The following is a 72,089-nucleotide window of genomic DNA, read 5'->3' on the forward strand; positions in this document are numbered from 1 at the left end:
ATCCCCATTCTCATTTTTTTTTTGCATTATTAACTGCTGCATATCTTTCAAGGTGCTATCAATTAAGTTTTCATCTCTAACAGGAAGCTTTCCCAGAACCTTTGTGGATAACCATTAGAACCCAATCGACCAATGAAATGCCCTTCCTGGGATATGGCCTATGAACTTCATCCTGGACTACCTTGCATGGGATTCGTGGCTATCCCTTACACATTAATTTGTAAAGCTCAGGAACAAAATAGTGTCAGAACAGCTCACTTAAGGACAGATAAAAACAGTCCAACACTGCTGTTTATTTTTGGAACTCTCGAATACTTCATTGCTGCTATAAGCATCATTAATATCACCATCTAGTGAAAGACTAATTTTGGTTATAGCTGTATTGTAGATAACCAAGAATCAGAAGGAGGGAAAGACATCAGAAGTTACACAACTACATTGCCGAGACCAAGACCTTTACCCTCCTCTCCTCTTTCCTTTTCTTCTTTTACATACCAACATTCTCAGGCAAGTGGGACTTCCAGATTTCATCATTCGCCAGGAAGTAGATGGAATCTGGCCTTGGCACCAGGCCCCTAGCTGACTGTCAGTGGCTTATTACAGTGGGGACATGTTTACTATCTTTGCCCTGCCTCATTAAATTTCATTTGAGTAAAGTTCATATACAATAAAATACATAGATTTTAGATATAATTTGGTTACATTTGACAAATATAGATATCTTTGTATCAAAAATCTTCATCAACCCTAGAAAGCATTTTCTGTTTTCTACTAGAATTTTTTTCTATTTTAAATATAAACTTTTACATTCAAGACTTTGGCCCATCTTGAATTAACTTTTACATGTTGTGTGAGCAAGGAGTCAAAGTTATTTTTTTTCCATATACTTAACTAATTTGTTCTAAAAATTTCTGTTCTGCATTGGATTACCTTGAGAACTTATTGAAAATCAGTTGACCAAATAAGTATGGGTCTTTTCCTCTATTGTATAATCTGTTCCATTGACATTGTTGTCTTTCCATGGGTCAAAACCTACCTTACAATCTTTATTAATATAATTTTATAGAAAGAAACTCAGTAACCTGAGTCCTCCATTATTCCTTGTTCTTTTTGTTGTTGTTTTTCAAGATTTTATAAACTTTATATAGATCCTTGGGCTTTCTATGATTTTTTTTAGTCATCTTTGACATTTCTACCAAAAACCAAAAAGGTTCTTGAGATTTTGATTGAAGTTGTTTTATATATATATATATATACATATATATATATATACACACACACATACATGGAAAACTGGCATCTAAGTAATCTTGAGTCTTTGAACCTATGACTATATCTATCCATGACTATATGACTATATCTGTGATATATCTATCCATTTATTTAATTCTTCTTTAATTTTCTTTAACATTGTTTTGTAGTTTATTATGAAGCAGTCTTACACATCTTTTATTGAATTTATTCCTAAGAACAATATTTTAATGCTATAATTAATGGTATTTTTTTCTAAATTTAATTCCTGAATTATTTGGAAATATAAGACTACAATCATTTTTTTCCAGTTTCATTAAGATATAATTGGCATACAATACTGTATAAGTTTAAGGTGTACAACATAATGATTTGTACCCTTTCACCAATTTTATCTAATTCTCTCAACACCCTCCCCTTGCCTCTGTTAACCACAAATCTGATTTGTTTCTATGAGGTTTTTTTTTAGATTCCACATAAGTGAGGTCATACAGTATTTGCCTTTTTTAATATGACTTATCTGACTTAATTTTACTTAGCATAATGCCTTTTTTAAAGTTTATGTATTCATTTTGAGAGAGAGAGAGAAAGCACACAAGAACAGGGAGGGGCAGAGACAGAGGGAGAGAGAGAATCCTAAGCAGGCTCCACTCTGGCAATGAGGAGTCTTATGTGGGGCTCGATAACATGAACTGTTAGATCATAACCTGAGCTGAAATCAAGAGTCAGATGCTTAACTGACTGAGCCACCCAGGTGTCACAGTATAATGCCTTTAAGGTCCATCTGTGTTCTTGCAAATAGCAGGATTTCCTTCTTTTTTATGACTGAATTCCATTATGGTGTGTGTGTGTGTGTGTGTGTGTGTGTGCATCACATTTTCTTTACCCATTCATTTGCCAATAGATATATAAGTTGTTTCCATGTCTTGGAAACTGTAAATAATACTGTGATGAACATGGGAGTGTGGATATCTCTTTGGGATAGTAACTTCATTTTCTTTAGATATATACCCATAAGCAGGATTGCTGAATCTTATGATAGTCCTATTTTTTAATTTTTTGAGGAAACTCCATACTGTTCTGCATCAATTAACATTCTTACCAACAAAGTACAGGGCTCTCTTTTCTCTACATTCTTACTAGCACTTATTATTTCTCGTCTTTTTGATGATAGCCATTCTAAGAGATAAGAGGTGATGGCTTATTGTATTTTTGATTAATGATGTTGAGTACCTGCTGGCCATTTGAAATACAAAAACACACACACACGTTTGTGTGTGTATGTGTGTGTGTGTGTGTCTGTGTGTGTGTGTATCTTTGCTCTACTGAGTTATATGGGTTCCTTGTATATTTTGGATATTAATCCCTTATCAGATGTGTGGTTTTCTCCCATTCTGTAGGTTGCCTTTTCATATTGTTGATTTTTCTTTTAGTGTGCAGAAGCTTTTTAGTTTGATGTAGTCCCACTGGTTTAATTTTTATTTTGTTGCTTGTGTTTTAGATATCATATCAAAAAAATTACTGTTAATACCCATGTCAAGATTTTCCTATGCTTTCTTCTAAAAGTTTTGTGGTTTCTGGTCTTAAATTTTAAGTTTTTAATCTACCTTGGGTTAATTTTTGTGAGTGGTATGAGGGTCAAGTTTAATTTTTTCATGTGCAAATATCTAAACTCCCAGCACTATTTATTGAAAAGACTGTCTTTTCTCTATTGAGTATTCTTGGCTCCTTTGTCAAATATCAATTGACCAAATGTGCATGGGTTAATTTATGGGCTCCCAATTCTGTTCCATTGGTCTGTGTGTCTTTTTTTCTTTTTTTCTTTTTTTTTTTTTTTAATTTTTTTAACATTTATTATTGAGAGACAGAGAGACGCAGAGTGTGAGCAGGGGAGGGGTAGAGAGAGGGGGAGACACAGGATCTGAAGTAGGCTGCAGGCTCTGAGCTGTCAGCACAGAGCCCCACACGGGGCTCGAACTCACGATCTGTGAGATCATGACCTGAGGTGAAGTCAGTCGCCTAACCAACTGAGCCACCCAGGCGCCCCTCTTTTTTTTTTTTAATGACAATATCATACTATTTTGGTTAAAACAGCTTTGAAATGTAGTCTGAAAGCAGAAAGTGTAATGCCTCTAGCCTCATTCTTCCTTCTAAAGATATTTTTGGCTATTTGGGATCTTTTGTGGTTCCATATGAATTTTTGGGTTGTTTGTTCTACTTCAGTAAAAATATGCCACTGGAATCTTGACAGGGACTGCACTGAATCTATAGATGACTCCGGGTAGTATGGACATTTTAACAATATTAATTCTTCAAATCCATGAAAACAAAATACTTTCCATTTATTTGTGTCTTCTTCAATTTCGTTCAGCATTGTCTTATAGTTTCTAGTGTAGAGGTCTTTTACGTCCTTGATGAAAGATGTTCGTAAATATGTTACTATTTTTGATGCTACTTTAAATAAGACTTATCTCTGTTTCCCTGTTTTGCAGTGTTTCCAGTGTCACTGCATAGATTCACATGTTTTCCTGATTCAAGATGTAGGTTGTTAATATTGCATAGAGATCCTACTTTGTGCTGAAATGGTTTGTCTAAGGAGTAAATTTTACTTCCCTAGAGAGAACTGGTCTTCTGTAGAGCTCCAGGGAAACCTGCTACAGCCTGATGCTTGAGGCAGTTAACTCAAGTAGAATACTGATATGGTAAGTTAGCCTCCTTCTTCACTACATTATAGGCCGCAGCAATAAGAATTCAACCTTAGCTTTTATTTTTTATTTTTTTATTTAAAAAAATTTGTTTTCAATGTTTCATTATCTTTGAGAGGCAGAGCATGAGTAGGGATGGGGCAGAGAGAGAGGGAGAAACAGAATTCAAAGCAGGCTCCAGGTTGTGAGCTGTCAGCACAGAGCACGACAGGGGGCTGGAACCCACGAGTCGCGAGATCATGACCTGATCCAAAGTTGGATGCCCAACCAACTGAGCCACCCAGGTGACCCAACCTTAGCTTTTAACTTATAGCAAGGAAGGGGCTGGTGTTCTCCAGCCATGCATACTGAGCGCAGGAAAGCATAGCTGGAGGACAAAGACCTGCCTGCTAAACTGCTGCAGATAACACCAGTAGTAGGTAAATGCTTCCTCCCCTCCAATGCAGTTTTAAAGCCCTGCAATTAAAGGGCCAGTATACCTTCCATGGATTCTAAAGTCTGATCCTGCCACATGGTTGTGCACTGTTTGAGATGTTGAAACATTACACTTCTGCCACTGTCTACACTTTTCCACTGATAAACTTAGGTCTAACCAGCCTTCTGAGTGGGCTACTTAGTCACTCGTTGTCATTTGCTTGATAAGAACTTTGCTTCCTATACTGGAATATCCCTTTAATTTCAGAAAGTTAAATAAAAATGATGTATATTTGGTTAAGTGTTTCATTTCCTCTACCCCCAGTCTTATATAATAACCCCCAGTCTTATTGATGGTACATGCTAAAACAGACGGCATAACACAGAGGAATAGAATGTAATGCAATATTTCAAATAATTAAAAAAATGCACTCATCCTTATCATCAAAAAGAACCCAATAACATTCATAGGGCATCTACTCTATATATCAAGCGAATCTCTGAGGTAATCATGTCCATTGTTTAAGAGAAAGTGTTTTAAACATAATGGCTTTTTTCCATGAGAGAATCACAAATGATACCTGTCTATGGTACATTTATGCTACAGTCTATGGTAACCATTCAGTTTTACACTTTTGAGTATGATTTTATCACATTTTGAAAGAGTATTTGTCCTGGATATAGAACCCATTTTTTCTTCTAATTGCCATTTTTGCTTGCAAAGTTAGTCATCACATTTCTTTAAGGAAAATTATTGTTTCACGTTCCTTTCTTATACTATAATGCTTGATAGAAACTAAAATGTCAAGAATATTGCAAAACTACCTCATACTTGCTTCAGCTCTACAGTTAGCTATTCACAAATTATGATTATACCAGCCATAAAAGTCCTCCATGTTTATTATATAAATTCTTAAATGTGTAGTAAGGTGGGCACAGCTTCTGCTCTTAGAGTGCAGGTTTATTCTGTGCCTGTGGATAAACAGAACCTACCTATACCAAGACCTATCATTTAATCAGGCTAATAGCATAAGTAGGGGCCCATTCTACTTTTACTATCAAAAAACATCAGAAAACATAACATAGTTGTAACAATAACTGAGTCAGTTTTACTTTCCTATTTAAAGATGTTTCTTGTAATTAAAAGATATAAAAAAATTGTGTAGAAATAGACAATAGAAAGCAAAGGGTAATTATGCAGAATTCTGAATAACTAATACAATAAGCCAATAGATTCTATATGAATATATTGTCGTGTATAAGAATTTAGAAGGTGAGAGTAAAATTTAACATCTAAATAAAAATATTTGTGGCTGCTGTGGATGTGCTGGTGAGTGGGGTCAGCTCCTAGTATTGCTGGCTAAGAGGCTTGGCCACAACTATTGCAGGTGTGCTGTGGTGTGCACACACACATGCACATGTGTGCCTCCAACGGAACATTACCCAGCCATAGAAAAGAATGAAATCTTGCCATTAGCAACAAGATGAATGGACGTAAAGGGCATTATGCTAAGTGATATAAGCCAGACAAAGACAAATATGATATGATTTCACTTATATGTGGAATCTAAAAATAGAACCAATAAACAAACAAGGTAACGAAAAAACATAAATACAAAGAACAAACTGGTGGTTGCTAGAGGGAGTATGGGGGGGTGGTGGGCAAAAAAAGTGAAAGGGATTAGAAGTACAAACTTCTTATTAAAAATAAGTCATGGGGGGGGGGGTGCCTGTGTGGCTCATTTGGTTAAGCGACCAACTGTTGATTTCAGCTCAGGTCATGATCTCACAGTTGTGGGCTCAAACCCTGCCCCAGGCTCTGCACTGAGCATGGAGCCTACTGGGGATTCTCTCTCTCTCTCTCTCTCTCTCCCTCTCTCTCTCTCTCTCTCTCTCTCTTTCTCCCACTTGCTCTTGTGCATGCATGCTCTCTTTCTCTCTCTCAAAATAAATAAACTTAAAAAATAAATAAAAATAAGCGGTTGGGATGAAAAGTATAGCATAGGAAATACAGCCAATAATATTATACTACCTATGTTTGATGACAGATGGCAACTACACTTATCATGGTGAGCATTTCATAATTTATGTAATTGTCCATTCACTATGTCGCATGCCTGAAACTATGTTGTACAATATAATACTGTATGTCAATTATGCTTCAATTTTAAAAACAAACCCACTATAAAAAACTTAACAGTAATGTTCATAGCTGCCTTATTCATAATAGCCAAAAGGTGAAAACAGCCCAATATGCACTAACTAATGAATGGATAATTAAAGTGGTGTATTCATACAATAGAATATTATTTGGCAATAAATATGAACGAAGCAGTGCACATGCTACAATATAGATGAACATTAAAAAGATCATGCTCTGGGGCGCCTGGGTGGCTCAGTCGGTTAAGCATCCGACTTCGGCTCAGGTCACGATCTCACGGGTCCGTGAGTTCGAGCCCCACGTCGGGCTCTGGGCTGATGGCTCAGAGCCTGGAGCCTGCTTCCGATTCTGTGTCTCCCTCTCTCTCTGCCCCTCCCCCGTTCATGCTCTGTCTCTCTCTGTCTCAAAAATAAATAAAACGTTTAAAAAAATTAAAAAAAAAGATCATGCTCACTGAAAGGAGCTAGACAAAAAGGCAACATAGTATGATTTCATTTATATGAAATGTCCAGAACAGGGAAATCCATAGTGTCCAGAATAAGGACATCCATAGTGACAAAAAGTAAATTAGTGGTTGCCTAGGGCTGGAAAGGGACTTTGGAGGGAATGGTAAGTCACTACTAATACTTATGAGGTTTCTTTTTTGGGATGATGACAATGTTCTAAAAAGTATTTAATTTAGAATATAATAAATAAATTAAGATGGTACTACTCTACATCTCACTACATCTCATAAATATATATTCTTACCAAATTTACTGTTTTTTTTTTCTACAGAGACTTCAGTGGGGTTAGTTAGGTTAAGATGTATGCATACACAGATGTATACATTTCCCATGGTACTCAGGTAACACAAATCACCCAGACTCACAAATCAAGTATTTGGCACTCTCCAAACAGGAAAGCCCCTTGCCCTTATCTGCCTCTTCCCAGCCCCAGGGAGATGGATTTTAAATTAATAAAGAATTACAATTTACTGCTCAGCTTTTATAATTCCCAAACTTTAAAGCACATATACGTATGACCAAAGGTTTTGTGATCGTGACCTTTCTGGAAACACAGCTGGTATTTAATTACATGGTGAGTCTAAAAGCATACAGGTTAATTTGTACTATTTCCTTTTGCACTGGTTTATAGATGGCCTGACCTACAGGGCACATTTAATTAAAGGTTGTTTAGATTTCTTGTTTTATTTTATTAATTAAGTTATATTCAAACTTTCTTAAAATACTAGTTAAAACACCCCATGGCTTGGTCTTTCTGGTGACCAGCCCCATCCAGGAGCCTACTCAGAGTCACAAGGGATATTCTTATCACACAGAAAATTACAAGGGTTTGAGGAGCTCTGTGCCAGGAACTAGGGGAAGACACCAATATATTTTCTATTCTCTCACATAGGTACAATAAATTCTCAGTATATCATGAGAATGGGATAATAATACCATAATAACAATGTCACATAAATACTTCAGTGCTTTGCTAAAAAAGACACTTAGCTATAAAACAGGAATGTGTTCTTACTCATTAGTTACAGTATTCATTAGTGATATTCAGATCTATTTGTGCTTGTGAAGGCCTTTGAATGGAACAACTAGAAGCAGAGCACAAAGATTCATCCACTTGGCTAGAACTTTTGTCCATCACTGAACTCCTAGAACATGTTGGAACCCAGATGGACCACAACACATAGATACAGATAGTAATTTAGAACTCTTGAATAGTAAAGATTCTAATGAATCACTAAGTTTACATTTAGTTTACCGCCACATTTTACCTAATGAAAGCAGTAAAGATAATCCAATATTCTTAAACTATGCATTTCAATATTTTTAAAATGTGTTGAACAGGTATGAGTGATTATACACCTGCAAACAACTATTCTTAACTACTTCTTTCATCTTCCCTAGTCCTAGGAGCTATTGTACATCATTGCACCCAAACAATTGGCTAACACCTGTAAGAGGGGTGGTGGGGCTGGTTCTACTATTTTCTAAGCATAATTTGACAAATGAGATGAACAGATATAAGGAAAGATGTGACCAGTGGACCATTTCTACTGCAGTCCATCACTTCCTATATTTAACATTATTTACTTGTGATGATTCTTAATTTAAGGAATGACTCTGACTGCTAAGTGAGATATTAGCTGTACATAGGAATACGCATGACCTGCAACATATTGTTTCTTGTTGCAGCACGTTTTTGTAAATATGAAAGTAAACAAGGCATATTCGTAAAGATTCTTGGATGTGGATCCTAAATTCTTGTTCATTCAATCTTGAGAACTGTAGAGAATTAAGTATAAATTTGGAAACCGTCACAGTTTTAAGTTAGATTCTCAGGGTGACCAAATATTGAATCAGTAGTTTATAACTAATATGTGTATCCTTTTTTTGTGTGAAATTGCTTAAACTTATTTTTTTCTAGACATTTGTTCATTTTAGGAATACATAATCCTGCTCATCCTGAAGACCCTCACAATTGTCCTAGGACAATTCCTTCTGGCCTCATGTCCTTGTTTCCCTGATTCGCTACTTCCCAAAGTATGAACTGCAAGGCTGAAATCAAAGAAGTATGCACATAATTTGGATTGGGTACTGACCTTAAAAGATACCTAATGTGACTAAAGTAGGAAAAATGAAACTGTGGAGATGGGAGATATTCCAAGCAAAAGACACACACCATCAAGGAAGAATCTTAAACAGTAATGAGTTTGGTCACATGGGGGGACATATTTTATTAATAAACATAGGGTTTATGTTGATGATTAGTGAGAAATAATACAAAGGTATGCATGATACAAAATCAGGTTGATTTTGAAATAGAACTTTAGATTATGCTATGGAAAGAAAAACACAAAGGCTCTGAAAGGAAGTGGAGGGGATTGCTTGATGCAGGGGTGAAACTGAAGGCTAAGACTGCAAATGTTAAGTCACTTCTCTAAGGTTCTGCAATTATTCTGTGCTGCACACCCCTTTATTCTATCCCATGGGGAAGAATATGGATGTAGTAAGAATACAGGCTGTATTAAACAATCCAGACTGGAATATTTCTTCCAATGCTGGAGATTTTTTTTCAATTTTGGGGAGCCAATTTGTTGACTCATAGCTTCCTCAGTAAAATAGGATTATTCTATGTATTCTTATTATTGTATTTGGATTAAGTTAATAATACTTAAAATTCGCTAATAAGAGCTAGGTACATAAACAAATTTCCATGATGATAAGTTGTTATCTTTCCTGAGACTTAGGTATTTTGCTAAATATTGTCATAATATCCTAAACTTTATTTGAGACCTTTGTGCTTCCCCAAAAAGCATTCATTTACTCATTCATGCATTCATTTCAGCCTCAATAAATGAATAAATATGTAAATATGGCATCTCACTTTAATAGCACCCAGTAATAGAAACATTTATGACAGTAAGAAAATAAATAATTTATTGTAGTATGTGTTACTTTTGATAATAAATTTTTTCTTCAAACTGGATACTGGAATTAGAAAACTCTAAAATCCTGAAGGTTTTAAAGGTAAGGTACATATTACTTATCTTTGAAACTTTAGCATTTACCATATTTGGTTCTCAGTTTAAAAAAAAAAACTGTTGAATAAATGAATGATTGCATGAATGAAATAATGGTTTGGTTGTCTGCTCTGAATGGTTTAGACTTAATAGGAATGGATAAACCAGAGTAGGAAAGAAAAAGAAAGAAAAAGTTTAGAACTGCTAACCTGTATTTGCCTCCATTATCCTCTTTGTTTATTTTTTATAGTTTTTTTAATGTTTATTTATTTTTGAGAGAGAGACAGACAGAACATGAGTGGGGGAGGGGCAGAGAGAGAGAGAGAGAGAGAGAGAGAGAGAGAGAGAGAGAGAGAGAAGGAGACACAGAATCCGGAGCACTCTTCAGGCTCTGAGCTGTCAGCACAGAGTCCTACGCGGGGCTGGAACCCATAAACTGTGAAATCATGACCTGAGCTGAAGTCGGACGCTGAACCGACTGAGCCACCCAGGTGCCTCTATGTTATTTTTTAAGTAAATAAACTTAATATCATGTAACACTAAGGTTTTAGATGGTATATTAACACAAGTATGAACATGGTAAGGTTCTGAGTTTGTGCACAGTGTCTTCCAGTCAAATAAAACTTGGTTCTTGGTTATTTTAAAACTTAAATTCATTCAGGCTGCCTGTTATTCTGGCACAAATGTGGCAAGAAGCTGTTCTTAGTGACCCACCACATTTGATATTGCCCATGTTCAAAGACAAAAGATGCATCTTAGACCTCATAATGGGATATGACTAGCTAATCAGGTTGCAGATATTCTAGTTTGATCACTCAGGTATAAGGTGGTGCATTGCTTTTATTACCTACTTTGCCTTTTGGTGCAGACCAAACATCTTCCCAGTTTATCCATATTTCTCTGGTGGATCAACAACAACAAAAAATTAAAACAGGATATACTGATCTTAACTCCTTTTTAAAGATGGTTGTTCAAAAGTCATACCAGACCCTAAATATGAATCCATAGTAAACAAACCCTTTCAAAGTACAAATTTTAATACACCCAAATCTATTTCGTGACTCAGTCTCAGCTGATGTGGTAGTGGAGAGAGTGGCAGTTTCAAAGGGCCCAAAGCCCTTTAGCCTGTGGTCCTGACTGGGGAGAGAAATCAATATTACAAAAGGCATTCAGGTGTTGACTGTATGGTCACCAGTAGCCTTAGGTGTTCTGCTATCTGGCCATACAATTCTCATAAGATGTAAGCTTAGAGATACTAGTTCTAAGGGGGGGACTGAAAAAAATATGTTTTATATTTTGATCTTGAGAGTCAAAGGCCATGTCTCAAACAAATGTCTAGGTAGGCACTATATTATTTTCCATATTCAGAAGTTTTAAATACACTTACAACTCTTGGAGTGCCTGGATGGCTCAGTTGGTCAAGCGTGTGAGTCTTGATTTTGGTTCAGGTCATGATTTCATGGTCGTGAGATCTAGCCCTGCATAGGGCTCTGCACTGAGCATGGAGTCTGCTTAGGATTCTCTCTCTCTCCCTCTGTCCCTCCGTCTCTCTCCTCTCTCCCTCAAATAAAATTAAAAAAAAATTAAATATACTTATAATTCCCAAAATAATGTCTTAAGGCCAGAATGCTATGGAGAACCAGATACATACACATGACCTCCATATTTGCATGTGTTACAAATATCTGAAATTTGGGCAGAACAGCATGGAAGTTTTTTTTGCATCTTGCATCCATGAAATGCAGCCAGATAAACACTAAACCATCCTGCACACCTAGAAAACTGATTTGAGGATTAACACAACAATTTGCACAACCTGAACTACAGAACTCAGCAGGTACACAGTGCAGAGAGGTGAACTGGGGGAGAGAAAAGCCGTGGGAAGGGAGCTGTTTGTGCTAGAGGAGAGAGGACGGAGATGGAGGGGAGAGTACGGAAAAGCACCCCTCCCTCCAAAATAAAAGCAGCTGGAGAGAAAGTGGAAAAGTGGCAACAAGCACAGGGACTGAACTATCTGAAATTTAATTTGTTGAAAATTGAGCTCTGCTTTCTAAATCTTACATTGTATCTGCTGCTCTGTCCATGCTTCTCCTGTCAGCAAGTGGCTTCTCTATGTCAAATGTTAAATACTCTTAAGTCAAATGTTTAAATGTTGGAGATGCGTGAGCAAGAGGAGTTAGCAGAGATGAATACCAATTGACTGAATGTTCAGTGTTATCTACAAAATATATCCCTGTTATTTGATCCTTCTCCATTTCCTTTGTTCCATCCTTTGAAAATGAAACTTTTCATCTGGCCTCCACTGAGGCTTCCCTGCTAACATCTCTAGTCCCTACTTTGCCTTCAGATGACCACCATCTCCAGTCTATTTTGTCATACTGGTATTTCCAAAAGCTAAATCACATCATGCCACTTATGAAGTTAGATTTTTTCAACTAGTTCTTATTGCTCTTATATTAAGATCCAAATCCCTGACTAGACATGGAAGAAATAAGGAAAGAAGAGAAAAAAGAATGGATGGATGGATGGAGAAAAGAAGAAAGGGCTTACTTATTTTGACTTTAGTGACCAAATCATCCCATTTTCTGCCCATCTCACGTGTACTCATTATGTTTAAGCCACATTAGTTTTACCCAGTTTCTTCTGGGCTTTCAACTACATTATTTTCTAGATTTAGAATGCTCTTTATTACCCTTCTCTTCAATTGGTTTACTTTTATATCAGAATATTTAGCTTCCTAAGAAAGAACTACTCGCCTCCCCAAATCTTATTTCTTTACATGATGTCAAAGTATCACGTATACTTTTTTTTTTCACAGAACTTATCACAATTATATTCTATGTCAAGTGCATGATTATTTGCTTAGGCTCGTTTCTCTCCCAAGATTGTAATTTGTATGAGGACAGGAACTTTGTATGTTTACCTTTCCTTATTCCAAATTTTTACTGATGCCCCATGCATAGGAGACTTTGAATACAAATGATCATTGACTTGTTTAGTAAAGACGCCAGTGAGGGAGTGAGGAGAGAGAGGGAATTGGATAAAGGTGGTCAAAAGGTACAAATTTCCAGTTACAAGATAAATAAGCACTAGGGATGTAATGTACAGCATGATGGCTATAGCAACCACTGTGTATGATACAGAAAGTTGGTAGGAGAGCGAATCCTAAGAGTTCTCATTGTAATCAGAACATTTTTTTCTTTTTTTAAAAATTTCTTTTCTTTTTATTGTATCTATATGAGAAGGCAGATGTCAGCTGAACCTATTGTAATCATTTCACAAACTTAACACTGATGTATGTCAATTATTTCCCAATAAAACAGGAAAAAAAACCCCAGGATTTTCTTGTAAAAAAAAAAAAAGACACCACTGAATGGAATCACAATGATTGGCAGCAACGAGGTTAAAAGTAGCAGGGGAGAGAATTCCAGACCCAAGCTGATTTTTCTATCTATAAACCAAGAGATAGGTAACAAATGCTGGTATCCTTTACCACACAGCAAAGTTTCTCAAACGATTACCAGGGAATGTTTTAACATGTCACAGAGGACTACACTCTAAAGACAGATTAAGCAATGACTACCCTGTAAAGAAAAATCTAAACGTCAAACCGATGTACAACATATGATATCTTACAACATGTTCCTCACATTCTGGTCCCTATACCACCTGGACCAGCACCACCTGCAATGCTTGATAAAAATATAGATATTTGTGTCCCATCACAAACTTATTTGAGAACTGACAAATTAGAAAATGCGTATGTAGCTAGCACATAACTCTAAACCCCTCACTACTTGTCCCACAAAAGACTGGAAATGACATCAATGACAAAAAAGAAAACTACTGAAGCTCCTTTAGAGAATGCTATCATGCCTTAAGTGGGAGTACTGTAGTAGAAAAGACTATAAAATATTGATGGACTATTGACTGGAGGTGGCAGAGAAGAGTAAAAGCTAATTATCTGAAGGCACAGAGAAAGTGCCTGTCTCCATGTCATGGAAAAGAGTTTCAACAGTGACAACACTAATCAGTAACCAACTGACATGCCTTTTCCTTTTTACCATATTAGAATTATATTCATTTCAGTTTCAGAGAGACAAGAGAAAAACTTTTTTTCTCCTTTCATAATTATGTTTTCTAGAGCAAGGAAAGTACACTTGAGCTAGGAGATTTAAAATATAGATCTTGCGGGGCACCTGGGTGGCTTGGTCGGTTAAGCATCTGACTTCGGTTCAGGTCATCTCCTAGTTCTTGAGTTGGAGCCCCGCGTCCAGCTCTATGCTAACAGCTCAGAGCCTGGATCCTGCTTCAGATTCTGTGTGTGTGTGTGTGTGTGTGTGTGTATGTGTGTGTCTGCCTCTCCCCTGGTCCCTCTCTCTCTCTCTCTCTCTCTCTCTCTGTCTCTCTCTCAAAAATAAATAACCATTCAAAAAATAAAATAAATTGGGGTGCCTGGGTGGCTCAGTCGGTTGAGCGTCCGACTTCAGCTCAGGTCATGATCTCGCAGTTCGTGGGTTGGAGCCCTGCATCCGGTTCTGTGCTGACAGCTCAGAGCCTGGAGCTTGTTTAGGATTCTGTGTCTCCCTCTCTCTGTCCCTCCCCCGCTTGTGCTCTGTCTCTGTCTCAAAAATAAATAAACATTTAAAAAGTTAAAAAAATAAATATAGATCTTGTGATCATGAAAGGCCATGGTACTGTGGCTACATTCATGAAACAGTGAAATAGTTTGAACTGTTTTGGGGTTCTCTTGGGTTAGGTCTAAATTCCAAATTATTACTAAGCTTCACCCATCCAAATATTGTTCAAGACAGAAAATATGTTCATAAAATTTAAACATTTCCATTTTAGGCTCCTGCACTCAGTAGCTGAGACTTGCTGGAGAAAATTACATTGCAGTAAAAAACTGGTGGCATGACAAATTTATGGCTTCCAACTTAAAGTAGAATCCTAGAGTGCTCAGCAATCTATTTTCATGATATTACATCTCAACAAATAAAAACAAGAGAAATATCTACAATCGTCAAATTATAGAAACAGTCCAAGTGTCCATTGGCTGATGAATGGATAAAGAAGATGTGATTATATATATTTATACTGGACTATTACTGAGCCATAAAAAAGAGTGAAATCTTGAAAAAAATAAAATCTTGCCATTTTTAACAATGTGGATGGAGGTAGAGAGTATTTTGCTAAGTGAAAGAAGTCAGTCAGAGAAAGGCAAATACCATATGATTTCACTCATATGTGAAATTTAAGAAACAAAACAAATGAACAAAGAGGGAAAAAAAAGAGAGACAGAGACATACCAAGAAACAGACTCTTCATTATAGTGAACAAACTGACAGTTACTGGACAGGAGATGGGTGGTGGGAATGGGTTCAACAAGGATGGAGATTAAGGAGTGCACTTGTGATGAGCACGCAGTATTACACGAAGTGTTGAAGCACTATGTTATATATGTCAAACTAATATTACACTGTATATTAACTAATTGGAATTTAAATAAAAACTTAAAAAGAAAAGAGAATTGTCCACACACGTTTTTTTTTTTTTTTTAAATAGGACCAGGTGCAGCATGCTGGTCTTGATTGGAGAGACTTGACAGGATGCTAATTCCCAAACAGTGGGCTTTGTCAACACCTTGCTCCAACAAAATAATACTGATTGAGGAGTCAAAGATTTGGAAGCAGCACTTTCCCAATTTACGTTGAATCTTCCTTTAAGAACCACTGTCTAGATAAAATCTAAACTAAAATTTTTCCAAGTATTGATACTCAAACAATATTTTTGATACAACAAATATATTTTTTAATGTTTATTTATTTATTTTTAGAAAGAGAGAGAGAGAAAGAGAGAGAGAGTGCGCATGCACAAGTGGAGGAGAGGCAGAGAGAGAGGGAGACAGAGAATCCTAAGCAGGCTCTGTGCTGTCAGCTCAAAGCCAGAAGTGGGGCTCGAACTCACGAATCCCAAGATCATGACCTGAGCTGAAATCAAGAGTCCAACACTTAACAGACTGAGCCACCCAGGCGCCCAATTCAGCAGATATTTTTAACACAACTTTTCTGTTAATGCTGGGGCTACTGATTTCCAAGTTCCTAAAAAGGAACTGAGGTGAAATCCATGTCTTGACTATTTTAGAGGATCTTTTGAATGGTTTATGACTGCCTTGCTGTTTGAATATTGGCAAAGGGATAAATAATAAATTAGCCTAAAAAAATTAAAAAATAAAAACAAGATATGTATAGGAAAATAAGCACAAAAGATGTGTTTTCATGTCCACAGTACTCTTCGTGAAAGTTCTTTTATCTACTTCCCTTAACCTAAAGAATTTCTCTTTTTCTTTCAAGATCAAGCTCAAATATTATATATTCCTTAACTTTATCTTGACTCTACCCATCTTTTCTCTCCTTTAAAGTCATAGTTGAACTTCTTTTACATGTGTTCATAACATATTCTACATATTTCTACTTACATTTTAAACTGATATATTTAATGAGAGCTTATAATCTTTTTTACTAGTATTTGAGATCTCAAGACCATGGGCAAATGTATGAGTCATGTTTCTGTCTTCATTGCCTTATGTTGTGAAACCCAGAAGTTTCTGGCTCTGTATCCTGATGGAATAAAGATTTTGTAAATGTTCTGAATATGCATGAAATATTCAATATGAGTACACCAACGCAAGTTTGAGTAATGTTGTAATTGTAAAGAAAATAAAATGAGGTGAGATTAAAAAATTATACAGACAGTCTGGATACTTAATTATGTTTACACCTCACTCTCCTATCTCCTATGATTTTCTGATTTAAGGCATTTCGGTATCTACGCTGAAGCTTTAATAAAAGAGGGCTAGGGGCACCTGGGTAGCTCAGTTGGTTGAGTGTCCAACTTTGGCTCAGGTCATGATCTCACAGTTTGTGGGTTTCAGCCCCATGTTGGGATCTGCACTGACAACTCATAGCCTGGTGCCTGCTTTGAATTCTGTGTCTCCCTCCCTCTCTGCCCCTCCTCTGCTCTCTGTGTCTCAAAAACAAAAACAAATAAACATTCAAAAATTAAAAAAAAAAAGAGGGCTATACTTTATGAGGCAAATTTCTGGTATATCTCTGAATTGAGCACTAACATAATAAGAAAAATATATTATTTGGTAGGTAATTATCTCTTAAAGTTCATTTCATAAAACAGTCCAAGATGCATGCCTGGTAGATGCAAGTCTTCTTAAATTTCTTTACAATAGAATTTGAAATAAATTATGAATTAAACTGACATTTTCATCATAATTTGAGTTGTGTTTTACATGATCTTGTTTAGGGGTTAATCGTGAAAATAATGAAAGTGTAATAATAACATGCATGAAAATTTCATCAGCAGAAAATATTGGTCAAAATATGTTGGCAGGATGCCCAGTGTTTAAAGAATCAAAGATTGTGATTTACTTACTAATATTATCAGCCAAAATCCACGATTATATCATTGATTTTTAAAGAGAAAATTTGCATTCTAGATTATCCACTATATTTTTACTAAAGTCACTACATGAGAACAGAATTTAAGAAAAGTAAAATGACCGAGCATACTATATGACTCCATTTATATCAAATTAACAATACTGAAGACACGCCTATATAATTTTCCCTAACTCATGACATTTATATGATCTGTTCTTTAAAATACATGTCCATGACACAAAAACATACACACAGAGATACACACATACACATTAGATATATATAGAGAAACTCAACAACACTTACTAGTATGTTTCATTAACTTTTGTTCATGTAAACTTCCTAATTCTTCATAAAAATTGATCTCTTTTCTTCAGTTAGAAAAATGTCAGGACTTTTATTAAGTTACAAATGCATGTTGTTTTTATCCCATTTTATTCATTATTTAGCATAAAGAAAGCTGACTCCTATCTCTTTGATAATTTTGTTTGCCTTTCTCTGAATTGTTTCAAGAAATAACTCCTATTCAGTTCTTCAGTTTCATGGCTTTTTCCCTTTATAAAATCCAAATTTTACTAAGCGGAGTTTCCAGAGATGGATAATTCGCTTGTCTAGCACTTGAGTCAGCCTCAGTTTTACCATTCCAGATACAGTGGTATTACCTGTAGGCAAATGTCACAGAGTGAAAGAATAATATTTTTAAGGAAAGCTAGGGAAAAAAAAAGGAAAGATAACTATGAGCAAAAGCATGTCCAGAGGAGAGTTAGTGCTGTCACTGGACAAAAGGAAAAATTATTTTCCTTTGATTCATGGATAAAGGGGAGCCAGAGGAGAGTGACGTAATCAGAATATTTAGCAAGAAATAATTTGGGAATGCCTTTTTAGATGATTTATTTGGGAGCAGCGAACGGGATTAGTATGCATAAGGAACAAATGATCAAGGTCTGGATTACCTTGTGTAATGGAAGAAAAATAACAATTCGCTAGATTTTAATTAGGAGAGCACATCGTACTAGTTCACATACATTATCGAATAACACCTCTTTACCATCCTGGCCCTAGGCCAGTCACTATATGATTCTAAATCCATGTTGAGTTGAGTGTTTAGAGAAGTCTTGATGTAGATTTTTTAATATTGCTTAAGAATATGACAAAGAAGAATGTGCTTGGAAGTACACGTTGGAAAGACACTTTCCGAGCACTGGGGAGAAATAATTTCAGAACACTTTTGTGAAGTTACACTGAAGGAATTTTTGACATACTGATATAGGTATAAAACTGTCAAACTGCTCTAGGCAGTTTTGAGGCTGCATTTATTTTCTATATTCATAGTATTCTAACAGACTTTTCCTAATTTTCTGCCTTCCCATGTCACTTTGTCATTTTTTTTTCATAATAGTTACTATTACGGAAATATTCTGTTTACCAATATAACCCAAGCATATAAAAAATATTTAGGATATGATAGTTGCTTTATAAATATTGTTGAACAAATGAACAGTTTTTAGCAATAACTTTTACTTTAGAATTCTGTTAAAATATAAAGTATTTCTTGTGTCTTGTCACCATAGAAAACCTTTGCTGACTCTAGAACCCATCATAGAAATTATTTTAAATTACTTCCTAATTCTCAGTCGGTTAAGCGTCCGACTTCAGCTCAGGTCACGATCTCACGGTCCGTGAGTTCGAGCCCCGCGTCAGGCTCTGGGCTGATGATGGCCCAGAGCCTGGAGCCTGCTTCCGATCCTGTGTCCCCCTCTCTCTCTGACCCTCCCCCGTTCATGCTCTGCCTCTCTCTGTCTCAAAAATAAATAAACGTTAAAAAAAAAAAATTACTTCCTAATTAATGAAGCAAAGGGGTCAATAAAAAAACAATTCTATTGTCTCTTAAATGTATGCATTTCATGTTAATTACATATATTCTTTTATTCCATCAGGGATATGTTGTAATTAGTATTTAAGCAAGGGACCCTCAATCTATTAGCGGCCTTACTTCCTAGAAAACCTAATACACATCTTATTCCTGTAAGTGAGTCATCCGCAAATGCTTGGATCTCTCAAGTAGTTGCCTCCCTCAGGGGAGAAGATGACTGAAGAAAAAAACAACATACAGGACACTAAAGGAAACTATGAAGAGCAACCAAGGAAAATCGGTGCAATCTTTTGTTATAAAATATTAAGGAACCCTCAACAATCACAAGATATGCAAGAAAACAAAGGGAAGAAAGAAATTCATGCCAGAGGGAAACAGATAATTAGAAAAAAAAGACCACAATTCAAAAATAAATAAAATTCCTTCTCTGTGAAAGTTTAATTTCCAGAGTACATAACAAAATGGACAGTAGAATTTTGTTTTCTATTTTAAGTAGGCTTTCAGCCCAATGGCTGAGCCCAATGTGGAACTTGAACTCATGACCCTGAGATCAAGACCTGAGCTGAGATCTAGTGTCTGATGCTTAACTGATGGAGCCACCCAGGCACCCCTGAACAGCAAACTATTTTAATTTGATTCTCCCTTGGGTACTACATTTCCTGGTTCTTCTAATAGTTCTCTGAATTTCTAGGCTGGATGGATCCTCTAAATATCATTTTTTTCTCTTGGTTTCTCTATTTTTAAGAAAAATAATTATGCTTTAACTTACACATTTTTCTTGGTTGTACCTTGCAGCCCTCAGTAGATTGCACTGTTGCACATTTAAACAATTAAAATTTTTTTTAACTTCTAATAACCCTTTATTGTTCTCTGGTTGCTCACATACTCCACATAGTTTTGTTTTTCTGTTTATGCATGAGATATTTATGTCATTTTTACTCTAAATATTCCCAGACTTTAATTTCTTTTTCCTCTAATTATATTTCTCCTAGCATTATTTTTAAAAAAATGATCTTGTCTTTATTTAGCTTGATTTTAGTTCCCATTTTTCTGATGATCTTTGATGGCCTACTACATAGACTTTCTTTAGTGGTTCAGGGGAGTTTCCTCATCTACTATGGATATTGGTGTCTTTGCCAATCCTCTTCTCTGAAGAGAAAATCTGTAAAATTTAGGGAATAGGAGAAGTGTTCTGGTTGGTAGGATTTGGTATAGTATTTCAAAAAGGGAAGTAAAGGACTTATTTTCAAGTGCCAGAAACTCCTTTCCCCTCAGCAATTCCCATCAACACACCTTTGCCCCAACAACACAATTTCACCTTCTCTGGAATTTAGCCTAGCTCTCTGAAATCAAGAATTTGATTGGTATAGCTTTTACATAGCAAAACTTTATATTAAAATCCACCTGACTCCGAGCCTACACTGCAGACCTTGATCTTGAATCTCTACAAAATCACACCTGTCACATCAGCCATCTCTTCAGTTGTATACTTTATACTCTTCAGCTCCAATTCTCTCATATCTATTTGGGATTTTAACTAACCACATGCTTTATCTCACAATATGCTTCCATTGCTTTTCTGACTTCCAGAATTCAGTAAAGTCTCATCTGCTATGGAATTCTATTCTTCCTCTAGTCAGAGTTGTGTTCTATGTTTTTGAATATATATATATACACACACACACACACACACACACACATATATATATACACAATATATATATACATATATATTCAAATATACTATATATATATTAAATATATACATATATATTCAAATATACTATATATATATTAAATATATATATATATAGTAATTCCAGTAAGATAATAGGAGAAAGAAGAAACAAATCTATGTTCTTTATTCAACACCATTATTATTTGGATGACTTAGCCATAGAAATAAACGAGAACCATTCCTTCTATCAACAATTTTAAAAGGATTAATTTTACATTAGGATGTGAATACTAAAAAATCTAACTATTAATAAGTGTTCAGATACAAAGAAAAAAATTATCAGGGCAAGTGGAAAGAGACAAGAACACTATAAAATTATACAGTAGAATTAAGACAGCAATAATAAAAAATTAAAATAGATATCATGGTCTAACCAAATCTGTAGATTTTTCACTGTTTTCCTTAGAAAAGATTTAAGGGGCGCATGGGTGACTCAGTCAATTGGGCATCCAACTTCGGCTCAGGTCATGATCATGCAGTTTGTGAGTTTGGGCCTCACCTCAGGCTCTGTGCTGACAGCTCAGAGTCTGGAGCCAGCTTTAGATTCTGTGTCTCCTGTCTCTGCCCCTCCCATGCTCATGCTCTATCTTTCTCTGTCTCTCAATAATAAATAAATGTTAAAAAAATTTTTTAAAAAAGAAAAGAAGACTTAAAAGTATACATTAGCAGGGCACCTGGGTGGCTCAGTTGGTTAAGCATCTGACTCTTGATTTCAGTTCAGATCATGCTCTCGTGGTTCATGGGTTTGAGCCCTGCGTTGGGCTCTGTGCTGACAGTGTGGAGCCTGCTTGGGATCCTCTCTCTCCTCTCTCTGCCCCTCCCCTCCATGTGCTCTCTCTCTCTCAAAATAAATAAATAAATTTAACAAAAATGTTAAAGTATATACTAGGGCTTCATTGGACATTAATTTAGAGTTCTTATTATTAAGTTATGATTAAGACTAGATATATTTTCATTTCTCTCATTCTAGATTGTTAATAGTTTGTTTCTAATTTAAATAATTTGATACCTTTGTCAAGTCTTGAATTAAACAATTCCTTAAAGACTAGACTTAGACAATGTAGATCAGGTGGTTCCTTTCAGAACCTTAAAGGATTTTTACTAATAGAATGGAAACATAGGAAAGAGGAATTCCTTATAGAATGATGTATTAACAAGGCTTAATTCTATCTTGGTATGTAGCACGTTACAGAAATATCTTGCAAAATTTCCTGTAAAGGTTTAATATGGAGTTACCCACCATTCGTTAATTAATTCACTCATTCAATTTTAATGAGTTAACAGTTAAGAAAAGAACATTTGCTTAAACATATAATGGAAACTGTCATGGTAGCTTTGATTTTTATTAGTTTTACTACATTAATGAATACAACTAGCCTCTTTTTAAAATATTTTTAATATTATAGATTACAAGCTATATTTCATGTTACTTTAAAAGAGATTTACTACAGTTGAAATATTAAATATTGAATAAAGTAGTCAGTGCATCAAGGAGTTGAGTCAGTAATCAAAAAGTGCTTAGAAGGTAAGAAATCATAGCAATGAATGTAAGTCCGTTTTAATAACAGGTATAAAAAGGATGCTTATGTGCCTAAGATGATTCCTGATTGGCGATTAGGTGTTATCTAGTTTAGGAAGTACTTGATGGGACGGGGCGGGGCGGGGGGGGGCGGCATATTCAGAGGAAATAACTGGTAAGAGGAAGAGAGATGAGTGAAAATGACCAATTTAGGTAAATGCATTTAGACAAATTTCATGTAGGAGCTTAAAATGTTTCTGAGATTGTTATGGAAGTGAGAGGGAGAGGGAAAAACCAAAAGCTGAATGTCCAGAGAGGTAAAGAAGAAAAAAGTTCACAGAAGGATTTTGTATGCTATATTGATTTTACAGCAGTTCAAGATAGCAGTTTGTCCTAAAGGCAACTGAGAGCCTATTAAATAATTTTTTAAAAACATGTCAATATTTAAATAATATTTAAAAATATACTGTGAATATGTTATCAACAAATTTGGAGAGAACCACACTTGAAGGATTACCAGTTCTGTGACTCAGTATAAATCAAAGGAGAGATAAAATCAGATAAAACAAAGATAATGGCAGTGAGCTGGAAAAACAAAAACAAAGCCAAAAACAAACAAAAAGACTTGAGAAATATCAAAGAAGAAAAATCAGTAGGCCCTAATGGTTAATTCAGTACAAGGGGTGGGGAGAGGTAGTAGTGGGGACTAGATAACAAATTGAGTCTGAAATATCTGCACTGGCAAAACTAGTCACCAAGGCAAATAGGAAGGGAACAAAGTTCATGACAAAGTTCACCACTATGGACTAAACATTGGTTCCATGTAGAGGACAATTACAAACAGCAGCTTTAGCAGGTGAGCCCCACCTATATCATCTGATCCAAATGTACATGAACTAAACAAATACTATTATATGTTGCTGAGTTTGTTGGAAGTTTGTTATACAGAGAGACTAACTGATACAAATCGTTCGGGGATTTTTTTTCCATATTAAAACAAAATACCACATAAAAATGGCAATGTTTCAGGATTTTAGGTTTCCCACTAAAACCTATATTATCTTTCAAAATCTGGTTTTAGACAGAGGATCTGTCCTTTTATGTAGAAAATTTAAGTTTCCTCAAGTCTTTCTTAATCTTACCAACATACTTAACTATGAGAGTTGCAACTCAAGACTAGCATTGAGTGGGTCAAATAAAAGGGGAAAAAATAAACAAAACAAAACAGTCTATGTTTAGACATATAGCATCTATCCAACCGTATTAAAAAAAGAATATTGAACAAAGTCACAAGGATCTTCGCTCAAAATCACATGAATAAGTCTACAAACCTCTAAGGTCCCTTGGGACACCATACTTTGAGATCTATTATAGAAAGTGACAGAAACAGATCTTTACAAGAAAAACAACTAAGAAAAAAAAGAAGTCTAAATTTACATCATGTTGCTACTTTTATTTTTCCTTATAAAAATTCTTATGAGACATAGTGATATGGATTCGGGCACCCAGTAATTGTCAGCAAATAATCACTGCATATTTGATAATACAAAAAGAGAGAGAGAGAGAGAGAGAGAGCGCGCGCAAGCAAGAGCGAGAGAAGTCACATCAAGGTAAATGTTAAAAAAATACTACATTAAACAAGAAACAAAAAAAATAGTAACGGAAAAAATATAAATGTCAAGGATAAAAGCAAGTCGTGCCATTGCTATATGTTTAGTTTATTGTAGAGAGATAATGCATTTTAAACTGTACATGATATATAATTGGAGCTGGAATAGTTATGCAATTAAGATGGCTTGCTGCCTTCTATTATAATCCCCACCCACTAGAGAGATGACAGATGGGTAATTTTAAGCTTTTAGCTGCAGAGAGGGAATGGGCTTATTGCTTCATCTGTCAGGTAAGGCATTTTGCAGTCATCTTCAACTTCATTAAAGCTTCCCCATCTTAGAAGAAATACATTTCAATATGGAAAATAGGTTGTTTGGGGATATTTATGCTTCACCTCTCTCATTGCTTCAGCTGTCCTATGTCAAATTTGTACTCAGAACTCTTCTACAAAGTCAATGATAAATTTGGCAGTATTCCTACAACCCTCAAAAACAAGATAATTAGACCTGGAACTTCAATCAGGTTTCCGTATCTAAACATTTTCTTTTCTTCCAAGCTGACCCTAAACAAAATACAAATTAATGTTTTTACCCTCTTTTCCCTTTCATAACTGACAATAAATCTTGCCTTCTCTAATATTATATCATTTGCTAGTTGATTGTACTACAAGTTTAGAACAGTACACTGGGCACTGAATGCATTTATAATGTTGTGGTCCTATTTTTCAGAGCATGCCAATTGTATACAAATTAAATTTAAAGCAGAATTCATTATAAGCTACCACATTTTATTTTTAATATTCTTTATATTGTAAAACACTGAGAAAATGACAAGTGATTTTAAATAATTTTTAAAGGGTGAGCCATATCATATGGATATGAAAATAATAAATGGTAGAAGAATATTTAAGAAGAGCTAGGGGAAGAAAATTCCTACAACTATCATATGCCATCAGTTTCAATTATTCTGTTAGAAAATTGAATAAATCATATGAAAAGTCCAAGATAGTTTGTTTCTTTGTTTAAGAGCAATTAGTTATGGACTATGCTTATAGTCATCAGTTGTAATTAAAGCAGGTGAGAGAATCTTGGTGAGAACAGTTTTATATATATCTAAATATACCAAGGCATTATGTGCTTGTTATTTAATGAACTACAAATTTTAAATTCACCAAATGATACTAAAATGATTAGAGTTTACCTCTTAAATTATAAGCATAGCATGAGACATGAAAGAATCCTTAAGATCTTTTTTTCAGATATAAGATATAGTACACTTGTTAAGCTAATCCTGACAACAGGAAGACATTCACCAAGCTAAGAATTGTCCTGTGAACTCAAATCCTGACCACCAAAAAGGATGAAAAAACATTTTTTTTCAATTTTATAAATCATGTAATTTCTATTTCTACATATATCAGCTACTCAATTGAGTAAACTCAATTGTTTGCACATAAGAGTGTGTGTGTGTGTGTGTGTGTGTGTGTCTAGAATTTAACACAATAAACACTGTATTTCTAGCATTCATAGCTTGGGATATGTAACAGCCAATTTGTTTCTTTCCCTCAGCTACAACAACACATTTCCATTTAATTAAAGTCTCAAATATTGCTTGATTTCACATTAGAATTGTGATGTTTGCTAAATGAATAAATGGATTTGCTGGCATCTAACATTACAATATATTGCAGACTGAGTTCCCTTTTGGCAAAAATCCCTGGAATTTCAAACCCTTTATTCATATATTTAAATGCAAAATTGCTGATTTAAATAAAGAGCAAAAATGAAATGGACGAGCAGTCTCGTTCCACTTTTTTATTTCATTTAAATAAGATATAACAGGACTTTCCAAGTTCCAACTGCCATTGTAGCACTTTCAATGGGAAAACAACATAGGCCTATGCAAAATCAAAGCTGGACTTTTTAACGTTTATTTTATTTTTGAGACAGAGAGAGACAGAGCATGAACGGGGGAGGGTCAGAGAGAGAGGGAGACACAGAATCGGAAGCAGGCTCCAGGCTCTGAGCCATCAGCCCAGAGCCCGACGCGGGGCTCGAACTCACGGACCGTGAGATAGTGACCTGAGCTGAAGTCGGACGCTTAACCGACTGAGACACCCAGGTGCCCCAAAGCTGGATTTTTTAAATTTTAGAAAAGTTAGTGTGAACCCATATTTTTAGGTTTTGAAGTTTATTATCTGTACTTAGCATTACAATTATTATATTTGAAAAAACGTATGCCAGAAACGGAATACTCACTAAAAATTATTTACATGTTGCAATCTATCATACATTTGTAGGCTATTTTTAAATTTATTATTATACTATGAATATAGCAAGTCTTTTTTATTTTATTTTTTAAGTTTATTTATTTTTGAGAAAGACAGAGAGTGTGAGTGGTGGCAGCATCAGAGAGAGAGAGAGAGAGAATCTTAGGTAGGTTCCACACAGCCAGCGTAGAGCCCGACGTGGGGCTTGAACTCACTGAATTGTGAGATTATGACCTGAGCCGAAATCAAGAGTCAGACATTTAACTGACTGACCTACTCAGGTGCCCCAAGCCTGACATTTTTAAAAGGGAAAATTCTTGGCCTACCTATGGATAAAGAAAAGCAAAAATAAAAAGCATTGAGCAACACATTTAACCATAAAACAAAGACAATTTCTTTTCTCAAATGAATTGGAAAGTAGAGATGAAACCAAAAACCTGATAGTATTTTCCTGAATTTAATTTGATAAATTTAACTTTAGTGACACTTGATGAAGAATGTTATATAATTTAATTATTCTGTAATACTTCACATGAAAAATAAAAAGAATAAAAACAAAACTTTTCATGAGCTTAAACTGGGAACAGACTCACCAGATCCCATAAGCATCAGGAGATGTGCATTAAATGCAGTTTAGTTTGAAACATCAAGGGAGTGGAGGATACTCTGCTGTCTTTACAGTAAGGTTTGGTAAAGAATGAAGGGAGGTGGTTTCAAAGGATCAACACTTCATTCATTTTGGAGGAGGAATACAAGAGGTGCGCTCAGAATGTAGAAAGAGTACACAACAAGAAAACTATAAACCTGTTTCATCTACCAATAATCCCAGGTTTTAGAAGTAGCAGTGGTTCACGTAAAAATGAGACAAGAAAAAAAATTTCAACTCATATCTATTTATTTATATATAAACACAAATATATATAAATTATTGAAAATTTAGAGAAATATTTCTATACATTATATGTTTTATATATTTACACATACATAGTAAATATACACCCAATATATTTTATGTATACAGTTACTGTGTAATTATATATGATATATTCACACACATACATATATACACATAGTTTGCTTTCTCTAACTTGGTATACTCATCAGAAAAACATCTAAAGGTTATTAAGTATCAGAAATTAAGGGGAAAAATACACACTGAAAAATAAACAAAAAGTTCAGATATTAGTCTAACCATAAACACTGAAATAAATTCCTTTAGAAAAATTGTACAATCTCAACTAGAGGGTTTTCTTTGAATAATGAAGGCCATATCTTTACAATCTGGTGAACCATTAGTAGGGCAGGAATTCAAACAGAAAAAGGTTGGAAAAACACTTCCAAAATCAGATACCCACAGCTGTTAATCTATAATCATCCTTCTCAGAGAACCAAGGAGATTAATAGAAAATGTTCTTTTGTAATTTTCTAGAGACCACCAAACGACTTCCTAAGAAAAGAGGGAAATAATTCCACCTACAGTGTTTTTTGTTGCCTGACAGACACAAACTGGCCAAGTAAACAGCAATTGCCTAAGAGCCAGAACAAAATTCAAATGACCAGTAATTTCACATTTCTACTAAAGAAGAAAGAATGTAGGGACATAAAAGAAAAGGGACATATTTTTAAACATAAATTGATATAAAATCAGAAAAGACTAAAATTCAGTATGATTGATTATCATGCAAGAAAACAAAAACACAAACTATGTAATATAAAGGATAGAATCTAAAAATGAGTTAATTAAAGAAGTGTGAAAAAATAAATTTAAGGAAAAAAATACTGTTATTGCTTAACTTAAAATGTAGTAAGTGACAGAAAATATTACATTTATACTTTTCTTATTTCAAGTAATCATCATGAAAAAAATTCAAAATATTATGGTGCGTTAAGAAACAATAGAAGTGGGGTGCCTGGGTGGGCTCAGTTGGTTAAGTGTCTGACCTTGGCTCAGGCCATGATCTCAGTTTGTGCCTTTGAACCCCATGTCAGGCTCTTTGCTGACAGAGCAGAGCCTGGGGCCTACTTTGAGTTCTGTGTCTCCCTCCCTCTCTGTCCTTCTCCTACTTATTCTCTGCCTCTGTCTCTCTCTCTCTCTCTCTTTCAAAAATAAATAAACATTTAAAAAAATTTTTAAAAAAAGAAACAATAGAGGATAACAGATTGAATGACTAGCTAATGGGGATGCTACAAAAAGTCCTATCTAGCCATGACAGGATATTATATGGGATGGATCTCTCCCACCAAAAACAACTGTGACATCTATATAATATGTAGGAATGCGTGATTAAAGGAATTTCAGAGAAATCAGCAGAGGAAAAATTTGAGAGATTGCCACTGAAAAGATAATGAAATCACAAGCAAATGAATATCACCTTACCATAACATTTTTCCTGAAGCCATTGATCAATTGCTTCTGTGGCAAATAGGCCTTGGCAGATTACTGCAGCCACACTAGGCTGAAGAAACAGAAGCTGAAGATTGGAGTAAAGTGGCTAGAAACAGGGGGAAAAGTCTGAAGAAAAGAGAAAATCATGGGAGTGATCACAAAAATCCACATGCAATCTCCCTTTGAAGAAACTGTCTGCAACTGATGTCATCATATATAGGAAAGACTCTGATAAGTCACGCATAAAGCAGAAGCAAGACAGGCTAAAAAGCTGAGATTTTAGCAGATACTCACTGCCAAGGAGCTAAGAAGTTGGAGTTTAGTGCCACTGTAGAATGGTTGTGGTAAATACTCTTTTAGGCTTTTAGGTGAGATTCCAGAAGTCATCCAACTAGGAAGAAAAGAATACTAAAACATCAATACTGACAAAGCATAAAAACAAACATTTTATAGAAATGAGATAATCTAATTCTATCCTATATTCTTGACAGAATAGAATTTAAACTTTATGGGAGGAAAAATAAAAAATAGTCTAAATTTCCTACAAATGTTAATGTGTGATGTCTAATATCTGATTAAAAAATACTTCATAAGGTATATGTAAAGCAAAACCAATTGATTAAAGATAAAATATAAAAACTTACTATGGAAAAGAGATATAGAAGTGACTTGTATTTTGGCAAATCATACCAAAATTTTCAGAGTCAATAAAATAGTTATGATAATTATGTTCAGGCAAATTAAGCAAAGTATGAAAAAAATAAGACAGTTTAAACCATTCCAAATTATTTAATGAAGATATTAAAAAGAAAAAATGCTATAATTGAAGTTAATAACTTAATAGATGAGTTTAATAATAGAATAGACATAAAAGAAAAAAATAATGAACTAGAAGGCAGGTAAGTAGAAAGAATTAAAGCCAGAGAGGGAAAGAAAATAATGCAAAAATACAGAAATTATCATCAAGGACATATGAATATGGTGCCAAAATTTAACCATAATTGTGATTCAAGTTCAAGAGGAAAGGAAAGAGAAAATAGGTTAGAAAAAATATTAGAAGAAACATTGACTAAAAGTTTTCAAATTGACAAACAATATTGAACCTTATAAATTTTTCTATAATATTAAAGCTCCACAAAACCCACAAAAACTAAGTATACAGAAAATCATACTTAGGTACATTATAGTAAAACTATGCAAAAAAATTTAAAAGACCAAAAAAAAATTAAAGACAACTGAAAATAAAATGCATTATTTTCAAAGAAGCAACAAAATGTTCACAGATTTTTTAAGAGAAATCATGGAAGCCAAAGAAAATGGGATAAAATATTTAAAATGCTGAAAGATTCTCAACAGCACTCATGATCAAGAAAATGCAAATGAAAACTACAATGAGATATCACCTCACACCTGTCAGAATGGTTAAAATCAAAAACACAAGAAAACAGCAGCTGTTGGTGAGGATGTGGAATAAAAAAGAAATCTCTTCTCTCTGGGCCAGCCACTACGGAACAGTATGGAAGTTCCTCAAAAAAAGTTGAAAATAGAACTGCCCTAGGATCCAGTAATCACACTACTGGGTATTTACCCAAAATATACCAAAACACGAACTCAAAGGGATACATGCCTCTCTATGATTATTGCCCATTATTTAAGACAATAGCCAAATTATGAAAGCAGCTCAAGTGTCCACTGATAGATGAATGGATAAAGAAGATGTGGTATATATATATATATATATATATATATATATATATAACATTCCACTATATATATAATGGAATGTTACTCAGCCATAAAAAAAAATGAAATTTTGCCATTTGCAGTAACATGGATGGAGCTACAGAGTATAATGCTGAGCGAAATAAGTCAGTCAGAGAAAGAAAAATACCATATTGTTTCACTTATACATATAAGTTAAGAAACAAAACAAATGAGCAAGGGGGGAAAAAGACACAAACCAAGAAATAGGCTATTAACTATAGAGAACAAACTGATAGTTAACAGCAGAGAAGAGTGTGAGGGGATGGATGAAATAGACAATGAGGATTAAGGAGGGCACTTGTGATGAACACTGGGTAATGTATAGAATTGTTGAATCACTGTATTGCATGTCTGAAACTAATATAACACTATATGTTAAGTAACCTGGAATTGAAGTTTTTAAAAATATAAAAATAAAATAAAATAAAATAAAATAAAATAAAATTAAATTAAATTAAAAAAATAAAATAAAATATTGAAAGAAAAAAAGAATGCCAACCCAGAATGCTAAAACAGATAAATTATTCTTCATAATAATGGTGAAATAAAGATATTTTTAGCCAGACAAAAGCTGAGAGAGTTCAGAGCCAACATATCTGCCCTAAAAGAAGAAAAATAATATCAGATTTGACAGGAAATAAAACAAAGGATGAAGAGGATTGACAGTGTAAATAATCTAATCACAAATACTCATTTAAATGATTATTATGATGACATTATTATAATTTTGGGTTCAAAGTATGTGTAGAGGTTACACACATGAAAATAATAGCACAAAAAATTGGAACAGGTATAGTATTAAGTATATGTAGGGTTTCACATATTTATAGAAATGGTAAAAATAATTTTAAAAAAATCATCAAATATTTGGTAATTAAGCACTTTAAAAACTCCTAATTTAAATATAAAGATTCCTAATGGAAATCAGAAAAATTATGATCTGAAAGTCAATGAAAATAGGACTCTCAAAACGTGTAAATTGTAACTAAAGTTGGAATTCGATAAATATTTATACATTTAAATGTATGTATTAAAAAAACAATGATCTAAGTTTTCATGTCATATGACTAGAAATAATAACCAAAAAGTAAAGCCAAAGACTAGACAGAAGAAAATAATAAAATTCAGTGAGACACCCAGCTACACATGTTGGTAAAAGTCAATATATTTCCCAAAGGTAGCTTATAATCAATTAGAAATCATTAAGAAGAAAACTCTTAATTGAAACATAAGCCTCACCTACTTAGAATGAACTTTATCATGGAAATAAATTTTCTGAGGAAAACACAATTTTAAATGAAAAAATGTGTTGAACTTGAAAAACACTATTCTATTTTGTAATTATGTCAGTTATTTCAAATTTAAGAGAAAATTGGATCATGGGTTATTGGGACCATAGCATGCTCTCTGCTGCATCTGGGGGTAGGGAGACCTGGTCTTCTTGACCATACCTACGTCACAACACAAGGCTGGGAGGTATGAGTACCACCACTGGCAGCCTGCCTCTCCCAAGAAAAACCTTAGCTTAAGACTGGGATCCAGGGGTTGCCTGGGTGGCTCAGGGGGTTAAGTGTCCAACTTCAGCTCAGGTCATGATCCCATGGGGCTCGGGTTGTGATCTCATGGTTTGTGGGTTTGAGCCCTGCATTGGGCTCTGTGCTGACAGCTCAGAGCCTGAAGCCTGCTTCAGTCTGTGTCTCCCTCTCTCTCTACCCCTCCCCGGCTCACACTCTGTCTCTCTCTGTCTCTCAAAAATAAATAAACACTGAAAAAAAAAAAAAAAAAAAAAGACTGGGACCCAGGAAGATAGATCCTGCACCTGCCTAGAGTTGAACATACTGCATAAAGTTTTTGTAACTAGGAGCTTGTGGGAGTGGGTAGAATAAGGTAGGAGGTTGTAATTAAAATATCACACACTCGGGGCGCCTGGGTGGCTCAGTCGGTTGAGCATCCGGACTTCGGCTCAGGTCATGATCTCACGGTCTGTGAGTTCAAGCCCCGCGTCAGGCTCTGTGCTGACAGCTCAGAGCCTGGAGCCTGCTTCAGATTCTGTGTCTCAATCTCTCTCTTCCCCTCCCCTGCTCATGCTCTGTCTCTGTCTCAAAAATAAAAATAAAAACACTTAAAAATAAAATAAAATATCACACACTCTTGCTCTTACAACAAAAGCAGATTTTCTTAGATGAAGAATTCTCGATTTGCTGTATGCCCTTAGGACAAATTACAGAGAATATAAATATTTTTAAAAACGTAATTTTCACAGCTAAACTGTGTTGCTCAGGACAAGATCCACTAAATTCCTTACCCACACATTCTGGAAGCCACTCGTTAAAATATATTCTAAAACTCCATTATTGCACTTGTATATAAATACTTGAAACAGGAAGAACAATGAACAAAATAGAAAAGTAGAATTAGATTCAATAATGCATGAGTGTTGGATGTGATCATGATAAGTCAGTGAAAAGTTTATTAAAAATTGTTTTTGGTAACTCATTAAAATAAAAACAATTCTAGTTTGTCTTTACCTTATTTACTCACATAAATTCCAGATTAGAATCTTGGCTCCAGTGATATAAGCCACTGTCACTACTGGATTAAAAAGAAAACAACCAAAATACTACATTGAGAAATTCTCCCATGTTTCATCTTCTTTTGTCTGTTGATTCAGTGAAAGTCTTTAAGCTTCTAGGCTAAGCAGAGCCTTTAGTTAGGAGTCTGAGTTTCTAGATGTCTGCATGGAGCAGAGTCCTCCAGACAGTTTACAAAGAACTGTAATGTGAGCAATAAGTAAGTTGTTGTTGTATTGAGCAAGTAACACAGAGAAGCAAGACAATTTATAATTCATCCAAAGGCAACAGTGATGTCCAACATCCATAGGCAGCAGCTACAATGCCCATGATCACGTGACCTCTGAGGTACACCTTTGCCTGCAGTTTTGACTTCCTAACTTGCCCTTGTTTGTGGATTTTTTTCTATGAAATTTTTGAGATACATATTTTCTACATAAATTTTTGTCTAAGTTACAAAGAGATGATTTCTATGGTTTACATTTAAAAATCATTTTTTATTTTACTTTTTTATTAAAACATTTTTTTAAGTTTATTTATTCATTTTGAGAGAGACAGAGACAGCACAAGCAAGGGATGGGCAGAGGGAGAAAGGGAATCCCAAGCAAGCTTTGTGCTGCCAGTGCAGAACCCGAAGCGGGGCTCAAACTTCTAAAATGTGAGATCATGATCTGAGCCGAAATCAAGAGTTGGATGTCCAACTGACCAAGCAAGCCAGTCAGGCACCCCTACATTTAAAAATCTTAACAGTGATATCTTTTTTAATTTAAAAGCATTTTTATAAATCAGTAAGGAAGAATAAATGATTTGACAAAACCCATTATAGAGTATATGTATTAAGTCCCTTTGATGTTCAATTCCTTTCAAGGTGGAGGAGACACAAGAGGAAATATAAAAATTATTAGGATGAAAATGAAAAGAAAATATTACGTCAAAGTAATGAATTCCAAAAATCAAGCAATACTCAAATATGATAAAGTTTCATCACAAAGATGAGAATAAGAAAATAATTAGTTTGGATTTGGCAAGAAAACATCATTAGTAAACATTTTGAGATGATTTTTTATGAAGACACAGGAGCTAGTAAAGAATTAGCCATATTTTGGTTATAAAATAAAAAAAAAGGAATAGTCAGTAGATTCTAAATGATAGGAAGATACATCAAATGCAAATCTACTGTAATAAGAGATTACTGAAATTTGATATCCTTTCCTATGCTTACATAAGATCTGATGGCAGCTGGACAGGCTCTACATATTTTTTTAATATATATATATTTTTTTTGACAGAAGAAAAAGACAAAGCCTGAACTGGGGAGGGGCAGAGAGAGAGGGAGACACAGAATCTGAAGCAAGCTCCAGGCTCTAAGCTGTCAGCACAGAGCCCGACACGGGGCTCAAACTCACAAACTTGTGATATCATGACCTGAGCCAAAGTTGGACACAACAGACTGTTAAGAGTAATAAATATTTCTGGAAAAGTTGATGTCACTAAAAAGAATGGAAGAAAAATCAGGTGAGCCTCCCCTAGAAACACCTCATTATCACACACACACACAAGGTTTTAGTTTTCTATGGATAAAGAGGTTACTGGTTAGGAAAAGATAACAGTCAACATCAATAATGAGCACTGTAGATCTAGAAATCCTTGGCTACTTAAAAAAAATTTTTTTATTTAATAATCACACTAGACACTAGTTTTGTACAACTTCTGTGATCCAAAGAGAAGATACCGAGGTCTAAGGAGGGAAAAGATCTATGAAAAATTCACACCATGGTAGAGGATCTGGGTTCAAAATCAGGCAAAGCTAGAGTTCTCTTATTTAGAGATTCAATGTAGATAGCAATATTATAAAAGGAAATATGTAAATATTATCTCAAAATTTGAGCTAGCAATTATCTGTGAGTACAAAGTTTTATTTTGTTAAAAAAAAAAAAAAAAAAAAAAAAAAACTCCAGGAGCTTCTGAGGCTGTAGCAATTTTCTGATCTTGACCTAGAAAGTGATTAGGTGGTTGCTCATTTTCCACTTATTTATTACATTAGGTATTTTTACTTTATTATTTTTTCTCTGCATGTCATATTTAACAGCACAAAGTAAAATATTATTTTGGGGACCTTATTATGATGTTATTGGGTGGTCATTAAAGGGTTTGCTTTGTAAGAAAGATTACTTTGGCTGCAGCATGAAGAATGGAGAGAAGGGAGGGGTAAACAGGAAAGAAAGCAGACACTACTGCAATGCTAAGAAAGATCCAATTTATAGGAAGATTCAAAAGAGATTTTGGAAATGTAAGTGATGAATCCCTAAACTGTACTATGGAAACCAATATTATACTATATGTTAACTAACTAGAATTTAAATAAAAACTTTTTAAAAATAACAAATAAAAGAGATTTTAGAAATGGAATTTGTAGAAGCAATGATTTAATCAGGTGTGTGAGTTACTGAGAAGAGCGAAGAAAATTTTGAGAAAGTAGGCTTAAATTAGGTCCCTCCCTGTTCCTAGGAGGAGAACAGATTGAAACATTGTGGCAGGGGAAGTTCAAGTGTCTGCAATATTTCCTGGATGCTCAGGGTGTGCCTTGAAAAAAAGAATAGAAAATTTCAATGAAGAGATATATTTGGGCAGTGTGCAAGTGACAAATGAAGCCAAAGAGAACAGAGGAGATCATCTAAGAAGATAATATGAGAATATAAAAGGATATAATACAAATTGCTTTGCATATGGACGTTTAAAGAATCTAGATGAAAAGGAGACCACAAAGTTAATTGATACAACAGAATGAAAAGGAGAATATCAGAGAAGCGTGGTGATATCCAGGATCACTTCAAGGTATTGCCTCACTAAAATATAGGTAGGTATATAATAGATGGTAGGTATATAATAGATTTTATATAGGTATATAAAATATAGGTAGGTATATAATAGAAGGTAGGTATATAATAGACAGATTGACAAATAGGTAGAATTACAAGTATTACTAAGAGTTAGATGGAAAAGAAAAGAAGCCATGGTTCCTTTTGCCACCACTGCAAAGAATTGCAAGACAGCCAAAGGGAAGTAAAGCAGAAGGAAGTTTTACTAATGGACACTCAAAGGGAGGAGTGGGCCAGTCAAGGGAGACAATGGCCTCAGAAACTCCGGGGTGTGGGCTTGATATCAATTATTTTTCTTTTGTGCAGATCCTAGGGTCGCATCATTTGAGTGACTGGCCTGGGTTATATAATATTAGTCATACTGTCTTGATTAGCAGCAGTTAGATGGATGGAATGGGGTGGTTCCTGGGTGGCCCTTGGTTGGGGCTCTCCATCAGGATATCTAAGATCCATCCTCCTGTAGCTCATGCCTAACTTCCTGCCTGACACAGTGCGTACTTATGAAGACAGATGTGCAGGAACTGTAGAAAACCTATTCTGATCTTCCAGCTTTCCTAGCTTCATTGTCTACTGTTCATTTACAGATATATTTTAATAGGGCCAGCAAATGTGATTCATTTTCTGGGCTCTTGCTATTCCTATTACCTAAAATAATCACCCTCACTTATTCCATACCATTAAATTCTAACTATATGGTAAAATTTTACACAATGGTACATACTTTTGAAAATATTATCTGACCCTAAAATGATTTACTTATTTATATTTCTTGGAATTTACCCATATTTGTTCTTATCTCACTACACTATACATAGTAATAACTTCATCAATTCCCATCAACAAGGAAGTCTGCACTGTGAGAGTAGAGACCTTCCTTGTCTGAATTTTATATCACTGGCATACACTAGGTATTTAAGAGTCATAGAGATTTGCCTCCCTCTCTGTTTTTATCTTATGTTTTATTTCCTTTCCTATGTTCATCTGTTGTGTTTCTTAAATTCCACATATGAATTAAATCGTATATTTGTCTTCTCTGACTTACTTCACTTAACATAATACACTCCAGTTATATCCATGTTGTTGCAAATGGCAAGATTTCATTCTTTTTGATAGCTGAGTAATAGTCTATTATATATATGTATCCCACCTCTTCTTTATCCATTCATCAGTTGATGGACATGGACATTTGGGCTCTTCCCATATTGTGGCTAGTGTTTATAGCACTGGTATAGATATTAGGATGCACGTGTCCCTTCGAATCAACATTTTTGTATCCTTTGGATAAATACCTACTAGTGTAAAGGCTGGGTTGTAGGGTAGTTCTATTTTTAATGTTTTGAGGAACTCTATACTATTTTCCAGGGTGGCTGCACCAGTCTGTATTCCCACCAGTGGTGCAAAAGAGATCCTCTTTCTCCGCATCCTCCCCAACATCTGTCGTTGCCTGAGTTGTTAATGTTAGCCATTCTGACTGGTGTGAGGTGGGATCTCATTGTGGTTTTGATTCATATTTCCCTGAGGATGAGTGATGTGGAGCATATTTTCATGCATCTGTTGGCCATCTGGATGTCTTCTTTGGAAAAGTGTCTATTCATGTTTTCTGCCCATTTCTTCATTGGATTAATTGTTTTTTGGGTGTTGAGTTTAATAAGTTTTTACAGATTTTGGATACTACCCCTTTATCTGATATGTCATTTGCAAATATCTTCTCCTTTCCATCCATTGCCTTTTAGTTTTGCTGATTATTTCCTTTGCTGTGCAGAAGCTTTTTATGTTGATGAGGCCCCACTAGTTCATTTTTGCTTTTATTTTCCTTGTCTAAGGAGACATGTCTAGTAAAAATATTATTAGGCATTAATTGGGATATGCTTTGGTACAGGTAGAAGCTACTGGCTGCCAAATTTCATAGCACCAGCCTGGTAAAACATTTCTGAGTTTCTAATAGCATATTAAATAACATCTAATACAGCAGATTTTAAGAATGCATGGAGATAAGAAAAAATAACATACAAATCCAAAAACATCAGTAGAAGTAGAAAGTTGGCTTTACAAATGTTATTTACATAATATGTTATTTATATAATGTTTCACATGTTTTCTTTTTTCATTAAAAAAGTTTTTTTAATGTTTATTTATTTGAGAGAGAGAGAGACAGAGAGACAGAGAGACAGAGAGAGGGCTCAAATGAAAGAAGGGCAGAGAGAGAGGGAGACACAGAATCTGAAGCAGGCTCCCGGCTCCGAGCTGTCAGCACAGAGCCCAATGCAGCGCCTGAACCCACAAACTTAGAGATCATGACCTGAGCTGAAGACAGATGCTTAACTGACTGAGCCACCCAGGTGCCCCACATTTTTTCTAAAAAAACAGTAAATAAAAATCATGAATCTTTCCAATCCCACTCTTGTGCATTAACGAATGTATTTTAAAAATCATACTTTTACATAACATAGTGAAATTGCCATCAAGTATAAAGATACATTTCTTAAAAAATCCACAGGCAAAAGGGAGATTAGCTACAAAGGAAAGCCAATTAGTCTGACAAGAGGTATCCTCAAAGGCATATGTAAAAATCATAGTCAACGTAGTTTTCTATACCCAGATAAACTATATTTTGAAATAAAGGTGAATGTATGAATAATAATTGAAGTTGGATGGTACATGTCGGATTCTTTAGAAATGTTTGAATATTAAAATAAAGAAATTAAACACAGTAAAAAAGAAATAAATAATTTTCAGATATTAAGGAGTAGAAGGGTTTCCTACTCACCAACTCTACCACGGTACTTACATTAGCAAGAAGCTAACTGACTTCAAGGAAGTGATGGGATGAATTAAATATGACTACAAGCATTAAGAGCAAAAGAATACAATACTTCTTTTTTAAAAAATTAAAAACATTGCTGGAAATTTTATCTGAGAAAATACAGTGAGAAAATTTAAGTAAAGTGCACTAAGCCATATCTTGTTGAGAAAGTGAATAAATCTATCAAATAATTATATTTTGTTTAAAATTTATAGTTACATGTATGTGAAAAATATATAAAACACAAACCATAATCTCTAAATCAATAGGGATGATACAAATGTAAGAAACAAAATTTCATCAGTCAAAATAGGAAAGTAATGAAGAAAACATGAAGCAAAAATAAATCATTGAATGGCAAACAACAGCACACACCTAAGCAAACAAACATGCAGTTTTAAATATATAATGTAGCAGATAAATATTTTCAAATACTAGACATTTTAAAAAATGTTCAAATATAGTGGCCTTCTCCAAATAACTGGGAATAGCAGAGTAAATTCAGGATAGGGTAGAGTAGGCTAGGAAATAGATTATAAACATATATTAGGTTATAAATATATACTTATAATCTATACCTCTTACAATGTAAGCTTCATGAAAATAAAAGAGTTGTTCATGTTTCATGTTTGTGAAAATAAAAGAGTTGCATCATTAGTGTGTTGAACAATGTCTATACAGTACAAGTACTCAAAAGATATTTTTGGGGGCTCCTGGGTGGCTCAGTCACTTAAATGTTTGACTCTTGACTTTGGCTCAGGTCATGATCTCACGGTTTGTGGGATCGGGCCCTGTGTTGAGCCCTGCGCTGACAGCACGGAGCCTGCTTGGGACTGTCTCTCTCTCTCCCTCTCTCTGCCCCTCCTCTGCTTGTGTGCCTGCACTCTCCCTCCCTCTCTCTCAAAATAAATAAATAAACTTAAAAGAAATTTATTTAAAAAAAACATTAAAATTTTTTTAATGTTTCTTTATTTTTGAGACAGAGACAGAGAGAGAATGAGCCAGGGAGGGGCAGAGAAGGAGGGATTCACAGAATCCGAAGCAGGCTCCAGGCTCTGAACTTTCAGCACAGAGCAAGACGTGGGGTTCGAATCCATTAACCATGAGATCATGACCTGATCCAAAGTTGGATGCTTAACCAACTGAGCCACCCAAGCACCCCTAAAAATTTTTTTGAAAAACAAAAAAGAAAAAAATCCAAATGGATGCTTTCATGGAAATTAATGTTGATATGGTGATACATTCCTAAAACAGCAGAAGGACTGAGCTGTGGTAAACAAAACACAAAACGAAAACACTAACAAAATACTTTACCAAATCACAAATTTTAGGTCATCTTTTTAAATTTTGTTACTATTTTAACTTTTAGCTCTTTTGAATTTACATAGTTAAATATTTTATTCCTTTATTAAATCAATTTTCCTTTATAGGACAAGGTGAGAAATGTCTTTTTTCCCTACCATTTTATTGATTTTTACTTATGTTTTTATTAGATTTCTCATAGTTTCTCTTTACTCTCTAAATCTTTGTATCATCTGGAATTTGGCATAACAGTCAATTTTTACTATTTGGGTAACAAATATTTGGACTGTTGCTTAATAAAAATTCCTTCTTTAAAATTTATTTGAAATACCACCTTCATTATATGCTTCTTTGTTCCTTATATTTTAGACTGTCTTGATTTTTCTTTTACCTTTCCCGTGTTTTCTTTAACATCAACCAGTTAAAGTCTCAACATGTTTGCTTCATATGGATTAAATTTTTTTACATGGAACATGAGTCCAAATTTAAGATAAAAATATTTGCAGCATAAATAACAGTATATTATTGATATCCATCGTGTATAAAGGGAAAAAAAGTGAAAATACAAATGGAGTGGGTACCACAAATCTCATAGTCAATCTACAATGAAAACTGCCGATGGTCAATAAATATGAAAATATTCAAAGCCAAATAAATAAAAGTTGAAAGAAAAGGACTACATCTCTTTATTCTTACCAGTGTAGTGAAGATTAGAATAATTGATGCAATGCTCAGTGTTGGGCCTGTAGTGGAGAAACATACACTGTCAAATAATGTTGGGAAAAATTGGTTTAACAAACCTGGAGGACAATTTGACACTACCTAATAAAAGTCTTTATTGTTTTGACTTGTCCCATTAGTTTCACTTGAAGGACCTCATCATATTTGCAAGAATAGGACTAAAGATGCTCATCTTGATTTTGCTATTTATACCAACATTAATTCATTGTAAAAGAAAAAGGTATCATAATAATGCGGTACAGTGTTGAAGCCCATTTTTCATTTTAAAAGCAATTATGTATGATGTGTGTGTCTATATGTGTGTGTATATATTTCAAAGTGTAAAAAATAGCAAGTGATTTCTCTGACAGATTAAAATTATATGTTTTCATTGTTAGGCTTCTTTATGAATTACACTATAAGAATATATATACTTCAAGCATGTTAAATATTTTAAAGAATTTTTAAAACATATTTATTTAGCATCTACAATTCCAGCTCCTATCTTTCTTACTTACCTTTCTATCATACTTACAGGCAACTGGAACTCAGTTTGTTATTTATTGAGAAGAACCAAAAATAACCGACCACATCTAAATTTTGAACGTGAATAATGAAGAGTTCGATTACATTCATATCAAATGGTCAAGTGTGTCAGATTGAATTCATAAAAGTGTTCTGCTATTGATCTATCTAGTTTCAGCACATCTTTTTGGGGTAGATTTCTTTTAGACTACGTGGAGATAATTAGGAGAGTCTGTTTACTGTACACTGTTAGAAAATGACAATGAATCTTTTGAATCTAATAGAAGCCTTGATTTTTAAGTAATAATTGAATAGCAATATAATTTCAGGCCAAACTATAAAATAATAATTACTTACTAATAATTTAAATTTTTTAAAATATTTATTGTTGAGAGAGAGAGAGAGAGAGATAGAGCATGAGTGGGAGAAGGAGCAGAGAGACAGGGAGACAGAGAATCTGAAGCAGGCTCCAGGCTCCGAGCTGTCAGCACAGAGCCCAACACGGGGTTTAAACCTAAGAAACATGAGATCATGACCTGAGCTGAAGTCAGACGCTTAACCAACTGAGCCACCCAGGGGACCTGAATTTTAAAATGTAATGAACTTTTCCTCTTCAGTAATCAAAAACATAATTTGAAGATTAACAGATTGTATCTATCTTGAAGAAAAACTAAATGAGAATCATTAAAATATGCATATGTAATAGAGGAAATGCAATTTTAAAACATTTAAGAATTTATATCAAGACTATTATAAAACATTTTATAAAAAAAAGGGGGGGCACCTGGGTGGCTCAGTTGGTTAAGCGTCTGACTTTGGCTCTGGTCATGATCTCACAGTTTGTGAGTTCGAGCCCCGCATCGGGCTCTGTGCTGACAGCTCAGAGACTGGAGCTGCATCATATTCTGTGTCTGCTTCTCTCTCTGCCCCTCCCCCACTTGTGCTCCGTCTCTCTCTGCCTATCAAAAATAAATAAATGCAAAAAAAATTTTTTTAAAAAGACTATTATATACACTATTTATTCCCCTACTACAATAATGCTAAAGTCAACACCTGTCCCAATTTGTCTTCAAAAGGTACTTCTTCTTGCATATGCAAAATTACAATAATGTACTAATGTTTGTGAGCTACCTACAAATGATAATATATCTTGGTTATTTTGCTATTTTTTCCTGTGGCTGCACATGAAACTAGACAAGAATGGACCGGCTTTTCCCTGCTATCCTGCTTTTTTGAATTGCCTGAGGCAAACATCATCAATTTCAAGACAATAAGAGATTCCACCGAGCTACAAAGTGATTTGAAATTCATGAATGTGCAAGTTTTGTGTACCAGAGGTCATTGTTCCACCCACCAAATGGACAGAATCAGCAATTTCAAGCTACCTGTTCTGAAGAATTATAGATTCAAAAAAGTCTATATGTTGCCATTTAAAATTAATGATGGTTCTCCCCTTGTGAGGACAGGATTATTTTTGAAGTTTTTTTCTTAAGTATCAGAATTGCTTTCATAGAAAATAAAAGCTTTTATTTTGGTTTAGTTGATGTATAAAACAATTCTAATTTATTTTAATTAGTATGATAAATTGCAACATGTGGACAAAGTAAATATATTTACTAGTTATTCTCACAACTGAAATCAGAAAATACACAGAAAGCTGTTTGGTGAATATGAAATAGGAAGAAAACTAGTTTCATTGTTTTAATTTTCTGTTACGTCTTGATGAGAAGGTAAAGAAGACTGATTCTGGAATCATCTTGTAACCACTTTCCAAGATTTGGGGAAGGAAACTGGACAAAATTATCTAAGTTATGGCTGAGATGTGATTGCATACCAAAACAAGCTACGCCACCTGAAGTGAGAAGGTGGCTGATGAAAAACAAAATAGAAAAGTATGGGAGCAGAAGAACAGATATAAATAGGTAAAAGAAAAAATGAAAATAACCTTTATTATAGAATGTAATATTTAATGTTTATCATTTTAAATTAAAAGAAATACCAAAGCCTTTGGTATGCACTGCAGTTCAAATTCCATTTACATGTGAAAGGGGGTGCTACATAATAGTAAAGAGATGAAAATGAAACATATTTTAAAAAATACAAATTCAGATTCTATATTAAATAAAGGTATACCTCTCCCTATGTGATGACCAAATACTACTTAATATTCATTTAAGTCTTCACCAATGAATTTTTCTAATCCTTTACAATTCCAAAGCAATTCTTTGAGAATGATCAAGTTCATCTTAAGAAATTGTTGGGATGAGCACTGGGTGTTGTATGTAAATGATGAATCATGAGACTCTACCCTGAAGCCAAGAACACACTGTATATATTGTGTATGTTACCTAACTTGACAATAAATTATATTTAAAAAATAAATAAACAAATAAATCAAATACTTTCCTTAATAGCACCACGCACACGCGCGCACACACACACACACACACAGAAGTGAAAATTACCTACAATTTTATTAGACTTAGGCAACAACAGCAGCAATACAGCACACCAGAAACATCATACATGAGATTCTAATGCAAATTTTTATATTTCTTGCTTAAAACAAACAAACACATACAAGTAGCAGAAATCCTCCCCCAGATAAGGGAGGTGAGCAATATTTTTGTGAACCCAGTGATTCCTTTCTGCTCTGCATCGCCTTAAGACTAGCAGATCTCTTCCTCCTTGTTCTCTGCTAGTCTGGGCTGGACAACAGGCTCCTCCTTATATTTACTCCCCCAGACCCAGTTTGATTTCTTTCTTGTTCAAAGATTATGTTTTATTTGTAACTTTATCAACTAGAAAAATGAAATGTTGTTTCATTCCAATGTGCTATTGGTAATGTTGCCTGCTTTACATGCAAATTCTTCAAATGGCTTCTCTGTGTGCTTGGTAGATGTTGTGGTTTTACTTTTATGATGAGAATGCTGTAAACCTCTTCACTTGAGGTCTCCACTGAGAACACGTTTTCTCCCATTAGACAGAAATATACCCAACATGATAACATTAAAAGAGTTGCTCAATTTTCATCTCCAGAGTCTTCCCTCCATCTTCACAGCAGCTCAGATTCTGTTCCCCTTGAGCCCATGTCACATGGTGTTAGGAATAGTCAGAATTGTATAATGTGCCTGCACATTAATCCTGGCTCCACCTCTTGCTCGCAACCTTGGGCAAAGTATTTAATCTCTGGGACTTTCTTTCTTCTTGTTTAAAACAGATAATTAGGGGCGCCTGGGTGGCGCAGTCGGTTGGGCGTCCGACTTCAGCCAGGTCACGATCTCGCACTCTGTGAGTTCGAGCCCCGCGTCAGGCTCTGGGCTGATGGCTCAGAGCCTGGAGCCTGTTTCCGATTCTGTGTCTCCCTCTCTCTCTGCCCCTCCCCCGTTCATGCTCTGTCTCTCTCTGTCCCAAAAATAAATAAATGTTGAAAAAAAAAAAATTAAAAAAAAAATATATAAAAAACAGATAATTATAGTACCTGCTTCATGAATTTTTTTAAGAAAATTATGAATTAATGCTTGGAAAAAGTTTAGAACTATGCTGGCACAAGTAAGGTATCATTGGCTCTTTCTTGTACACGTCCATATAGCACAATGGTCAATCTAGGCAATTATTTACATTAAAAAAACAGTTATAATATAAAAAAGGTATTATAATTACTTAAGCTGCCATTGTAGTTTAAACATGTTTTAATACATAAAACTTTGCAGAAATTACTTGTTTTATTTAGATAACTAGGTGTCAGCCTCAAATTTGTTCAAACGTAATGGGACTAAATTTACTTTGTAAATTTACTCTATAAATTTCATAGGGGAAAAAAAACCGGTCACTTCATGGAATCTTATAAATGACAAATTTCAAATCTCAATATTACCAACTCTATCACTAAAACTCCAAGATCGACATATTTTTAAACATTTGAAATAACACACTGTATAAATCAACTCAGGACAGGCAAAGTGACAGTGCCTCTGGAGTTCACTGCCTGTCTTCCTTTGGTAATGAGACCGACTGATAATTCTTCTATGCTCTAAATAACTAAACTTCACTAATGTGAACCCAGGTCTATAAATTACATTTTATATGTAGCTGACTAGTAAGCAAATTTGATTTCATGCAAATATTTTGAAGTGGATTAGTTGATGGAGAAGCCACATCTGAATGCTAATAGCAAGCCTCTATATATACACAGGATAAAAACTCCTTCAATCCACAGGAAAGTGTCAGCATTAATAAAGCAATGTCATGCTATACCTCCCCCATAGCTGGCCTATATTGACATGAAAAATTATAATGATAGAAATATAGAACTTTTCAGATATAAATAACCTTACTGTGTTATGAAATTTTTATCAGGAAGGGCTAACTAGAGAGAAGGAAGAAATCAACTGCAAAGAATATTATTGCCATCTATTGACAATGGGTTTTATGATAAAAGGTAAAATCTATTTTCATTATATAATTTTGAACATCCTATTTATTAAATAATGGCATATCACTGGGCAGAAAAATAATTCTGATTTAGAAGGTATGTATTTGGAGGTTATAAGCAGGTGTTTACACCATTCTAAAGGTTCTTTAGGATGTTATTTCCACACTAGTACATAACCATAATTTCAACATTTTGTAGCATAACTGATAGAGGTGTTTAAAAGGGGCTGGCATTTTCTGTTGAGGGTTAATTTTCACATCCCCAAACACTGATTATAATAATTCCTTTCTCAGAATAGTTACTAGGGAGGAAATGGTAGTTCAATATTTGTTGAATTCCCAAGATGTCTCTGTCTGTCTTAGAAACTAAGTGATTTGATTTTAATTAAATGCTATAAAGCATGTGTGCTTGCCTCTCTTAACAGGTCAAATAATTTGACACAGAGGATTACAAAAACTCAGACTAACAAGGGGTCTTTCAGGAAATTCGGGCCAGTGCCGTGTGTTAATCTACTTAATCTTCCCCAAAATAATCTGCCATATCCATGAGAAATATTTTAAACATGTGCAAGTCTCTTATCTTTGCATTGGCAGGGCCTTCATTTGCCACTGTGATCAGCTCCAGTGTCTAGTCTTTTCATCCTGACACATTTTGATAACTACTTCGTTAATTTCAATCAACTCAAATGTCTACCTGTAAAATACATGCATCCCCATAAACAAAATTATAAAGTGGAACAAAAGGGAGAGCTAGGGCAATAAATTAGCTTTAAACATAAAATCTGACTTTCACTCGGTCTACTTGACTATCTTAAAACCCTGGGCACGCAGCTTTGACCATATTTTCTGCTCTACAGAACTAAGACAGAATACGATGCTCCAGGATCATTGCTTCTTCCAAACATGTACACGTAAGGACAAAGAAATAGCTTTATCCAGTTATTCAATCTCATTATATATTTCTAGAATAACAAGAGAAAATAATGACATCCATTGAATTATTTTAACATAGAGTGGCTGTTACCCAGAACATTGGACTGAAACCCTTTCATAATACATATGTGTATATTGCCTTCTTCTCATACTTCAATTTTAAAGATAATGCTGGCTTCCTATACATTGTGATATATCCTATTATGCTGTTATGGGAGCTGTAATTGTTAGCTTAGGTAGAGTGATAAGTAATTGTGGAAACAGATGATGATTGTAAGCCATTCTAAACCTATTACAGCAAAGCCATTTAAAGTAAACTCTAGCAGCAAGATTAGATTCCTCTCAGACCTAGGCTAAGATCAAAGACAAAGGCAGGCAATTGAAATTGTACCTATTTCGTGACTGGATGTGTATAAATTATAAGCTACAAAAAAAGTTTCATAGTGGTAGAAGAGGGTTTTTGTTCTTTTTATGACATCTTGTAAAACAGTTCAGTTAATATTTTTCTTTATATGAAATTCTGAATATTTTTATAAGATTTGGTTAAAGCCTTAATCAAATAAAGTTAAATAAAAATGCAAAAATCAGTTTTTCTGTGGTAGCAATTCTGATCTCCATGAAAATAAAGCACATAGATATATCTGTGTGAGTATGTGTGTATGTGTGTGTGTATTTACCTGGTACCCATTTCTTCCTAGAAATAAAAAGAGCAGGTTTTTAATGAGGTCCTCATCAAAAGGAAAAGGAATATATTGCCTAATTCATCACATTAAATCTAGTATGGGAAATTATATAGGATACATATGAATATACAATGTACAACTTTTAAAGATAGCGTTTGAGTATCAGCAATGTGCCAGGTACTATATTAAGTATAAAAAGATATGCTAAGATTTTAAAAAGAAAGAAAATAAAGCTCAGAAATATTGAGTAACTGATCAAAAACAGCTTTAAAAGAGAAGCCCATACTCAACCAAAGTCAATTAATTCCAAATTTCTATGCTCTTAAGTACTAGTCTATTCTGGGCATGAGGTATTTCAAATAAGAAGCACATAACCAGAGTTAAGCAACATATTATTTGTAACAAGTAGGAGTCAAGGGCAGATTCTTGGAGGGAGTGACATTTAATATCTGCATAGTGGCCAAGAAAAGCCGCAGACAATGGAAGGAGCAGTCCTAAGCAGAAGGAACTTAGTGAGTGGTGGTATAGAGTTCATACATGGCATGTCTGTTCAGAAAGCTCAATGACCAATTTTAGCCAATTTGAGTTGATATGCAACTGTAGTCATCGGCATATATGCACAAATGGCTTGGCCAAATTGTGCAAACTCCGAATAATTTGACTAGAAGACTGGATTTTCTTCTGTAGACAAAGAAAGTGTACTGAATATGTTTAAATTTCAGTTAAAATTGCTGTGGGAAAGGGGTGCCTGGGTGGTTCAGTAGGTTAAGCGCCCAACCCCTGGTTTCAACTCATGATCTCACAGTTCATGGGTTCAAGCCCCACATTGGGCTCATGCTTGGGATTCTATTTTTCTCTCTGCCCTTCTCCCACTCGTGTGTGTGTGTGTGTGTGTGTGTGTGTGTGTGTGTGTTTGTGTGTGTGTGCATGTCTCTCAAAATACTTAAATACAGACTTTAAAAGATTGCTTTGGGAAGATTAATTTGTCAGCAATATGTAGGATGGTTCTTGAGAATACCTACATAAAAACTTAAATCTACTTAAAACCTGTGTAGACATGACTCATTAGCTCCTTTCAAATCATTATTAGTTTACCATGATTATTATATCATTAACAATTTGAGGGTGGGATGTGTGTGGAGGGGGGAAGGAGGGCTGGAAGTGCTAAAAGTGGAATCTGGAGTGGTTTTTTTGGTTAAAGAACTTGAAAGACTTAGGCCCAGTGATTTTTATCATGTTTTCTCCCACTCAAAATCAGCACATCACCATTATTCTTAGAGTTCTACTCTTTTCCCAGAGAAAACACCCTAATCACTTCAAGAAAAAACATCATGATAGATGGAATCATGATTGTCCATGGTACTAGTCAAGGATATGACAGCTATTCTTTCAAGAGATTCATGGTTTGATTTATTTATTTATTTTTAATGTTTATTTATTCTTGAGACAGAGACAGAGCATGAACAGGGGAGGGTCAGAGAAACAGGGAGACACAGAATCTGAAACAGGCTCCAGGCTCTGAGCTGTCAGCACAGAGCCCAACGCAGGGCTCGAATCCACGAACTGTGAGATCATGACCTGAGCCGAAGTCGGACGCTTAACCGACTGAGCCAACCAGGCGCCCCAAAGAGATTCATGGTTTTAGTTAGATACGCAATGAGTAAAGAATATTTGTGGCTGTTGCTAGAGTTCAAAGAAGGAAGGAAGGAAGGAAGGAAGGAAGGAAGGAAGGAAGGAAGGAAGGAAGGAAGGAAGGAAGGAAGGAGAGGAAGAAAGAAAGAAAGAAAGAAAGAAAGAAAGAAAGAAAGAAAGAAAGAAAGAAAGAAAGAAAGAAAAGAAAAGAAAAGAAAAGAAAAGAAAAGAAAAGTTACCTGCTATTACTCTCCAGCTTGCTCACTCTCAGCTTATCTCCTCTTCCTCAAGGACCTTAGCACTCACCGTTCCCTCTGCATTGAATGCTTTTCTCCCAGGCGGCACTTTTTCACTTTATTAGAGAGGATAACCAAGAATCTGTCATTCCCTATTGCTTGGTATTATTTTTTTATTTATCTATGGACTGTCTTCCCTACAAATACGTAAACATTAGATGACATATATACCGGGGTTACTATGTGCCAGACATTGTTCTAAGCATTTTATTTAGAGTAAGTAACTCATTGAACTATATAAAAGATATATAATTATTCCCATATTACCAATGAGGTAACTAAACTACAAGGAGACTACATAACTTGCTGAAAGCTACACAGTTAAAATTATAAAGGAGTTGGTATTTCAACCCACATAAGTGGTTCCAAAATTTATGTTCTCAACTACCACACTTTGCCATCTTATGTAAGTGCTATGAATGAAAGAATTTGATCTATTTTATTCACTACTAAACTCCCCCTAATGAGAACAGTCACTGACACATAAGTTACAGTTATTTTCAGAATGTGTGCATGAATGAGAAAGTTAGTATTACACTAGGAAAAATGTGTGAGATCTCTTGTATAGAAAACTTGTGATAGATTGGGATATCAAAAATGAATGCATAAAAACCAAGGCTAAGACACCAATCTATTCACAAGGGACAAAGGGCCTCCCTAATTTCACTGTTAAAAGAAAACAGAAGTTGATAACAGAATCTTCAATACATAAGTCTGTATTTATGATTTCTTCTATATACATATTTTATGAGTTCAACTTTTGTGTATAGTTAAATTTTCAGTATTTTTTATTTTTTTTTAATCTCAGAAATAAACATTCAGCCCTAAAAAAATCAATCTGATATTTTAAAGAGAGGTATGTGGGCAAGGACAAACCCAAAATATTTAAGGTCATATTTACCCTGCTCATAAGATACATTTTATTTATATAGTTTACAAAATATTATGTTTCTGATCAATCTGAGACCTCTTTGACTATAGGTAGATATTGCATTTTTTAGTTTATAGTAGAAAACAATTTTGCACCCCAAAACACTCCACGTCTTTTACTTTCAAGTGAAATTACATTAAAATTTATCATATATATGATATTAATATATATGATATGTATATCCCACGTGACATTACTTTTTGCCTTACAAGATTCACATTTGGGGAAAATAACCAAAGAAAACAGAGGTACCAAATACACTTTTTTTTTTTTTTTGAGAGAGAGAGAGAGAGAGAGAGAGAGAGAGAGAGAGAACCGGCGCACGAGCTGGGAAGGGGAAGAGAGAGAGGGAGACAGAGGATCCGAAGTGGGCTGTGTGTGGATAGCAGGGAGCCCGAACAGGGCCTCAAACTCACGAACTGGGAGACCATGATTTGCCTAAAGTCAGACAACTACCCTGCTGAGTCATCCAGACCCCCCACATTAAATATTTTTTGTTAAACATCATGAGAGTCTGTAGCTAAGAAAATGATATTTTTAAGGGATAGATGTCACATAGGAGTCAATTTACTGAGTCTTATTTCAACTAATTAGATTACTCTTAACTAGGACCTACTGAGCCCATTGAGAATGGAAATTTATGTTTATATACAGAGTTTGTGTCCTTAAACCTGGAACTTTTATCTAAAGCTGAAAGTTACCAATCTTTTTGCAACAAAGATTTAAGGCATTAAATAACTATAGAATATAGAATCTATAGAATCTATAGAATATATGGTTACATTTTTTTTTTTTTTTGATTAACAAAAAACTTTCAGATAACTGCACAATTATCAGGTACTTCCTTCACAAGGGAATGGTTCCTGCAGGAAGCTCTTTTCTATAATAGACTTTCTGAGAACTTTAGGTTTTGAAATATAGAGGGAACCTTAAAGATAAGGCTTCACTTTTTCATATATAGAGGAAATTTTACTGTTTAGGTACTAGGTTTAAGAGGAAAGCATATTATTTAGGGATCCTGGTGATAGAAACATATGAGTGGAGTCACCAAGATCAATATAAGTAGTAAGTGAAATAATGCCATAAAAACTAAGGTAGAGAAACTATTTCTAAAAAGATATTATCAGCTACAGAGCTAACGTATTAAAGTTGTGTGACTACAGCTGGCTGGCATTTGGGAATTGGGTGAAGATAGTAAACTATAGTTAGAAGAGGCACTTTGTTTTAAGAATAACATTTTCCAAACTGCATATTTTAATATATGTCTCCTCTTCTTCCTTACAGGGAACAAAAGCTCTTTGAAAATTCAGACTGCATACCATGCTCACAGTGAAATATCTAATTTAGAACAAAGGATATGTTTTAAACAAAAATACAACAATTCTTTTTTGAGCTGTTCTTGCTAAACGGGATGTCCCTACCATTAAAAACAATAGCAATTCTGATTACTATGTATATGTGCAAGTAAGGTTTAAGAATATACTGAAATAATTCAGTAAAGATTTTGGTGTCTTTCATTTTCTTTGTCTCAGCAATAACTTAAAATTTATGATAGGAAAAAATGTAATATCAAAAATTGACGGAAGGGTTAGGAGACAAAGGTTCTTAAGTTCTTTCCCTGACTCTAAACTAATTTACCATTTGATTTCCTGCTAAGAACTTTGCATTTTGGGACCAAAGGGCTTTTCATCTTCTAAATGGGTATACATTAAAAGAAAAACAGGGGCGCTTAGGTGGCTCAGTCGGTTGAGCGTCCGACTTCGGCTCAGGTCACGATCTCGCGGTCCATGAGTTTGAGCCCTGCGTCGGGCTCTGGGCTGATGGCTCAGAGCCTGAATCCTGCTTCCGATTCTGTGTCTCCCTCTCTCTGCCTCTCCCCCGTTCATGCTCTGTCCCTCTCTGTCTCAAAAATAAATAAAATCTCTCTGTTAAAAAAAAAAAGAAAAACAAAAACAACAACAAAATATTTCAAGGGGCTGTTGTAGAAATTAAACTATTTTTTTTTTAATTTTTTTAACGTTTATTTATTTTTTTGAGACAGAGAGAGACAGAGCATGAACCGGGGAGGAGCAGAGAGAGAGGGAGACACAGAATCTGAAACAGGCTCCAGGCTCTGAGCTGTCAGCACAGAGCCCGACGCGGGGCTCGAACTCACGGACCGTGAGATCATGACCTGAGCCGAAGTCAGACACTAAACCGACCAAGCCACCCAGGCGCCCCGAAATTAAACTATTAAAAGTTAAAGTGGTTAAAAGTGTTTACTCCTATTTTATTGCATATTTTTACATATTTCCAAGCATTCCTTGTAATCTATCTGCATCTTTTGAAATAACATCTCTGAAATATCTTTCCCTATTAGTCCATTTGTTACTTTTATCACACCTTTGGCAATTCTGCTCCCCAATAATTCTCTGGGTGAACACATTTCCCTATTTCAGTTAGTTTTCTACTTTACAAATTAAAAGAATGAATAAATCATATCGAGCCTTTGCTTAAGATGTGCCCATGATTCCTTCTTCCACAAAATGAACTGTGAATAACTCATTACAACAATCAATTCATTCCGTATATGATTCCAGCTTCTCCTTTAGTCAGTACATTTCATTTTTATTGATGTCAGGATGCACAAAGAAACTAGCAGCAAGGACACTCACACTGGGGTAAGCGAGGGAGCTGCTGACCTACAAAGGGGCTCTAACAGATGTAATCTTGAGGTTTCATTAATACCTAATGGTGACAACATCTCAGTGTGCTTGAAACACAAAGAGATTGTTGTTCTCAGTTTTTAATTTTGATGGGGAGGTGGGAAGGAGGGGAGGGGAGGTGATGGGTACTGAGGAGGGCACCTGTTGGGATGAGCACTGGGTGTTGTATGGAAACCAATTTGACAATAAATTTCATATCAAAAAAATAAAGAATTCTGAGATTAAAAAAAAAAAAAGAAACACAAAGAGAACCTCCTCCCTCTCATGATAATCCAATGGGATAATCTCTCAACCCCATGAGATCTGTAATTTCCAACTCAGTTCTTTCATCCAAGCTATGTTCTCTACAAGAAATGCCCTTTGAATTATCCCAGTATCAAGAAAGAGAAAGGAAGATGAGAAGTTGTTTCCCCATAAGTCATTTGCAAAGCCTCCCATTTAGAATTAATTTCCTATTTGTAATTCCTTACCACTTTGTTTTAAGAAAGTTACTACTGTCTTACATTCTGACTATCCAGTGTTTATTATGTTTGTCTTTCATCTCATATTAAGAGAAATCTAAAGCAGGGCCCATGTTTTATTCATCCTTTGATCTCACATAATACCTGAAATTGTGTCACTTTATTACATAAACAATATACATTTTGTTCAATTATTTGGAAGGCAGAGTAAACAAACTTCTACACAGAATTGCTATGTAGAAGTCTTAGACCAAAATAAGTTTTATACCTATGTAGGAAATTTTACTTTCTGACTTTGCTCTTGTAGTATTATTTATTTTCCATTCATTTTAGGAGTCTCACAATAATCTTTGTATTTTTTATTAATTTTTACTGGAAGCTAGAGAGAATTATTGATTTATACATTTAAGTCATTTTCAGCTTATAAGCTTTTTTCCATTAAATTTTGCTACATATACTCTGAACTTGTTGAATATTAATTATTCATATATTTCTTGTGTCTAGAACCCATATCCTTCAGGCCCAAATCTTCCAATGTCAACGTCATTGCTTATCACAGTTTATGGCACATGGTGAGTGCTCAAACAGTAGAAAAAATGAATGAATTGTATACAATTAAGACATTTTGAAATTTTTAAAGAAAGGGAACAGATTAAAGGAGAGAAAAGTTATTCCTAAAAATATTTATGATGGTGCCATTGATTCAGTTTTCTCAGAAAAAGGCAGGAAACATTAATTTTAAATGATTCACCTTTCAAATTATTTAAAACAATAAAATATGTATATTTCTAAAATACCCAACATTATTCAAGCAAAAACACTCAATGTTTCTAAAATTGCTCAATCTATGTTACCACAAGTTGGCATAATCATTTATTGGAAAGTAGAACAATTTATGGCTCTTAGTACCGTTAAGAAGTTTCACTAATAGGGGACTCATTCCAATATAAATTATTAAGGTATTTATCACTCTTACCATCTATCAGCTATTGTAGCAGCTAACTTGAAATGAATTGCCTTTTCTCTACTTTGTTACTAGAAGCCAGAAAAGTATCGCATCATAAATATTACCGTTATTAAAACCCCCACTGGCAGTATCAGCAGGGAGAGCCTGAAGAGGCCAGAGGACTCGAAAATGACTCACTCCAAGAGAAACTGCTCCTATTTAGGCATGTAGACAAATACGAAGTCAGGATACTGCTACGGGCCACGGCAAATCCGAAGTACTTACGGTTATTTGGCAGTGTGACATGGTACACCGATAATGCATTCTGAAAGATCATTGAAAACATAGGGTATATCAGTTACCTATTGCTGCATAACAAACCACCCCAAACCTTACTGACTTAAAATAAGAGCGCTTAAGCTGCCGTGATTTTGTGGATTGGAAATTTGAATTGGACTCAGCCGAGGAGTTGTTTTTTTTTTTTTTTTTTTTTTTTTTGCTGATAACATCTGGCTGGAGATCCTGTCCGTCTATTGTTCGGTGGATCCTTGGTGTCAGGGACCCCAGCTGCAACTGCTTCTCTGTGACTTATGCACCCTGAATCTCATCTTCCACTAGGTCTGAGGCTCCCTCAAAGGGAGCTTAAAGAGCAACATAGGATTAATCCCAATGCACAAAGGATACTGTTTCATTGACTAAAGTAAGTCTCATATCTAGGCCAGAGTCAATGTTGGAAGGGGCTATATTATTCCATGTACACAGGAAGATGTGATACATTGGTCAGTACCGTAACAATCTACCACTTATGGTACGTCACAAGTGAACTCTGGGCATAGCCTAGAAAATAATTCTAATTATTTTATATCATATCTTTTGAAAAACAAATTTACACTGACATCATTGCAGAAGATTTGCCAGAAAGGCGAACTTTTTTTAAAAAGGATAGTTTATATTTATATTTGAAATTATATTCTGCAGATTTCTTTAGCAAAACAGTCTTTAAATAGACTGGACAGAGTCTTTGAATCACATATCAGAATTTAATCACAATCTATTGACATTTATTTCAGAAGACAGTAATGATCAGATACAAACATTTACAAGTAAATGCCTCAAAAATAAATGGTTCAATTTTGGTTAATTTTTGCCAAACTTAATAAAAAAGGTTATTTATTTAAGACAAATAATCTCAGCAATAAGTTTAGGATTAATTTTTCCATGGGGCTAAAGCAAAATATCAAAATGTTAGATAAATACCACTAAATACCTGAAATCTGACTAAAAGCTTGTTTTCTGTAGTTTCAAAGAAGTACTGTATACCTCAGGTAAGCTTTCCAGATAAAATACAGGATGTACATTTAAACTTGAATATAAGATAAATAATATTTTTTTTACTATTAGATTCTCCCCAACATTACCATATTAACTGGGCATCCTGTATTTTTATTTGTTAAATCTGACCACCCTTACAGCAAAATGTTAGTTTTAAAAGGTTTCATCCATCATTTTGTAAAGAGATGATGTAATGAAAAGTCATTAGTCAAGATACTTGATAAAGGGGTACTCGCAATGAGAAAATCAGACATCTTTATGTTTCAGAACTCCATTAATTGTGTTTTGATGGACATGAGACCACAGAGACCGACATGTATGTAAATAAGATTCCTGTTGGATAATATGTCTTCTAGGCAGGGCTGATCTGTTCATACCACAAATGATTTTTTTGATAACTGCAGGTAAATCTTCTAAATGCCTTGTATCTACTGATATTTTACATATTTATGGTTATGAAAACCATCTAGAAATTTTATAATATTATCTCATTTTAAAATGCAAATTTACTTGAGATGTTAAAGTCCTTAATAATCAACTCACATATCTGTCTAAGAAATAGTGTTTGAAGTTAAAATGGTATCATAAAATATGATTTTTTTAGGAATATGTAATCTTCCTCTAGTAGATAAATGATCACAGGAGACAGGAAAGGAAATGAAGGATTAGATCTGTCTCATCAATCATATTATAACTAGAAAGTGCTAAGTGTTTAAATCCCAAAATATCTTTCCCTCTTTCTCTCTCTCTCCACCCCATATGTACATATACTAGAATACATATTAAACATACATCACCTGTATATTATTAAAATAGCAGCAATGCAGAGTAATTAATCCTTTGTAAGATGAATAGCAAGAAGGAAATTTTTACGTGACCATATTGGTGATTATTTTTTATAATACAGGAAGGAGTTGCATTTAGATAATAAGCTTACATTGCATTGTATATTTGACCTGAATTCCCTCAGACAAAAACAAAAACAAAAAACAAAATCCACAAAGAAAAACCATAATAACTTGCAGTGCATTCTTCCTCAGGCCTATCTCAGAGATTCAAAAAAGTACTCCTTAATAAACTTGAAATATATCATAGACTTCTTTACTAAAATATAAACCTTTTGAAATGTCTTAGCTCAAGCCACCTTGACAAAATACCATAGTCTGGGTGGCTTAAACAGCAGAACATATTTTCTCACAGTTCTATGGTTATAAGTCTAAGATCAGAGTGCCAGCATGGTCACCTTTTGATATCAACTCTTTTGGGCTTGGAGATGGCCAACTTCTTGTTGTGTCCTCACATGGCAGAGAAAGAGCAAGCTCTCAACTACCTGTACTTTAGTGTCTTTACTTTTTTACGGACACTGATGCCACAAGAGCAGGGACCACTCTCATGGTCTCATCTAACTCTAATTATCTCTCAAAAGCCCATCTCCAAATATCATCACATTGGAGAACAGGGTTTCAGCTTATGAATTTTGTAAAGACATAAACATTAAATCCATAACAAAATGTTGCTCCTTCTAGAATCCTATTTTACAAAAAAGCATATATCTTCACTTATTCATTCATATTCTTATAAGCATTCCATGTACATAATACACTGCATGATTAATACTAGATTTACTGTTAAATTAGGTTTTTGCTTTTGAATTTTACTTGCAAGGGAGAAAAAAATTAAATTGTGGTAAAATTTATGATGGTAGAATTTATGATGTAGGCTTATCCCTACAGTGAACAACCTCAATAGAGAGAAAGTAATTATTTCCATATAACCTCAAGAAAAACAGTTGAGATGTATTGGTGTGATTTAGGTTGGAATTTGAACTAATCTCTTTGTCTACAGGAGAATTGTGCAGTGATGGTCAAGGACTAGGTCATATATCTACTCTTGGCACAAAAGGATGAGTTATTTTCACCTAAAACAAATGGGAAACAACTATTCTATTATCAGAAGAAAGTAATAGTTTGAGTGGTTAGAATAGAGGTGTTCCATATATGGGATAATATCAGATTTTTATTTAGTCATCTTAAATTCCCCAAAACTTAGTAAATAAGCTTAATTCTTTACTGATTTCTCTTTTTCTCTGAATATATTATATAATATTTAATATTATTGACTTTTTGGACTTATATGTGTACTAATTCCTTCCTTTAAAATATATTTACTATGACAAATGGGAAACTCCGTGGAAAAAATAAAAGTGAAATGTTTAAAATTATCAGAAAACAGGAGAAAAAAAGAATCCTTTATATGCCATTTGATTGATGGAATCACAGCAACATGTCAGAAAGCAAAATAAAACCACCCATAAAGGTACTCTTAGTCAAGAATATAGAAAGAGGGCACTTATTTATCTGGATGCTTTGAAGACTCAAGCAGAAAATGTTTAGTATCCTATGAGTTCCATGCTATGATTATTTCTAGCATTTGGGACTGAAAAATGTAAGTTTCCAACTCTCGTTTTTACCACTAGAAAATGCTTTCAAGTTAGTAAGGATACACATCACTTTATACATCAAATCTCTACCTGGAAATGGAAGATTTTTAATTTAGGAATCTGAGATTTTCTTTCCAGGGCTAACATTATGCAGTTTTACTTCTGGTGCTATCCAGATATGGTAGGATTAAAAATTCTTTATAAACCTGACACTAGCAAAAACTGATAAAGAATTGAGGAACTGTTGTTGGATATACATACTGTGCCAAGAACTTTCAGATGCAATTGTTACTGTAGGGGTGACAGTTATAAAGTTGTTCTTGTTTCTTCCTATCCTTATGCTCTATGAAATGAATTCAAGTCATGGTTTTCAGAGCTAAAATAATTTTAATTAGAAACTCACCACACCATAGTAAATAGTAGACTAAAATCCTTCTGTTCTCTTTATTTTGATATCTTAAAAGGAATCAAAAATAATGAGACCTATTTTCATAATTGAATTACCACATTGGATAATTGGACATCTGTCAAATTAATTTCAAAAATAAATTTGGATGTGAGGAAGAAAGAGGATGGCCAAATCCTTTGAAAATCTACACAGAGACTCAGAATTACAGGCTATGCTTCACTTGCTAATCTGTTGATACAGATATCTACATAAAGATGATAATTATCTACTCCATTTATCCATGGTCACTATATGACTATAAGACTGCAGACAGCAATCAAAATCAAGATAACACAAATCAAATTGCTTTCCCGTTAGGTTGAATAATAAGGATACATAAAAGAATATATTTTTGTGGTTTTTGATTTTTTAATTTTATATATAGAGAGAGCATGAGGGGGATGAGAGGGGCAGAAGGAGAGAGAGAAAATCCTAAGCAGGCTCCACGCTTAGCACAGACCATGACACAGGATTCCATCCCCAACCCTGTGATCATGACCTGAACCCAAATCAAGTGTTGGACGCTCAACCAACTGAGCCACACAGGTACCACTAAAATATATTTTTATTTATAATGTATGAGCCATATAGGATACAGACAGAAATTCTTATTTGTTAGTCTATGCATGTATTCTGTCACTTAAATGATTTAGAATATACTTTAGATGCTGACTATACATATTCAAATTTTGACTCTTCTGCTTGCTAATTATAAAGTGGGCAATTTATTTAACTTCTTGCTTCAGTTTTCTCATCTATGAAAATAGAGATGATAATAATAGCACCTCCCCTAGTATAGCTGACATGAGAATTAAATGAAATAATATAAGTAATGCTGTCAGGTCAATGGCTCAAACATAGTAAATATTGTATATATCACCATTATCATTATTTTTATCAGTGATAGTGATAGCATCATCATCAACAACATCATCATCATCATCATCATCATCATCACCATCATCCTCCAGTTTAACCATGAGGGATTAAATATGGTACAGTGTTTGAGAGCATATGCTTTTGAATCAGACTACCTTGTTTTCTGATACCTCTATGTAACATATGTGATCTTGATAAAATTACTGAATCTCTCTAAGCCTCAGCTTCTTCCTGAAGTAAATACTTTTAATCATTACTGAGAACTGCTATTACAAGTACAAAAAAAATTTCCTTTCTTTTGCAGTCTTTCTCAACTTTGCCATGGTGTATTTTGATTGGTTTTTAATATTTTTCAAAGTAAAGAGAAATTAAAAACTTAGGCTATTCGCATGAGCATAAATCTATTTATATTATATAACATATAAGTTATACATAATTATATAAATATATAATTATAAAAATATATAAATTATGTAAAATATATATCTTTATATTGTACCATGTCAGTTTCAAATGAAAGTATCAGAGCATTGTACACATATATGGAATCATCAAAATTACGCAATCCATATTTCATCATTCATCTCCACAGGGTGCCTTGAGTTGACTAGAATGAACAAACACAAGCTAGATTCAGGAAGTTGGAAAGGAGGAATAGTGGTCCATCTAGGCAGTGAGGCGGCCTGATGAAGAGTGTTTTTATGCACAAGATATTCGTGGGAAAGTCTAGACCCATGGGAATAGGCATGGGGAGACCAGAGGCACACACACATGCTTTGTGTGAAGGTTGCCAAGTTCATCTCCTGCCAATCACTGCTGACTAATAAAGCCTTTTCCCTGCCAAGGTGGGGAAGTGAGTCAGTCATCTCTCCTTCCTACAGGCCCCATGCAAGAACACACAATAGATGAGTGACCCCCAAGAATATTGCAACCTCTGTGTTGGAACACAATAGGTGCCTAGGTATTTGGGTGAAGGATGGCTGGCTGAGATAGAACCACTGCCACTATGCATCCTCTCCAGCCTCTGGGGAATGTGTGAACCCAACCCTGGCCCTCCCAGAGCTAGAGCCCAGGCTGAAGACCAAAAGTGTCAGTGTTTAGGTGGGACTTTGGAACTGGGAAGCTGGGTGGTCCTGTGACACTAGGGAGTGAAGGAATAGGCAGTTAAGAATCCTTCACAGGGAGACAAAGGATATGGAAAGGGTCCACACATTAGCCTAAGTTCCAAGACCCCATCCCATGCTCCAGGGTTTTATCATATCTTATTACAATATACAAACTCTAAAATAAAATTAACATATACAAATCAATTTATGTTACACACTAATTAACAAAGGCAAGGATAATAACAGGATCATGTAATAGAGGCAGAAAAAGCATTTTACAAAGTTCAATATACTTTTATGATTAAAACAAAAACCTATCAACAAATGAGGTATAGAAGGAATTTGTCTCAATATAATAAAGTCCATGTAAGAAAAGTCCACAGTTCACATCATATTCAATGGTAGGATACTAAAAGCTTTTCCTCTAAGATCAAAACAAGGCAAGAATGCCCATTCTCACCACTTCTATTCAACAGAATACTAGTCAGACCAGTAATACTGGTCAGACATAGTCAGACCAGTAACTCGCAATCTCACACACACACACACACACACACACACACACACACACACAAAAGAAAGAAATAAAAGGCATGTAAAGGAAAAAGTAAAGTTATCTCTGCTTGCATACAGTATGATTTTATGTGTAGGAAACCCTAAAAATTCCATAAAAAAGTTGTTGGGACTAATAAATTCAGTGTAGTGACAGGATATAATTTTAAAAGTCAGTTGCATTTCTATATACTAACAATGAGGTATCTGAAAGAATAGTTATTATTTAGTTAAAAAAAAACAATTCCAGGGGTGCCTGGGTGGATCAGTTGATTAAACATCTGACTCTTGATTTTGGTTCAGGTCATGATCTCATGGTTTCTACAATTGAGCCCCATGCTGGGCTCTGCATTGGCAGTGTGGTTCTCTCTCTCCCTCTCTCTCTACCCTTCCCCTGCTCTCTCTCTGTCTTTCTCTCTCTCTCAAAATAAACATAAAAAAAATTCCATTTACAGTAGCATCAAAAAGAATAAAATGCTTAAAAATAAATAAATAATGAATTAAAAGACTTGAACACTGAAAACTACACAACAGTGATAAAAAAATTAAAAATGGGAAAAACATCCCATGTTCATGGATTGGAAGATTTAATAATATTAAAATATTCATGCCACTCATAACAGCTTCGGTCTGTGCCTGTGAGTTCCAGCCTGCTTGTGATGCCTACTTCCTGGTGTCCCTCTCTGTGGATTTCAGACTTGCTGATCCAGCCCCAACAATTTTGCAAACCAATTCCTTATAATAATTTTTTAGTATCTATAAAAATATCCATACTACTTAAACCAATATACAGGTACACAGAACTCCTTATCAAAATCCCAATGGCATTTTTTGGGCACCTGGGTGGCTCAGTTGGTTAAGTGTCTGACTTCGGCTCAGGTCACGATCTCGTGGTTCATGAATTCGAGTACTGCATCAGATCCTCTGTCTTCCTTTCTCTCTCTGCTTCTCTCTCTCTCTCTCTCTTTGTCTCTCTCTCTAACATAAATAAGTATTAAAAAATATTTTTAAAAGTCCCAATGGCATTTTTTATAGAAATAGAAAAAAACAATGCTAAAATTCATATGCAACCACAAGAGACTCAGAATAGCCAAAGCAATCTGAAGAAAGAAGTACAAAGGTGAAAGCATCACATTTCTTGATTTAAAAATGTATTGCAAAGATATAGTAATCAAGATAGTATGATACTAGCATAGAAACAGACATAGAGACCAAAGGAACAGAATAGAAAACCCAGAAATAAATCCACACATCTAAATTCAACTGACATAAGTGTCAAAATGCACAATTAGGAAAGGAGAGTCTTTTTAATAAATGGTGTTGGGAAAACTGAATATCCACATGGGAAATAATGAAACTGGACCTTTATTTTATACCATATAAAAACAACTCAAAGTGGATTAAATATTTAAAAATATGACCCAACTGTAAAATGCCTGCAAGAAAACTTAGGGGAAAAGCTTTATAACTTTGGTTTGGGCAATGATTTCTTATATAGGATACCAAAAACACAAGTAACAAAAACACAATCAGGTAAATGGGACTGCATCAAAGTAAAAAGCTTCTGCACATAGTAGGAAACCATCAACAAAGTGCAAAGACAACATACAGAATGGGACAATATATTTGCACACCATTAATCTGGTAAGAGATTAATATTGAAAAAAATATGAAACTCCTATAATTCATTAGCAAAAGTAAAAAAAAAATAAATTACCGAATTAATTAAAAAATGAGCAAAGAAGCTGAATAGGTATCTCTCAAAAGAAAACATAAAAATGGCAAACAGGCATATGAAAAGATGTTCATCATCTCTAAACAGGGGAATGCAAATAAAACGATAATGAAATATCACCTCATATTTGTTAAGGTGGCTATCTTAAAAAAAAATTACAAGTGTCCATGAAGATGTGGAGAAATTGGAACCGCTTGTACACTGTATATGGGAATGTAAAATGATTCAGCCATTATGAAAAATGGACTGCAAGTTCCTAAAAAAATTAAAAAATAGAATTAGCATAAGATCCAGCATCCTACTTCTAAGTATATATCCAAAATAATTGATATTAATACTTTGAAAAGATATGTGTGTTCCTCTGTTAACTGCAGCATTATTCCCAAGAATGGGAGATATGGAAACAATCTAAATGTCCGTTAACAGATGAATGGATGAAAAAAATATAATATTTACATACGATATTTAATAATAGTGGAATATTCACCTTAAAAAAAGAAACAAATATTATCATGTACTACAACACGTATGGGCTTTGAGGACATTATCTAAGTGAAACAGGCTAGTCACGGAAGGACAATTACTATATAATTACACCTAAAAGAATTATCTAAACTAGTCAAACTCATGGAAACAGAGTGTAGAATGGCAGTTGCTAAGAGTTGGAGAAAGGAGGAAACAGGGAGTTGATGTTCAACTTCTTGATATAATGCAAGATGAATACATTCTAGAGATCTGTTGCGAAATACTATGTACAATATAGTATACTGTGCACTTAAAAATTTAAGAGGGTAGATCTCATATTATGTGTTCTTATCACAAGTTTTTTTTAAAGGCATACCTGTGACAGATACAGTGAAGTCTGGTGGCTTCACTTGCTCCTGAATGAAATGAAGTAACAGTAAGATTTTATTCATAGGAGTAGTTTTGAATATTAGGAAATAAATAACTTGATAATAGTACTGAGAATGTGTTGGAGAATTAGAAAAGATGTAGGCATGGCTAGTAATTTAAGTAAAAGAAAATCTCAGAACTTAATTTTAAACAGTATTACAAGAAAAAAACTAAGGGAGGGAGACTTGATAGCTAATTCAGTTGTTGATATGCCTTGATGATTGATTAGAAAAGAAAGGAGGGATGATATTTTACAACAATCCTATTTGAGGAACTGTACAAAATGTTGGCACCATTTACTGCAGTAGGTAATTAAAAAAAAATGTTTATGTCTGGGAGAGAGAATGATGAAACAGTTTTTGGCATGTTAATTGTGAGATGTCCATGAACACCAAATTGGAGTTGGTAAATTTTAATTGGACATTTGAATCTGGAACCCAAGTGTGAGATTAAAATAAATGGTATAGATGTGAGTGTCATCAGCATATAGGTTATAGTCAGTTATTTGACTGCATAGGATGAGCAGGGGAAAGCAACATGGCCAGATCTTGAGGAATGCCAGCATTTATGGAATGGAAATGGAAAAAAAGAGTTAAGAATACTGAGAAAAAGTGTACAGAAGAAAAGGGGATTGTTTTAGAAAGACGGGAAGAAAGAGCTTCATAGTAAAGGAAATTGTGAACTATTCCTGCTACGGAGAAATTAATCAAAATGCTAAAATTATCTATTTATTTTAGTAAGAAGTTACTTTTTTACTTTTTTTTACTTGTCACTTTCCTAGAGTGGGCATTTTCAACATAGGTGGCTGTGAAAATTAGATTGTAGGGAGAGAGAGTGTAAACTACTTTCTGCAAAAGTTTGTGAGGGGTGTGAATGAGATAGGGTGATAACTGAAAGGTAATGAAGGATAGAGTAAGAATGTTTTTAAGATGAAATGAATGTATAAGGTTAGAAGAGTCGTGAAGAAGGGTAATTAATCCATTGGATTCTTTAGGGAAAAGAAAGATTATATACAAAACTTTGGAGCAAAGTCGGGAAAGTGGGTGAAAATACAGATAAACATATACACATAAGGACTGCAGACCAGAAAATTTAAGCATGATAGATTTGATATAAAAGTTGATTAAACAGTTTTTGTTAGTTGATTAAACTCTAAAGGAAACAGACACTGAAATGAATTTTTGCTTGCACACTTTGCAACAACACCTATGAGGGAGTGGGGGAAACAATTCATCTGCAATGAAGTTGCTGTAACAGGCTCCTCAGAGGATTCAAGGGCAAATCTCTGAAACTCATGTGGTCCTTCAGAGCCGGCTTGAATCAAGACAAGAAGCCTGTCCTATGGCACCAGGCATCAGACAAGGACCACCTTAGAGAGAAGGTGTGACCTTGGGTACGACAGTTCCTTTTAAGAAGGAAATCCTAGAGTGGCACTCAGCTGTAAGCCATCAGCAGACAATACTGGCAGCTGAGGGAATGTGTCTTAGTCTTGAATGTGATTCTATGTGGTACATAACTCATGACAGAGATGTAAAATAATTCTGAAATGTCTGGGTCAAGATAACTATTGACTACCTAAATTTATTTATTTTTTCCTAAGCCTCATTAAAATGAAGAGAAAAACATGCTAAGAAGATCAGAAACCCATCTCCACTACTGTCAAGGGAGAAATAGATTATACCTGGGGACTCACACAACTATTTTAGGATCCCGGATGGCTCAAAAGGTAATGCCTGGGCCTTTAAAAACTGACTATAATCACAAAATAGAAGTCAGCTTTTAACATAATCTGGCCAGAATTTCACATTTTTTGTAGAATAGGTACAAAGTTACAATATGTCTCTAAGAACACCTCAGGGATTTTTTTTTTATCCTGAACAAAGAAGTAATAAATATAAAACCTGAAAATAATAAAATAAATTAGAATAAAAATGAGTTACTTATGAAATTTCCATGTGCAAAAATCTTTAACAAAAATACAGACTTCTGAGTAATGAGATTATGAAAGAAAAATGTTGAAGGAGAAGGAGAAAAAGGAAAAAAAAAGAAAGGAGAAGGAGGATACAAAGTATATGAACCCTCCTCCCAACCCTCCCATTGGACCTCTCCCTGCAATGGGCATCTCAGGATAGTAATCTCTGACAGAAGGGGAAAAAAATAAGGAGATCCCTAAGACTGTCCCAGCTCAATTCTTGGAGAAAATTTCCAGGCAGAAATGCAGGGACAGAATATGCAGATGGAACCTGCTGATTTCCCTAAGTTGAGAAGACAAGCAGTATAGAGCTCAGGAAGACAAAGTGGTTACAATTCATGAGGCAGAATGCTAGAGAAGAGAGACTTAACACACAGAGGGAGTTCCTAAAATATGCAGAGGATTTTTCTCATAATTGCATCTAAGTATTGATTGGCAACTACTTATGAGGAGTCATCTCGTAACAAGAGAAAGACTATTGGAAAGAAACAGGCAGAACAATCCCTAGAGAGCACATAGAGCTGAGAATAGTTCATGTTCTGAGCAACTAGAGTAGAAAGTTCTAAAACATAAACTACCAAGTAAAATCCTTAGTGGTGAGACCAAATTAACCATAGATTAAAGGCTGTTTTGGGATCATCCAACAAAGCTTAAAGGCAAGCATCAAAAGCATCAAATTGTTTTCAAGTAACTAAGTAAATTCTAGAACAAAATTCAAAAATATTTAAGAGAACACAAAAGCTCTTAGATCCAATAACATAAAATTTATAATGTCTGATATTCAATCAAAACTTAACTGTCATATACAGAAGCATGGAAATACGAATATTAATAAGAAAAAAATCAATAGAAACATGCCAAGAATGACTAACATAATAGATTTAATACTACTAGTAGCAATAAAATAAGAATGATGAAAATGAATTGCCTTTGAGTATTAAACATGTGCCAGCATTGGGCCAAGTGATTATTATCCATCACTCAGTATAATCATTTAAAAAAAAAAAGACCCTTCTAGAACACAATTATTTTCGCATTTTAAGTGGTGTAGAAAACCCAGCAAACAACACACAGGTACAACATGGCTGAAATGAGATTAACTCTCAAGTTTAGCTGATTGAAATGTCTAGTATATGCTCTAAACTACTTACCTATATTATTTTATTGTCATTTAAAGTTACAGAGCTATTCATTAATATTGAATACTTTCTAAAGTAATTTACATAAGTGAAAGTAAATAATAGTATTTTACAGGGTCTGTCATCATTCTGTAATGTTTAAAGATGTATTTGAAAATTTAGTTTCACTAAATTCAAAGTAAGTACTTCAAATATTCAATTACAACTTTATAGAGCAAATTAATGAGCAAGATCTTTTGTATTTAAATATATTTTTCAAAATATTCAAAAGAATACAATTAACCATATATAATTATAGCAGGTATATTATGAGCATATATATTATGAGCATATAGACTCATAGCAGGTATCACATGTGAATATGAAGATGTTAATAGCACTTTAAGAAAATCCTTATTATTCAATCTTGACTTCACCTCTCCAAAATATATCTTGCTTCTTTTGCTAGACTTTACAACTTCCAATGGTTTCTCTGGGAATAACACCTGGAAATTAGCCTTCTCTATTTGCATCCCAAAGCCAATACTATCAAAATGTCAAGATTATCAAGATTACATTTAGAATTCTGGCACTGCTAACAATTTGGCCAGAGGTCAAAATATATGAACAAATAATAAATTTACAAACTTTATGACTCATTAGGAAAAACCTGTGAACAGTAAGATGTAATATTGAAAAGCTAAAAGTCACACAATTCTTATACTGAAAGAACTTAAACTGAGGACAAAGAAAAAGCAAGAATATAAGGATACCATAATTAATATCAGTGGTTTTTGAACCATCTATATGGTCAAAAAAGCTACACATTCACAAATACATGTTATATTATATACTCATAAAAATGGAATAAAACATTAGATGGTAAAGCTTAACTGATGTTACAATTATTCAACTGTTTGAATAGCTGAATTTTACATTATATTATATATATATATATATATATATATATATATACACGATATAAAAAAGTTTTAAGAACATTATTTTCACTTAGTTTTATTTAAAATATCAGAAGAAGTACTAGAAATATCTAGTTATGAAAGAAAATATGTAGTATCTGACAAATTCTATTTAAAAAAAAATAAGGTTTATTTATTTTTGAGAGAGAGAGAGAGAGAGAGAGAGAGAGAGTACAATTGGGGGAGGAGCAGAGAGAGAGGGAGACAAAGAATCTGAAGCAGGCTCCAGGCTCCCAGCTGTCAGCACAGACAGCAACGTGTGGCTCAAACTCACAAACCACAAGATCATGACCTGAGCTGATGTCGGACGTTTAACTGACTAAGCCACCCAGGTGCCCCATTATCTGATAAATTTGTAACACCAATCTAGGTTCATTTATAAATTCTAACCCATGTTTCATTTGGGTCACTTTAAAACTCTCCAGTCATCTCACTTGTGTAATTTAAATAGTTCTATTAAAAATTCAATATACATATTTGGGTTTCAACTGATACATAATCTAAAAGATATTAATAAAATAGAATTGTGGATTAAGGGGAGATCATAATGATTAGAAGATAGTAACTCCATATAATTTAGTCTAGGCATATGTTTTAATTTCCTAGGAGACCATGCATTTACTTTCAACTTTAGTGGAAAGGAAATTTGTTTCCAATAAAAACAAGTGAGATTATTTCCCTTGTAGAAATCATTGATGAATCATTAAATACTGAAGACAATTTTCTAAGAGGAGGATTCACATGTTAATAGTCTTTAAAAATTGTTTTTCAAAGAAATAAGACTGCATTTATATAATTGTATAGACTATTCTAAATTTGGAGATAGTTGATACAAATTAGGAAATTTATTTTCATTGCTTAATTTTGTTTTAGTACTGAAACAAAGTGCTAAATAACCTATTTCCCTCAAATGCAGATGTAGTTTTCTTTTTAAAAAAAAAATGTTATTTATTTACTTTGAGAGAGAGAGAATGAGTGGGAGAGGGGCAGAAACAGAGGAAGAGAGAGAATCCCAAGCAGGCTCCACGCTGATTATGAGCATGGAGCCCAACGCAGGGCTTGATCTCATGACTGTCAGATCATGACCTGAACCAAAATCAGGAGTCAGGCACTTAACTAACTGAGCCACCCAGGCACCCCAAATATCATCTTAAAGTTTAACAACCAGCATGAAGCATTGACACGTTCATCTTTCTGAGCCTTACTAACGGTAGGCAACTGACTTCCGATTGTATGATATTAAAAAGAAAAAGATAAAGACTTTTAAGGATAAGAGGTTAAAATTTAGTAGTGAAGAGAGTAAGTTTGTCACCGCCTCAAAAAAGCAAAACTAAAACCAAAACAAACACCAACATCAACAATCATCTTTATTATTAAAAAATACTATCTTTATTTCTTAATCGTTATTGTTTGCTTAATGAAAACTTTCTCAGCATATAGGCATTAACGTAGACATTATCATTTCTGTATGAGGCAACACACAAAAGAGGCCACGTTTACAATAAACTTTATAAGCCTTACAGTTTGAACACAAATCTACCTAGCAACCCAGATACAGCATGTAAAATTTCTATCCTTGATTAAAGGATAAGAGCTGAGTGTGTATGGATAAATTTCAAAACCTCAATACTGAGCTGAACAGGTATTTAAGTTTGAGACTAAGTATTAGCATCAAATATATCTCACCAGACTACATTTTCAGTTTTCAAGAGTCACTGGAGACTATTAACTTCCTGGAAGCTCACCAGAATCTGGTATATATTCTGCAAAACAAGACCAACAAAAATTAAATGCTACAGCCTTCTTAAATCAGAATTTAGATTACTATTTACTCCTATTACTTAAATGTATTTTATTGAGGTCATTTTTGGACTGAGTTTTGGACAGTTGAGGGAGTTGTTTTGAGGAAGGGGAAGAGAAAAAAATATTTCAGTTAGGGGCATAACATAAATAAAGTTCGTGACGAAGTATAGGCCATGCACTAAAATCATAGAATAAACTAGACTAGCACAGAAACAGCTCTGGTGAAGAGAAACAGGAGATAAGCTTGGATGGCTTCCAAACTGTTACTCTTCCTCCCTCATGCAAAAGTCCTTGTTCAGCTCCTATTCAAAATACCACCTTGTAATTCCTCCACTTCTCTCCTTTATCCTTTATTCTAGAAATTCCTGGCCATTCAACCTAATTTCTGTGGAGTTTGGCTCAAAGTTAGAACGGTCATATAAGTTATATTCAAATTAGTAAAATTTGAGAGTTAAAGGGAATGTTACTGGTAACTACGTCATGACATAGGTAGGAGCCAGGTTGTTTTAGGTACGAGTACATACGGACTGTTACCTTGGGTGTCATCAAAACTGGCCCACCAAATTGGCTTCAACCATATTGTCTTCCATATTCAAACATATATGACAATAGATATTACTTTGTATCTTGCCATCATTCAAAGCAGCCTCACACCCAAAACTTTAATCTACAATATAATGATACCTGCCATCTCCTATACATCTGATCTCTCACTCCCATTCTATCTGCTGTCTGAACAGATTAAATCTGACAATCACTATAACTACTTTCCCTTATTGTAATTCCTTCCTCAGAGTCACACTGTTCCTTGTCCAACAACAGTAGGTCACTCAGAGTCTCCATACCTTTTTGCCCAAACCCCCTCTTCCTCTTAGATTTCCTCTTAGATGTCCACCTTTAAAATACAAACCCTCTATTTTGGCTCATCCCTACCCCTTGGCTTCACTGCTGTAACATAGTTCTAAATATGTATGGTACATTTTCTGGTAATGAGCTCTGGATAAATTGATCTCTTTTACTCTTTATATTATTTTCATTGTCTCACATATTAGACTTCAAATTCCAAAGCAAAGATATGTAAATGATATGTGTGTGTGTGCATGTGTGTGTGTGTGTATACACATATATGCGTATGTGTATGTATATATATATATATTAATTTGTGTGTATACATATATATTTATTTATAAACATTCATAGTTTAGGCCAATGCACAATAGACATTTCATAAAAATATTTACAGGCTCCTTTAAGCTCATATATTCTTTAAAGCAAATACTGGATATGCTGAATGAAAATCAGATAAAGCATGCAAAACCACCAAACACTCACATTTATTCAGTACTGACTCTCTTATTAGTCCCTAAGCACAGATTATCTAATCAATCAAATATACATTCCCACTCTTAACATTCTGAATCCCAGTCTAGAACCTCAAATTCTCTAAAGATTCCATTCCCTCATTTTGAAACACCTTTTTCTTTGCCTGACCCAGTTGGTCTTTGGATTTACTGTTACCGTAAACACAGTGAATAGAAAAGATGATCTAGTGGGTGTGTGTGTGTGTGTGTGTGTGTGTGTGTGTAAAGGAGAAAAAAGATTGTAATTATTTGCTCTCATTGATCAACAAGTAATTGTTTTAGGTATTGCGACTATCACTATAAGAATAGCCATGTCACATTATTTTTTCTTTAAAACAATTCTCAAAGAGAAGCACTATAAGTTCTTCTGAAACAACAGAGAAATTTTTAGGCTTAAATGGGCTATTAAACTTTTTATGTGTTAAGTGAAAGTGACTCCTTTTTAAAAATTAACTTTTGTTTCTTTGTTTTTTGAGAAAGAGAGCACATGCGAGTGTGAGCAGGGGAGGGGCAGAAGGAGAGACAGACTCTTAAGCAGGCTCCACATCCAGGCAGAGCCGATGTGGGGCTCCACCTTACAACCTTGAGATCATGACATGAACTGAAATCAAGAGTCGGATGTTTAACTGACGGAGCCACCCATGTCCCCCAAAATAAACTTTTAATTTTAGAGTAATTTTAAATTTTCAGAAAATTTGCAAAGTTTTTTCCTATACATCCCATACCTAATTGTCCCCATATCAACATCTTATATTTGTATGGTACATTTGTCACAGTTAACAAATCAATAGTGAAACATTATTATTAACTGAAGTTCACATTTTATTTATTTATTTATTTTTGGTTTTTACTTAATGCTCTTTTTTTAAAGTTTATTTATGTATTTTGAGATAGAGAGAGTACAGGTATGTGTGGGGCAGAGAGAGAGAGGGAAAGAGAGAATCCAAAGTAGGCTCTGTGCTGTCAGTGTATAGCCCAACA

Source organism: Panthera tigris, chromosome C2 (genome assembly GCF_018350195.1).
Source record: "Panthera tigris isolate Pti1 chromosome C2, P.tigris_Pti1_mat1.1, whole genome shotgun sequence".
NCBI classification, from domain to species: Eukaryota; Metazoa; Chordata; class Mammalia; order Carnivora; family Felidae; genus Panthera; species Panthera tigris.